Genomic DNA, 60,948 nt, shown 5'->3' with positions numbered 1-60,948 from the left:
GAGTGGTGGAGTGAGTGCCTCTAGGGACGGAGGACACAGAAAAAAGTGTACCCCACAGTGGGATGGGGTCTGTATGTACTGTGTCCCACCACCCCTCCAGGTTCTCCCTATGGATTGTAATGTTCATGGCTGATCCCTGTTCTTTCCTCATTGGCGCTAATCCCTCACATCATACCCAGCACCTCATCTATCTATGTACATATCTGGGCAAAGCAGGGTCAGATATTACAACCAGAGAAGTCTTGTGTTTTTCCCAGGGTCATACAGCAAGGGTGGAAGGGCCATGACCTTCTCAGTCATCCCTGACACTGAAAATACCAAGTGATGCAGAGCGGCAGGCCCAGCACTGGGTCCTTCAGCATGCATGATCTCTCTTCACAACAGAAAAGGAAACCAGGCTTGCAGAAAGGATGTCTCCTGCCCAGGATCAGGTAATTAGTAAGCAGCAATGTCAGGGTTTGAACCCAGGTCTTACTGACTCCCATGCTAGCCCCTAACACAAGACTCCTCTACCTCAGTGCAGCCCAACACTTTCCTCTCCTTTTATTTTATTTTATTTTATTTTATTTTTTTAATTTTTTATTTTATTTTATTTATGATAGGCACACAGTGAGAGAGAGAGAGAGAGGCAGAGACACAGGCAGAGGGAGAAGCAGGCTCCACGCACCGGGAGCCCGATGTGGGATTCGATCCCGGGTCTCCAGGATCGCGCCCTGGGCCAAAGGCAGGCGTTAAACCGCTGCGCCACCCAGGGATCCCTCCTCTCCTTTTAAAGAAGAGAACTTGAGAGGTAAACCCTAGTGGTCAAGTGTCCTCCCAAGGTCACACAGCTAAGGAAGGCAGAGCCAGGGTTAGAAGTTGCCCAAGCCCTGATCCAAAGCCCTTTCTGGGCACCCATGCTCCCCCATATGAGCAGTGTCAGTCTCATCTCCTGTTTGTTGAAGAGCCTAAAGGAGACGGCGAAGTGTGGGGTGGACATGAGAAGTGGCCCTTCCCCCAGTCACACGGGAGTCACTGCCTCTCTGAGCCCGGTGCTGTGGGCGTGAGCACCCAGCAGCAGTGAGGCTCGGCGGCTGAGGCCTGGCCAGTGCGCACGCGGCTCACTTGCAGCCCGCTCGGTCATGGCCACGGTCACGGTGACTCTGGCAGGTGCGGCGCAGCTGCTCACAGCACCCACGCAGTCTCTTCCCACGCGGTGCTGGGTGTCTGACCCCGCAGGCCATCCCAGTGTGCACTTCTCACATGTCACAGTCAGGTGATCCAGGCCAGCCTGGAAGTCAGGGAGCTGGGGTCGAACTTGGGTCTGCATGCCCTAGCCCTCTGAGCCCCATTTCCTGGCTGTGAAGGCAGATGTCTACCCCGCACCCAGGTCCTGCTCCTCCACATGAGCCCCTGGGCCCTGAGCCCCCGGGAGCCACCCTCAGCTAAGACCAATGGGCACAGCCAGGCAAATCCCCAGCTCCCTGCCCCTCTGTGTGGGGACAACCTGATGCCTGTTGAGCAGTCTCCCAGAGGTCTCTGGCAGACTGAACCCCAGCTGTGAATATCAGTAACTGGCTGGTCCCTATACCTTATGACTGAACCCCCTCTTCTTCACCACCTCCTTTCCACTCCCCTATCCATGCTCCTTGGAATTACTTTCCAGATACACTTCTTGCATACAAATCTTGTCTCAGCATGAGCTTTGGGGAAAACCCACCTAAGCTACCAGAACTGGTACTGCAATAAGAGCTAGCATTTAATTGAATGTCCAAGATGACCCAGACTCTCAACCATAAAATGAGAAATCTTTGTTTTTTATTTTTATCATTGCATCAGTCAAGAAAGTTATTTTACGCTGCGGTAACAAACTCCCCTCCCACACACACACACATCTCAGTGGCTTCATATCACAAAGGTTGGGCTTAGCAGGAAGGGTCTCTCTCTTCACAGACCTTCAGGAGCACAGAGTAAGAGGTGTTGGTGTCTTGTGACATCACCATCTTGACATGAGGCCAAGTCAGAGACCATGGAGAACCACATATGGGCTTTCCTTCCAGGATGTGCTCAGCTACCACTTTTGCTTCGGTTTCCCTGGACAGCGATTTACAAGGCCACACCTTCTCTGGGGCGGTGGGGGGGGGGGGGGCGGGGAATGGAAGTTCTGGTGAGCATGAGTAAAGCTGATCACAGCTATCATCTTGCCATCACTCACTTGACAGAAGAGGCTCTCGGAGCCCCCAGAGAAGCCAGCTCAGCAAACGGTCCACAGCTATGCTTTGCCAAAGCCACCACTCTGGCTCTGGACCATGGTCTTTCCCTGAGATTTCTGAAGGAGAACTTGCTGTCCACTCTGCACTCACCACCTGTGAACCAGCTACTATGGTCCCCCGAGAGTTAGTGAATGAGAGAGACAACAACACTATTGTTGCTCATGATTTCTGGGAGGAGTTTCAGGAGTCCTCTCCTGGGCAGTCTGAATGCAGTTGCAGTCCTGAGGGGTTGGGGGCACCCTGGGCACCTCTTTTGGTGTGAGCTCAGAGCTTGGGGAGAGGGCTGGCTGGGCTGCCTCACCGCATGGCAAGGGCCTCAGACGGCAGCACTGATTCCATGGCATTCCCACGAAGGAAGTGGAAACCACATTGCCTTGCTATCCTAAGCTTCAGGTTGCCTTCTTTGCACGTTCTATTGCTCCGAGGTGAGTTCACGTTCACCCAGATTCAAGGGGAGAGGTGAGGTCACATTGCAGAGACCACATAGGAGAGAGATTTTGGTGTGGCCACCACATTCCGCCAGGGAGGAGGTCACGGGGGTGTATCCTCGTCCCATCCTGGCCATTCTGCCCCCAGGGGAACTGAGAGGCAATACTGCTCCTCACCAGGCTAGCTCAGAAATCACCTCGCCCGGTAGCTGCCCCCACCCCGTGTGTCACTACTATGAATGTTCCAGCACCTGAAGCGCTCAGTTAATATCTGGACTGGAGTACATGAAAATTGGTGACATTGAAGGGACCCTGAGTATCATCAACTACATACACTTTTTGTGACATTGGATTCCGACCACTGCTGTGTGAGGCAAGCAGGTTGGGCATTGTTACCCGCCTCCTCCTTTTGACATATATGGAAACAGACCCAAAAGATTACATGTGTAGGTGTCACACTGCAAGTGAGTTGCACAGTCAAGACTAGAACCCCTGTTCCTACAGCCTCCCAACCCACTGCAAGGATCCTGGCAGGACCCTTCCTCCAGGTTAAAAAGTAGAACTTTTTCAGGGGAATTAGTCAAAGGGATGGAGAAGGAGGGGATGTTGGAACAGAAAAGGAGCTGCTTCCTCATCACACCTGGCTCCTGCAGGGAAACTGTTCTTGAATCACCCAAATTCAAGCCAGGATCAACTTGTCCAGATTTCTCTTTATCACATAGTGGAAACTGAGGCACAGGACAGGAAGGGGCTTGCCTAAGGTCATGCAGAGGGTGAGTGGCAAACATGGGGGCTTGAGCCAGCTGTCCCAAGCCCCTGGGCCTCAGGGTGTGGGCTGGGGGTGAGGATACCATGCACTTCCGTGAGACAGAACGCAGATGTCATGCTGCTTTTCTAAACAGAACAGCTGGCACCCGACTTTTAAATTTTTTAATTTTTGTGTCTTTTTAAATGTTTTCATCAGCCATCACCAGGGCTGTAAAAATAGAGCTGCACAGACGCAGGCAGGGCTAAGCCAGGAGCCAGCCTGAATATTCAGCTAGAGGGTGCAGAGCTGCGGAAAGCAGCAAAGCCCGATGAATTAACCAGTGTCCCTGAGCAAGGCCGCTGCCTTCTTCCCACTTCCTGTTGCTCCCTCCCAGGCCTGCAAACCGGAGGAGAGGAGCCCCTGCCTGAGAGGGAATGACCTGGGTCCCAGAGAGAGTGGGTCACAAGCCCAGTGGGGCAAGAGGAGCCAGCTACCTTGGGATCGACTTTTCCAGGGAGCCTTCCAAGTTTTCAAGAAGGTGCTTCACATCCCAGGAGAGCTGTGGAGGCCTGTTTTCTCTTCCTCCCCATCTGGCTCCTTTAAAGACACCCTTTGCCGTCTGGAAGCCCCACCAGGGGGCTGCCCTGCCCCTCCCCAGGATTCAGGGTTTCAGCAGGGACACAGGTTCCTCACCCTCACCTAACCCTAGTTTTTGCTCTCTCTGTGAGATGGGTCAGTTAATTCGAACATATATTTATTTATGGGTCCTGTGCACACTCACCAGGTGCCAACCAGTCCCTGTGGCAGGTACAGATGAGGCTAAGAAAGTCTGATCTAGAGGACATTGAAAGTCACCCAGGGGGTAGGGTGTAGGCAGGTCACTGTGACAGGAGGCTGATGGCGAAGGTGTCAGAACAAGCTAAGGCCACCAGGTAGGGGCGGGGTAGAGTCTCTGCCCGCCTCCGCCTCCTCCCCCACGTGCTTGGGGTGCTGTCTACACTAGCCATCAGGTGGGCTGGCTTCAGCACCCCCCCAGGCTGTGATGCCCCTCCGGCCCCGGGGCCTTCACACATTATCCCTTCCCCCTGGGCCCTCCCCTTCCCCTGCCTCGCTAACTCCTGCTCCTCCTTCCTGTCCCAGGCTAAACACCCCGCCGCCACCCTCCTCTCTCCCTCTTGTGGACTCCATAAAGCAACAGGTACTCATCCAGGTCTCCACCATCGGGGAGCTGATCTTCAGCTTCCTGGATCCAGAAACTGTTTTCCAGAGACTCCAGTGGGGAAGAGCTTCCGATGGCTAGAGCCGGGAGACCACCCGCCTGGGTCCTTGATGGGCTGAGGACTATACTCTGCCTTGGGGTGTCCCCTTCCCTCGCAGCCTGCCAGTGGTGATACAAGCCGTGGCACGGAGAAACCGCATGTTGGGTTCTGGTCCCACTGGAGCAAAATCATCATCTCTCGACTGTCTGTCAACTCCCCCAGGACTCAGCAGGCCCCTGAGGGCCACAGCAGCCAGGAAATGTGGGATCTGATGACCGCCACCCCCTGAGAGGACCCTCACTCTGACCTCACCCCCCGAGAGAGGCACTTCTCCCCAGAGCCACCATCTCTCCTACATCTATCTGCTGGAGCCCATGACCTCATCTCTGAACTTCCTTTCCAAAAGTCTGAGGGGTCGTGGGCTCTTCCCAGGAGCCTCAAGTCTTAACCCCTGAGGAGACAGACTGTTTTAAGCCCACACTCCACCACTTACCGGCTGTGTGGTCTTGGGCAAGTGGCTGAACCTCTCTGAGCCTTGGTTTCCACATCCACAAATGGGACAATACCAGTATCTGCCTCAGGGCTTGCGGTGGATGAAGTGGGACATCAGGTATAGTTAGACCAGCAGCACACAGTAGGTGTAGCACCCCTACCCTTGTGACCTGTGGCCCAGGGGCCAGCCTGAGGCTGGGGCTTGTCACCCGCTGGGACCCATGCTCCAGGGACAGAGAATGGCAGAAAACAGGGGCAAAGCACAGGCATTGGGAGGTGTGAGGGGTCATGCAGGCACGGGCGATGGGTCTGGAACCCAGGAGAGCAGGTGCGGCAGCAGGGGGTGGCGGGAAGCTGCCCAAGAAAGAGGGTGCTGAGAGAAGCTAAGGCCAGGAACAATCCAGTCTGTTGTGGACATTAGTTTGGAGGTTCCTCTACAAGTTAAGCATGAATTGCCAGATGACTCAGCAACTTCACTCCTAGGTATGCACCCAAAAGAACTGAGAGCAGGTGCTCAAACAAAAACTTGTACATCAGTGTGCATAGCAGCACTCTTCACAATCACCGAAAGATGGAAACAACCCAGGTGTCCTTCAACAGCTGAATGGTAAACATTAAAATGTAATCCGTCCACACAATGGAATATTATTAGGTCATAAAACGGAATGAACCTGGATGCTACCACGTGGACGAACCACGTTAAGGGAGAGAAGCTGGCTGTGGAACAATGGAATGCCATTGTTGGATTCTATTCACATGAAATCTCCAGAATTGGCAAATGCACTGACGGAAAGTAGATTGGTGGTTTCTGGGGACTGAGGGAGGAGAGTGCCGGCAAATGGCTTTGGGCTGATGAGAAAGTTCTGGAACTAGCTGGTGGTGCTGGTTGCACAGCATGGCAAATGTACTTACTGGCTACTGAATTGTGCATTTTTAATGGTTAAAGTGGTAAGTTTTACATGTACGTTACCACAATTTTAAAAAATCAATTCATTTGGCCACAGGCGGACAGCTTCTTCTGGTCCCTTTGCCACCTCACAGGTTCCCTGTAGAACTGGGCTCTTCCTTCAGTCCTGGACATCACACCGTGGGAGGAGAGGCTGGGTCATCGAGGTCAGGGCAGTGAGATGGGAGGGTGTTGACCACTCCCTGGCTGCGACCATCGGCCACCAACCAGCTGTAGGGCCATGGGTGACTGGGGCTTCAGAGGCCCTATCTGCGATGGCAGGGTTGGACTACAGAGGTGTTCTCAGAGAGTCTGTCTCTTCTTTCTCTGAGAACCTGGGTGGAACCACATGTCCTCCTGTCCTGACTCATGGGACTGTCAGAATGGCTGGCACAGTCTATATCCCAGGACCTCTTGCCCAGGCTGCCGGTGGCCCCAGGGGCTGTGAGGCCAGCACCACCACCACCCCACCCCCGCCAGGCTCTCAGAGTCCCTCCTTTCTAATTCTGGACGGTAACCCAATGTGAGTCGGGGATTCTTAATATTTCCTGGATCATAGACTTCTTTAAAAGTCAGATAAGGGGATCCCTGGATGGCTCAGCGGTTTAGCACCTGCCCTCAGTCCAGGGTGTGATCCTGGAATCCCGGGATCAAGTCCCATATCAGGCTCCCTGCGTGGAGCCTGCTTCTCCCTCTGCCTGTGTCTCTGCCTCTCTCTCTGTGTGTCTCTCATGATTAAATAGATAAAATCTTTTTTAAAAAGTCGGATAAAACTGACAGACCATCTCCCTAGTAGGGCACCCAGAGCAGGGTTAAGAGCACCTGTTTATGGTGATTTATGTTCTTCATATGGTTTAGAGGTTAAGAGCAGAATTGGCATCAGATGGACCCAAGTTCAAATCCCGACGCTGCTAGGATTCACTATCCCTGGGTACATCCTGGGTTTTCCATCTGCAAAATGGATGTATTGATAGCACACACCTCAAGGATTAGATAATTCATATATACCACTTGGGAGATGCTTGGCACTCGGTAACCGTCGGCAAGCCCAGACTCACCCGCTACATACATGCCTTCCCTGCACTTGGGAGACAATCCCTCCCAGCTCTCACCTCCTCAGCCAGAAGAGGCCTCCTTTTGCCATCTTGTCCCCACTCTCCCAGCCCCCTAGCCCTGCCTTCCAAATGTCATCTCTCATAGCTATCCTGCTTTTTCCTATTCCCCTTACTCCCACTGGGGAGCAAGGCTCTTGAACTTGGTCTAACAATCAACAACTTTGCCATTGCTCTTTTTCTCTTTTCTTTTTTCTTTTCTTAAGATTTTATTTATTTATTCAAGAGAGACATAGAGAGAGACAGAGGCAGAGACACTAGCAGAGGAATAAGCAGGCTCCATGTAGGGAGCCGGATACGGGACTTGATCCTGGAACTCCGGGATCACACCCTGAGCTGAAGGCAGATGCTCAACCGCTGAGCCACCCAAGTGTCCCTCTATTCTATTTAGAACCTTCCTGAGTTGTTACCATTTATGTGTGTTCCTTAAAGACAGGATTGTGGGTCTCATCTATGGAGATTTTTCTCCACATTTTAACCCATTCACATCTATTGCAATTATTGAAATCTTTGGACTTACTCCTGATATTACTTCTGTATTCTATTTATGTTTTGTTTTTTCCTTTTTCCACATATTTTTTGGATTTCACTTTTTCCATTTCAGTTTTTCCTTCTAATAGCTTACAAGTTATATATTCTATTTCTATTTTTGTGGAGATTTCCCTCAATATTTTCATGCACATACTTAAGTCTTATTATACAAGTACTAGAATTAATCAGAATCTATATCCACCCTCCCCCCAAACATATAGTTTTAATAAATATAAATTTATATAAACATAATATATATTAAAATATATAAATATAACATATAAATATAAATATAAAACAAAAGTTTTAACATACTTTTACTCTCCTCCGTTCCATAACTCCTTAACTCCCTTGTTGATATCTGTGATTTTAGCTCCAGATTGTTACACAACCAACACTTATTTAGAATTAATATATTTTATTGGTTCTTGTATTTCATTTCTTGGATTATTTTTTCTTCTTGCTGGAGTATATCAATTAGCATTATTTTCAAAAGGGAATTTTTTTCAACACTAAACATTACAAGAAATCACATGTCTTCAGGATGTGGTTTTATTCTTACATTTAGCTGGGTATAGAATTGTTTGAAATTGTTTTCCCTTAGATTTTGAAGACAATTACTTCATTTTCTTCTTGCTTCTAGCAGTATGTAGTTTGCAAGTAGCCTGGTTTCTGTCTAGAATTTAGAATTTGTTATCAAATTTCTAAAATGTCAATACTCTGTCCAGTAGTGTATCTCTTTCCATTCATCCTGCCTGGCACTGGTGACCTATTTTACTCAGAGTTCTAGGACACAGCCTCAATCCTGGACAATTTCTCCCCCACATTTGTCTTCTTTTGGGCTAGGAAGCAAAATTTCATTCTTTGTATCTCCTCACTTTTATCTTGTCCCTTCCATCTCTTTATCCTTTTAGCGTTGCAATCTAACAGTCCTCAACTTAATCTTCTAACTCACTATTTGCTCTTCAGCTATGTCCACTCTACTATTCAGCGTATTTATTGTTTTTCCATGACTAGATTTTAGTTTTCCAAATTCTCTAGTTTATGTTTTCGAGGGCCCAATATTCTACTACAGCTCTCTAAGGATATTGACCACACCTATTCTAAATTGTTCTGGTGACATAACTCCCTTGGAGTTTGAGGCCATGATTCATGGGGTTCATCCTTGTATCTGAGTTTCATTCTAGCCACAGGCACCAAATCAGTTTCCCACAGTCTGCCTTCACTCATTTTGGGGGAATAGAATGTACCACTGTGCAATCCCTAGTGCTCTGTGCACGGGGCTCTCCATTCTTCCTGGGTGTTGCCAGCTTTCGGGGACACTGCCTACCTCTTCAACTATAGCACCCACACTTGCTCCTCCCCGCTCCCCCCAAACACAGGTACCTGTGTTCTCTGCTTGACCCACGTGTGTGCGTGAGTGGCACATACACATGGGTGGCAGGGATGGGGGTTCAGCTCACCTGCTGGCTCCCACTGAGGTGCTCTATAAGCAGTTGCTCTGCCAGAAGCCCAGGCCCTCTTGAGTCCCTAGAACCCCTCCTCCAGGGCCTCTGGCCACCCCTCTCTCATGAGGCCAGCTACCCTCCACCCTTAAGGTGTTAGGCAGTTTCTGGTTCATCAGCAGCACCATTCCCATTCCTATTTTTCACGTAGTTGAGATTTGGGACATTGTACAGAGGTTTCATTGTGAGTCAGCTGCCACTTGACCCTCCACGTTTGTGTGCTGTGGGAGTTTTCAACTCTGAGCAGCAGCTCTGCGGGGCAGGAATGGCATGGAGCTGGATGGAACCGAGCTGGATGGAACTGAGGCTCCACTTTCTCAGCTTCAATTTTCACAAAATTAAAACTAGTTTATCCTTGTCTTACTTTATAGTCATGTGAGAAGATTAGTGACATGATAAAGTGTCTGGAATACACTCAGCAAGTGCTGGATCCTTCCCCCTTCCAACTCTTTCAACTACTACTAGATGGGAAAGGCCTCCCTAGAGCTTAGTCATGAAGGCCCTGGTTCAGGCAGTTAGTGCCATTAGTGCCAAGCAGCTCAGAAGAGGGAGGTGTCCCAGGGGCCTGGGGCAGTCTGTGAGAACTTTCTGGGGGATGGCAGTGGGGAGCAGGGCTGAAATGAACGGACAGGAAAGGGGGGGAATTGCAAGCTGTGGGAGTGGGGCGGGATGGGAGAACAGGACAAGGTCAAGGCTGGGAATAATGAGCAAACAATGATAAACCATGTTCAGAGCCAGAGGCCAGGGACTCAAGTGCCATCAGTGGCCAGGAAATAACTCCAATGTGTGGACAGGCCTGGGTTGTGGAGGGAGTGAAGACAAATCCTCCAGCACACACAGGAATGAGCACGTTCATCCAAAAGCTCTGCTCTGCACTTGAGTGGGCAGATGTAAAAGTTCCCCTGAAAAGATGCTGTTAGCGAATGGAACAGCCTCATGACTCCAGCTTGCACCTCTGGCTTGCATGGGGTGCCTTGTGAAGGAGGGAAGGCAGGAAGCACAGAGGGGACTCCACAGCAGTGGCATCTCCATGAGGACAGCGGCCCATAATGTCTTTCAGCGCCTGCATCCTCCCCTAGCCCGGCCACCAGGGCCCACGGCCTCCCTCCTACTCTCTCCCAGGAGCTAGAACTGCTCCCACAGCACTGTGCTCCTTCAGGTGAGGGTCACAGCTGACGCTGTTCACCCATCTACTCAGTCATCAGTAGCTGAGGTCCCCTCTGTGCCCAGCCCGGGCTCTAAGGAGACTGACCACACCTGCGAACATACAGGGGGTCAGAAAGAGACGCTGGTAGCTGGGAATACCAGTATGGGACCAGAATATGGGGCAGGTCTGGTCCAGGAGGCAGACCAGTGGGGAGGGCGATGGGGGGGGAGGTGGGGGGGGGGGAGCAGCAGGGAGGCACGAGCGGCCAGGCCTGGTCCTCTGGCGCCATCCCGTGGTCATCTGTGTAAACTGCAGCTCCCACACCACAGCCTGTATCCACCTGTTACCTGCGCTTGCAAAAGAGGATCCCAGCCAGGGAGGATGCTGCAGAATCGAGTGGAGCACCCTTCACATCACAGGCTGCACCTCCTCAGCCCCACTTCTCTTCCAGCCTCTACATCTTAAGTACCCACATCATTTCGGTCTTCTTTTAGGTCCCCGCCTCTGCTTCCAAACCAGCTTCATGGACTCTAACCCAGGATTTTAAGAATTTCATCCAAATTGCCAACAAGACTGAGGTGTTCACTGGACAGGTGATTTGGTTCCTACTTCTATGCATTTGTATCCATAAGAGTCATTTTGTCAGAGGCCCCAGACTCTTTAGAGAGTTGTAATTCTGGAACTTGGGCTGGCATCTTCATCTCTGAGGCCTGGCCACCAGGCATGGGCAACTCTGGATGAAAACCTGCAAATTTAGGGCACCTAAGGGGCTCAGTTAAGCATCCGGCTCTTGACTTCAACTCAGGTCATGGTCTCTGGGCTGTGGGATCAAGCCCTGCTTTGGGCTCTGCACTGAGCATGAGCCTGCTTAAAATTCTCTCTCCCTCTCCCTCTGTCCCCTGCTCACACCTTCTTCTCTCTCTCTCTCTCTCTCTCTCACACACACACACATACACACACACACACTGCAAATGCAGCCACCTTGAACCAGCCCTTCATTCCCACAGATGCTGCAAGGCCTGGAAAGACAGCAGCCTGCCTCCCCACCAGGAGATTGGCAGTCAGGGTTGGCAGGAAAGCTCTCTGGAAAAGAGCAGGAAACGTGTGAAGACACAGGTAAGATGCATTCAAGGAGCCACAAAAAAGTCCAGGGTATCCGAGGGATGTGGGCAGGGGCAGGTCAGGAAGGGTCTTCCTTGAGGGCTGGAGTCCCTCCACCTTACCCTCAGGGAACCTGGGACATGCTGAGTACAGGCCGAGGCTGCCCTGGGACCTGCACAAATTCCTGACTCGGAAGGAGGTCTTTTCCCTTCGGATCCTCTGAAGTTGTTGAGGGTGGCTGGTTTGAGGTTTGTGGCTAGAAACAGGGTTTCCTGCCCACTGGGCAAGCTGGACACACACAGGTCCTTGGCCTGTCAGACACTCAGGGCCCCACCTTGTCCACAACAACCTGGGAGGAAGGGGCAAGAAAAGCCGGTCCAGGAGGGCCAGAAGGGAGCTTAGAGAATTTGGCCCTTTCTTCTTTCCCTGCAACTGCCTGCCTGTACCCTCACTCATCACTTGCATCCCGGACTCCACCCGCACCCCACCTGCCCCCCACACACAATTTCAAGAGTGGGCTGTGCTGCCACCTGGTGGCCAGGCCGGGACAAGTGCCCCTGGTTCCCATCAGATCCTCCAGAGCCCACCCGTGGGATCCCAGTGGGGGTGCCCCACCACCGATTTCACCACCATGTTTCACAGAGCAAGTCAGCTTCCTCCAGGGAGCAGCAACACCGTGGAATAAATGTCCTTATTTCCCGCAGCCCTATCTCCTGCAATCACGGAAGCTGACCACTCTGCAAACAGGCTGAGAGAAGCGGCTTCGCAGAGGTCCCACGACAAGCTGGCGGCAAAGCCACTCTCCAGACTCCCGGTTCCCAGGCCCTCCCAGGCATGGCCAGCCTCCCTCCGGATCTTCCCTGCAGGCTCTGGGGCGGAGCTCAGAGCCCATCTCTGCCCACTGGGTGGCCCAGGGCTGGTCAACCTTTCTAAGCCCCACTTCCTGGGCAGGTTGTGAAAAACCAAATACTAGGCTAAAACTCTACAGATATGCAGATATGTGTTTGTTAACGGATAACTATTTTTTTAATTGTCAACAAACTAACTCAGCCTCTTTCCACCTAAAATGGTCTTTGGTCTCCAACTCAGGCTTTTTCAAGAAGCATTTAACTCTAAGCCTTCCCTCCCTAGAGGGGCTGATATCACCTCTTGCTCTTCAGAGGGTCTCCCTCATTCCCATCCCTGCCAAGACGACATCTGAGTCCAGGAGCTGCCTCCTGCTTGGGGCACAGGTCATGACTTGAGGCCATGCTTGTACTACCGAGCCCCTGCTTTGGGGTAATGTGGCTCTGTTCTCGGCCCAGCCAGACTGGGTGGTCCCCTGCAGCCCTCGGCCCAAGGACCACTTTGCCCCTCCTCAGTGGCCACCTGAGTTCCTAGCCAGGGTCCTCCTCCATCTTCTGCATCCCCCTGCACAGGTGGCATGCAGGGATGCTGAATTCATTCATTTATTTGTCAGAGGGAGAGTCAGGATCTTGGGGACCACAGAGGGAGAGTCGGGATCTTGGGGACCACCTTGGCCTCACCTGCTTGGAGGCTCCTTGCTTGTGAAACTGGCCTCCTCAACCAGCTGGGTTTGCTGCTGGAATTTCCAACATCCCTCTCACCCCTGACACACTTGAGGGGTCCCCTCCCAGGAACCCCACTCCCCTCGCTCTAGCTGTGGTCACTCATCCCAGCGCCAGCAGGCCACTTTCTCTCTAGCAGGGACTTACACAGGCCATTGCCTCCTTCTTGATCACCTCCATGGGCTTCTTATTCTAGACACCTGCCTGCCTTTCCCTGGGGCAGTAGGACCCCTGGCTTTGCCTCAATGGCAGGTCTGCCAGGAGTCAGGAGCAACAGCTCGTGTACCAAGTGTCGTGCATGCTCTCTGCTACGTTCCCCCTTCTTCCTGGTCACAGGGGAGTCCATGAGCTTCCTCATCCTCCCCCAGTCGCCCCCTCCTCCTCTTCTACCCCCTTCTCTCTCCTTGGGCTCAGCCAACTCTTCTGACTTCTAGGCAATGCACAGTTCTGGCCTGAACCTTTCTGACCTGCCCTCAGTTGTGCCGCAGACTGAGTACCTGGACACTCACCTTCGCGTGGAGGCCCATCCCTTGAGCACTGACTCAGCTTTAGCCATGGACCTCTGAGCCCTTAGGAAGCTCTGGATTGGAGCTCTGGTCACAAGCCCCAGAGCACGGTGGCCTGGACTATAATCCTGGTGGCACCACTGACCTGGCAAGGCCTTGGTCGGGACCCCGGACTCTGCTGAGACCACAGCCCCATCAGCCAGGTGGAAATGACCGCAAGAGGGTGGTTAGGAGGCCACAGAACGTGCCCATCAGCCCCTGGAATGCGGTAAGCACTAAGGAAACTATCATTGCTAAGGTTGTGGTATTGGAATGGGTCCCAGTGGGGACACCATGACTCAAAAGAGTAAAGAAACTACACTGAGTCTCTTTGCTTGAAACCCGCAGCTAATCTGGAGCCCATGGCTCCTTCCAGGGGTTCTGGTCCTAGGACCCAGAACATTCCCGGTATCTTCAAAGGGGTAAATCTCCACTCTTGCCAAGAGCCACCTCATCTCAGGGCAGGACAAGCAGGCTCTCCTACCGGGAGGGGGACTTCCTGCCCTGTAGTTCAACTCAATGGGTCTAAAGCAAAACATGCTTCTCAGGCTTTGAAGAAAATCACCTTCATTTCAATTGTGTGTGTTCCGTTTCGACCACCACCATCACAAAATCATAAGGCCATGCTGTCCTGTCATCGGCTGCTGCGGTGTCCCTCCCTCCTGGCACAGTGAGGGCATTGACAGCACCCACGGCAGAGTGAGTGTCAGCGGGCAGGCAGCCTCTCCTTGCTGGTTACCTGCCCAGGCTCCACCTCCCAGCTCCCCCCGCCCCCATCTCTTCAGCTTCCAGTTCTGGGGCTTCTTCTCTCCTATACTGGCTGCTTCTTGGCAAGAACTTCTAGCCCCAGGGCCTTTGCACTGCCTCCCCTCAGCTGAAAGGGCTCTACCTTCTTCTACCCAGACCTCAGTCAATGCCCCCTGCTGGAAGGGACCTCTCCAGGACATCAGGCTGGCCAGGGCCCCACCCCACTTACCCTTGTGCAGCCCTCAGACCTATCCTGGAGAGCTGGTTGTAATTACAGTGAGCTCTGGATGGCTTGTCTGGTGGGGCCACATTCCAAAGCACTGACTAAAGCAATCTTTCCCCCGCAATTATTTTTTTCTCCTTTAAACGTGTTAGGCAGCTGAAGCAGTGAGTGCTATACCTCAGGGTGAGTGATCTTCGATGAATAAAGAATGAATTCAGCAATTTGTAGCTTTGGAGTTTTTAAACTGGCCTTTAAAACTCCCAGTGGCCATCAGTTTAAAAGGAAAGGTTTTGGAAGACTGGGAGCACAGCACCCTTGCCATAGCTCTGTGAGGGGCAGGTGTAGGATCAGGACCCACCACGGGCGGGGAGCAGACAGCAAGGGCTGGCAGATGCAAGAGGGAGGGAGTCCCCGAGAGGGTGCTCTGTGCCCTGGCCTCCCCTCCCATGCCCCTCCTCATGCCCATGGCCCTAGAGCTCCATGCAGGTCACCAGGGGCCAGGAGCATGGGAGGAAAAGGCTGCAGGAGGTGAGCAAAGGAGTCTCACTGCCCCCAGCAGGGCACTGTCCAGAGCAACTATCTCCTGTGGCTGAAGTGGCCTGTCCACCATCCGTGGGGCCCTAAAGCTAATGTTGAGGGAACAGGCTATCTCAGCGGTGCCAGCACCCATGGGTCCAGTGACACCAGCATGAGGATGAGGGGGGGAATCCCTTCACCGCTGTCATCACTACACGAAGAAGAGCGCCCTTGCATCTACACACCCCACATCCCCACCCCCCTCCTACCCCATGCTTGGGACACCCTCTGGGGAGGAACCAGATGTGGCTGAGAAAAACCTGATGGGATTAACCTTCCATCCTCAGCAGAAAGAAGCCCCAAAATAGATATGAGTGAAGCAGCTTTTTGTTTTGAGGGCACCAGGCTGGGTCTGGTTCACTGCCATGGCCTTGAGCTAGCACCAACAGCATGAGCAGAGCAGCAGGTGCTCCAGCAGGAGGAGGCTCCTAGCCAGAAGGTCAAGTCCAGGGAGAGTGGTTCTCAGCAAGTCAAAGGCTGCGATGCCGTGCCAGTCCCAAGCTATGGGATCCTAGGGGATCTATGCATGACCACTAGGCAGGGGAGGCTCTTCAGAGAGGGTGTGAAGGCCCAGGGGCAAGCAACCCCAGGCTGGCAACCACAAGGTATGGAGGCCACAAGACATAGGCCTAGGAAGAAAAGCACACCATGCAGGTGACATGGTCTTCTGGCCCTTAGACAGTGGCCGTGTCCTCGACTGGGCAGCAATAGAGGGACTGAGGGTCTTTGGGGAGCAGCTGGGGAGCCCGCCCTCCAGGCTCTGACTTCCCTCCAGAGCCAGAGGCTAGGATGGCCAGGATCCCCCCCTTGCCCCCACACTGCCCTGGTCAGGTGATGCAACCACAAATCCACTCCTCATAGGACGAACCCGCAGAGCCCTGGCCCCACCTGGAGGGATCCAGAAACTGACACAGGCAGCGCCGTGGAAAACTGCCTTTGACCAAGCAAACAGTCCTTCCTTGCTCATCTGGATAGCCAGCTTGAGCTTCAGGCACTTTTCCCTCACCTTTTCTCCCATTTGGCCCTACCCTCTGGGGCAGCCCAAGCATGCCAGTCACAGAGGCAGCCAGGACACCCCCAGAAATGGACTATTAGAGGTTCCCTGCAGGGCAGTGATGGGGGAACAGCAAGTGAGAGGGGGAGGGCCTCGAAGAAAACCTAGGGAGGCAATGATGGGTTCACGTTGCCGCTTCCCACTGGGCTGAAGATAACAGAAGCCAAAAATAATACAAGAGAATAACATCACCCTGCCCCCTTTACACAGCTCCCGAGATCTCATTAGGAACCCGGTGTGGGAGAGGAGCAGAGAATGGGGGCCCCTGCTCTGAACTGTGTAGGGCAGGAGGAGCCGGAGGCCTGGGGGGCATGCGTGGGAAGGATGCAGTGAGGGGGATCGGTCAATGTGGTGGGGGGCCACCTGGCCACCAGCTCCTATCTCAGCCTAGTCCTCCTTTGACACGCCGCACCCTTGGTGAAGTGGGCAGTGAGGCCACACCCGCCTCAGCCCCCCTCATCAGTGCAGGGGCCACCCAAGTACTTACAAGATGTGCTGCTAGCTGGGTGCCCAGAGGTCAGACGCCAGAGGATCTCGGGCAGGGGCTAGAGGGGCCACATCCTCGGGCGACACATGAACTGCATTTATTTTGCAGGCCTTCACCGAATGTTCAAGGCTGCCAAGTGTGGGGCCCTGAGCAGGGCCCCAGGGACAGGAGAACGAGACACCTCCGAGCCGGCCCAAGGCAGGGTAGCGTGCTGTGCACCCTGCACGGAGCCTGGGGGGCCGTGGAGCTCGGGGAGTGTTCGCTCGGGGTGCAGGGGGGAAGGGGCTGCACAGCCCAGAATGTGAGGACTCCTCCCACCTGCTCCTGCTCGCAGCCCTCACCCTGGAGCACCTGGCCAAGGGGTCACAGACCCGGTGGTGACAGCGGGACTTCCCTGAGGGATGGAGTTGGACTGCCGGCCCCTCGGCGTCTTGGGTCTGGAGCCCTAACCCCGCACCGCCCGGCCACCCGTGTGTCTCGTCCAGGGCCCCGGGCCAGCCCTGCCCCGAGACCAGTTTAAGGCCTGGCAGGGCTGGGAGAGCAGGGAGACATGCAGGGGGCCTGGGCCATCTGAGAGGGAGCCCCCCGCCCCCCAGGCCCCGAGCCGGGCACCCTGAGGTCAGGGGCCCCGCGGGGAAGCCCAGAGTGCAGTCCAGCTCAGCGGGGCCGCTTGCTGTCCAGAATGGCCTTCCAGTCGTCCGCCCACGAGTGCAGCCTGCGGCCGGGGCGCGGCAGCTGCAGGTGCCGGTTGTGGCAGGCTGTGAAGAGGATGTGCTCCCAGCTGGGGTTCGGCTCGGCCCCTGTGGGCAGGAAAGCAGCTCTTCAGCCCTGAGCCCGAGTCCCAAGGCCCCAGAGTGTCCTCAGGCAGAGGCTCACTTGACGTGACCACACAAGGGCCTGTCTCCTGGGAGGTGGCCACCTTGCTGCAGATGGCGCACAGGAAGCACCCAGGGTGGCACCTGGCGGATGCATAGCACATGGGGACTTCTGTACTTATCATCACCATGACCACCAGCAGAGGCTGAGCCTGCTGACCCCCTGTCCCTTCCCCTCCTCATGCTCTGCCTTCCTGAGCTTACTGCTTGTTGGCCCTGGGCCCCGGGAACCCCCCAAACTTGACTCCTTCCTGTCCATGTGTCCACACGCACACTCGGTGCTGCTCCTGCCCCTCACCTTATGGCCTGACTCCCTGGCTCCTCCTGCACAGGCCTCTTCCCTGATCCCCGTGGTTGGTCAGAGGAGCTGAGCGGAGCGCCAGGCCATCCATGTGCCCTGATTCTCCTTGTGAAACCACGTGGTTTAGGAGGTCAGGGGTGGGCGCACCCACGAATTCTACCCTTTGGACACTGTGACTAGTGCAGAGATGGGTGTGCTTCCCGAGGCAGCTCCAAAAGCCATTAGGGAAGCAATATTCTGTATTCTCCCACTGAGGTGTCCAAAGGAACAGGATTTGGTTTTTGTTTTGTTTTGTTTTAAGATTTATTTATTTATTCATGATAGACACACAGAGAGAGAGAGAGAGGCAGAGACATAGGAGGAGGGAGAAGCAGGCTCCATGCCGGGAGCCCGACCTGGGACTCGATCCTGGGACTCCAGGATCGCGCCCCGGACCAAAGGCAGGCGCCAAACCGCTGAGCCACCCAGGGGATCCCCAGGAACAGGATTTGACCCTGAAACCACTGATGGCTACCAAGAGGACAGAGCCTGCCTGTGAACAGAGATAATCCAAGGCAGAGCCAGGAGATAAACTGAATTTAGACCGATGTTCAAGCTCCTAGACTCACCGTGCCCAAAGCTTTCCTACCCCACTTTCCCAGGTGGGTGTGCTAATAAATTTCTCCTCTCCTTTCTAAACCAGTTTAAGGGCAGCCTGGGTGGCCCTGCAGTTTAGAGCCGCCTTCAGCCTGGGGTGTGATCCTGGAGACCTAGGATCAAGTCCCACGTCAGGCTCCCTGCATGGAGCCTGCTTCTCCCTCTGCCTGTGTCTCTGCCTCTCTCTCTCTCTCTCTCTGGGTCTCTCATGAATAGATAAAAATAACATCTTAAAATGAAAAATAAACCAGTTTAAGTTCGTTGGGGTTTATTGGCAGGGAGTCACCTATAAGGAAAAGGGATAAATACAGTCCCCAAACCACCTTCAACTAAAGAAATGATGCTTTGCTTTTTTGTTTTGCATAGTAGGTTCACTCCAAATTGCTCTTGGGGAAAAAATGGCTTTGCTGCTCAAACCAAACATCTGGAAACCAGTCTGGACCTCATTTTACATAAGCAAGGCAAGGCTTCAAGGTATAAAAGGAGTCATCCTAGGCCACCCAGTGAGTTACCCCAGGAGCTAGGACCTGCTTCTCTTGACTCCCAGCAGCACCCCTTCTGAGCCTGGATGCTGAGAATAACCTTGTCTCCCCAGTAGGGAAGAGGCTCGGCACTGGGCTGGAGGAGGCCTAATACACTGCTAGTGATTGAGTGGGGACCACTCAGGACAGGGGACGTGAGGCCAGCCCCATGTGCGGTTTGTCCTGGGGGCTCACAGCTCCACACTCGCTCCTCACCTGCCGCAGGCCACTTGCCTGTGATGTCTGGCCGGTCGTCTATAAGAAGGTCGGCAGAGACCACGGTCTTGTCTGTGGACAGTACAATCTGATCCAGAAAGTCAGGACCAAAGTGCTTCTCCACCCAGGCATACTGGAACACACACGGGTAGAGGGAGAAGAGAGTGCCATCAGACCTGGGCACAGACACAGCAGGCACACAGCCAGGCTTTCTCCAGGAAGAAGGGTTGCCATCTAAAAGATGTGATGATCCCACTGGCAGCAGGGAAAACACATAGTCAGACACACAGTCAGTTGTGTCCATGTCCCCCACAGCTCCAATCCTGCACAGCCCGCCACTTGTCCATGCCTGGTCTACACAACCCAACAGTCATGCCAGGAATGTCTCCTATGTTTCCCCTCCATGCATGACTCTGTTGGGCTCTAGGGACAGAGGCGAGGGGGGACAGAGCTCAAAGGTGCATTGAAACAAGTAATTAGATGACACATGAGAAACTGCCACTGAGCAGAAGTTTGCAGGGCCCCTGACCTTTGTGCGGTGCTGTGTAGTGCAAAGGCAGGAGTGGTGGGGGGCTAATGTTCCCAGCTTACCTACTCCACAGACACTCATCACCCATCGCCTCATCTAAGCCTCAAACAGCTGATGAAGCAGACAATATTCTCTGCATTCAGTCTGTTATTCAACTAGTGTCTACTGATCATCCACTAGGAATGTGTAGGAGAGACAATCTCATGCAATCCACATTCTAAATGGAGGAGACACAGCACACAGAGAGACAAGCACGTTCAGGTGGATCAAGGGTTCCGTAGTAAGGAGCTCTGCTATTGGGCAGGGAAGGAAAGCCTCTCTGAGAAGGGATGTCTGTAACTGGCCCGGCATGACACCACAGAGCCTGGATATTAAAGGTCTAGAAGGCTCCACACAGAGGGAACAATGAATGCAAGCTGTGTTGGGCAAGAACACACTTTGGTGTTTATCTGAGTGACTGGAGTGCAGAGTAGAGGGGAGCAGGAGGAAAGACAGAGGCAGGGGGCAGGCCAGGTCCCCTCGGGCCTCACAGGCCATGGTGGAGAGATTCTATTTGTTCTAAGTCCTCCAGGCATCCAGGAGAGCTTAGTTTCACAAACTGTCTATGGCAAAGGACTGGTTGTTTTCTTAATTTCCAATTTATTGTGGACCCCTTTGTCTGTAAGATATGAAATCCATATCTTCTATCCATTTCTCGACCGCATTTTTGTTTTTTTGGGGTGTTGTTTGATAAGTTCTTTTCTGCAAAGAAGACATACAGATGGCCAAAAGACACATGAAAAAAATGCTCTATATCACTCAGCATCAGGGAAATGCAAATGAAAACTACAAGGACATACCACGTCACACCAGTCACAGTGGCTAAAATTAACAAGTCAGGAAACAAGAGATGTTGGCAAGGATGCGGAGAAAGAGGAACCCTCCTGCACTGTTGGTGGGAATGCAAACTGGTACAGCCACTCGGGAAAACAGTATGAAGTTTCCTCAGAAAGCTAAAAACAGAGCTCCCCTATGACCCAGCAATTGCACTACTAGGTATTTATCCAAAGGATACAAACACAGTGATTCAAAGGGGCACCTGCATCCCAATGTTTATAGCAGCAATGTCCACAATAGCCAGACTATGGAAAGAGCCCAGATGTCCATCGACATGAATGGATAAAGAAGATGTGGTGTGTATATATATATATATATATATACACACACAACAGAATTTTACTCAGCCATCAAAAAAATGAAATCTTGCCATTTGCATCGACATGGATGGAACTAGAGGGTATTATACTAAGTGAAATAAGTCAGTGAGAGAAAGACAAATACCAGATGATCTCACTCATATGTGGAATTTAAGATACGAAACAGATGAACATGGGGGAATGGGAGGGAAAAATAAAATAAGACAAAAACAGACTCATAAGAGACTCAACACTAGGAAAGGAACTGAGGGTCACTGGAGGGGAGGAGGGTGAGGGGATGGGGTGACTGGGTGACGGGCATTAAGGAGGCCACATGATGTAATGAGCACTAAGTGTTATATACAACCGATGAATCACTAAACTCTACCTCTGAAACTAACAGTATACTATATGCTAATTAAATTGAATTTAAATTTAAAAATCTTTCATAGAGATATAAAATCCAATCACGTGTTTGAATGCTGCATCCATGTCAAATGGCTATGACAGTTTCCACTCATATCCAATTTCTGTGTTTCTGTGGACCACAAGTGGAGCAGCTCCAAACGTGGGTTTTATGTAGGAAAATGACTGCAGATGCACATATTTCAAAGGGTCATGGTGGCGAACAGACTATACAGACAGACAAACTGAGGCTCAGAGAGGTTCAGCAAGTGGCACTGGGTCTGCACCTCCAGAGCCCACACGCTGTGCCCGCTGCCATGGGCCCTCCCAAGTGCAAGCCGTGACCAGCTGTGGCCACTTTCCCTAAACAAGCCACGCTGCTCAGGGAGGGTCCTTAGCAAGTTACCCACGCCATCCACAGTAAAATGGGGTGACAGTATTACCTCATGGGACTCCTCTGGGGATCAAATGGGAAAATGTACATAAAAGCCTTAGCACAGTGCCTGGCACACAGAGAGTGCTCAGTACAGACAGCTGGACAAAGACTTCCAGCTCTTTGTCTTATCTCTCCTCTCCTATGGCTCTGTGTGTCCAAGCTGCAGGACCTCAAACAAACCACTCAACCTTCTAAGACTGTCTTCATGGTGTTGTTGATGTGATTACATTAAATCTATGTAGCACAGAGTAATGTCTGACACATAGTAAGTACTCAATAAATGTTATTAGAGTTAAACTTTAATGGTCCCAAATTATATATAAAAAGCTACTAGAACAAATAAATGTAGCAAAATAGCAGGATACAAGGTCAATACATAAAAATCACTTGCATTTCTATACACTTGGATGTTGAAATGAAAGAAATGCTTTATAATAGCACCAACAATATGAAACAGGTTGGCTATACATTTACAAATAGCTCATATGATAAATTCTATGTTATTCACACTTCACCACCATTAAACATTTATTTTTAAAAGATTTTATTTATTTGAGAGAGAGAAAGAGAGCATGAGCAGGGGGAGGAGCAGAGGGACAGGAAGAGGGAAAGGAAGAGGGACATAATCTCCAGCAGATCCTCCTTGAGTGCAGAGCCCCACATGGGGCTCCATCCCACAACTCTGAGATCATGACCTGAGCTGAAACCAAGTCAGATGCTTAGCCAACTAAGCCACTCAGGTGCCCTGACAATTTTCTAAATAAAGAATAAAGCTGGAGAATTCACACTGTTTCCAAGAGGCACTATCAACTATAGTAACTGAGACAGAGTGGTATTCACATAAAGACAGATGTTTAGATCAAAGGAACAGAGTATATTTAGGAAACATACCCAAAGGTACCAAGGTAATTCAACATAGAAAGGGTAGGCTTCTCAACAGAGGAATATCTGGGTACCCATGGATTAAAAAAAGAAGAAGAAGAAGAAAGAAAAAGAAAAAAGAAAAAAGCCTTCTATTTTTAACTCCTACACATATAAAAATGAACTCAAAATGGATCATAACCTACATATAAAACCCCAAATTATAAATGCTGCTCTTCAAAAACTACAGTTAAGAAAATGAAAAGACAAGTCATAGACTGGGAGAAAATGTTAAAATGAGCATTAACTGATAACGGACTTGTATCTAGAATAAAGATTTTTCCCAACTCAAAGACAAATATCCCAATGAAAAATCAGTCAAAAACATGAACGCTTTCTCAAAGAAGGCATACAGAGGACAAATAAGCACATAAGAGATGCTCAGCATCATTAGTCATTAGGGAAACACAAATCAAAACCACAATGAGTTATCACGAGGAACCTACTAAGACAGCTGAAATTAAAAAGATTGACAATACTGAGTGCACACAAGACTGAGAAGCAACTGGGGACGCCTGGGTGGCTCAGCAGTTGAGCGTCTGCCTTTGGCTCAGGTCGTGATCCCAGAGTCCCGGGATCAAGTCCCACATTGGGCTCCCCAGAGGGAACCTGCTTCTCCCTCTGCCTGGGTCTCTGCCTCTCTCCGTGTATCTCTCATGAATAAATAAATAAAATCCTTAAAAAAAAAAAAGACTGAGAAGCAACTGGGCATATCATACATTGCTGGTAGGAATGCAAGATGGGATAGCCACTCTTAAAAACCGTCTTGACAGTTACTTTAAAAGTTAAACATACACCCATCATACAAACCAGTCAATCCCACTCTTGCTATCTGCCCTAGAGAAATGAAAGCACATGTCCACCCAAAGATGTGGACATGAATGTCTACAGGAACTTTATTCACAAAAGGCAAAAGCTGGAAACACCTCCCCAAATGTCCATCAACTGGCAAATGAATAAACATGATGATACAGCCATACAGAATTATATTCAGCAAGGAATATATGACGCCTCTAAATGAAAGCCAGACACAAACTGTATGAGACCATACTATATGACATTGTGTAAAAAGCAAGAGTGTAGGAATAAACAACACATCAGTTGTTCACTGATACCAACAACCCCTAGAGAGGGAGGGGAGAGGGAAAGGGGTTGACTGAAAGGGACACAAAGGAACACTATTTTTTAAATTTACTTTATTTTTTAGGTTCACAGCAAAATTGAGAACAAAGTACAGAGAGTTCCCATATAATTCCTGTCTCCAAATGTGCACAACTTTCCCCATCATTGACATCCAACAACAGAGTGGGGCACTTGTTACACTCAAGGAACCTACATCAACGCATCGTAATCACCCAAAGTCCATAATTTACATGAGAGTTCACTCTTGGTATTGTAAATTCTATGGGTTTGGACAGATGTATGACATGCATCTACCATGAATAACTTCAAGGACCTGAAAATACTTTGCTCTCCATTTATTCATCCCTCCCTCCCCACTAATCTCTGGAAACCACTGATCTTTTTACCTCCATAATTTTGCCTTTTCCAGAATGTCACAAAATTGGAATCATACAGTATTGTACCTTCTTCAGGTTGGCTTCTATCACTTAGTAATAAACAGGTTCCTTTATGTTTTAATGGCTTGATAGTTCATTTCTTTTTTAGCACTGAAAATTTTTCACTACCTGGGTGTACCACAGTTTATTTAACTATGTAGGCTATCTTGGTTGCTTCCAAATCTTGGCTATCATGGATAACACTTCTATACACATCTGTGTACCGGGTTTTGAGTGGACATACATTTTCCACTCATTTGGATAAATACCAAGGAGTGAGATTAGCAGATCATACAGTTAAGAGTAGGTTTAGTTTTGTGGGGATATACCAAACTATCTTCCCAAGTGGTGTACCATTTTATATTCTCACCAGCAATTCCTATTGTTCCACATCCTCTCCAGTATATGCTGTTGTCAGTGTATTGGATTTTGGCCATTCTAATAGGTACAGAGTAGTATCTCGTTGTTTTAATTTCAATTCCCTAATGACACAGGATATTGAACACCCTTTCATGTGCTTATTTGCCATCTGTAAATCCTCTTTGATAAGGTGACTGTTTAGGTCTTAAGATCATTTTTTCATCAGGCTGTCCATTGTCTTATTGTTGAGTTTTCAGGATGCTTTGTATATCATATATAACTGTCCCCTATCAGTTGTCTTTTGCAAATATTTTCTCCCAGTCTATGATTTGTCTTTTCATTCTCTTGACATCATATTTTGCAAAGCAGAAGTTTTTCATTTTAATGAAGCTCAGCTTCTCAATTATTTCTTTCATGAATTGTTCCTTTGGAGTTCTATCTAAAAAGTCATCATATCTAAGGTCATCTAGATTTCCTCCTGTATTATTTATATCCTAAGAGTTTTATAGTTTTAAGTTCTACATTTAGAACTCTGATTTATTCTAATTTTTGTGAAGTGTGGAAAGTCTGTGTCTAGATTCTTTTTTTCTGGCATGTGGAGGTCCAGTTGTTCCAGCACCATCTCATTGCCTTTGCTCCTCTGACAAAAAATCAGTTGACTACATTTATGTTGGTCTGGTTCTGGGCTCTCTATTATGCTCCATTGATCTATCTATTCTTCCACCAATACCATTTTGTCTTGACTCATATAGCTTTATAGTAAGTCTTAAAAATGGGTAACATCAGTCCACTAACTTCATTCTTCTTAAATATTATGTTGGCTGTTCTACGTCTTTTGTCTCTCCATACAAACTTTACAATCAGTTTGTCAATATCCACAAAATAACTGACTTAGATTCTGATTTAGTTTGCATCGAATCTATAGATCAAGTTGGGAAAAGTTGATATCCTGACAATATGGAGTCTTCCTATCCATGAATATAGAAATAACTCTCCATTTATTTAGTTCTTTGATTTCTTTCATCAGAGATTTGTAGTTTTCCTCATATAGATCTTCCATGTATTTTTTTAAATTTATTTATTATTTATGATAGTCACAGAGAGAGAGAGAGAGAGAGAGAGAGGCAGAGACACAGGCAGAGGGAGAAGTAGGCTCCATGCACCGGGAGCCCGATGTGGGACTCGATCCCGGGTCTCCAGGATCGCGCCCTGGGCCAAAGGCAGGCGCCAAACCACTGCACCACCCAGGGATCCCTTCCATGTATTTTGTTAGTTCATATCTAAGTACTTCTGTCAGGGAGGTTACTGTAAATGGCATTTTTTAAATTTCCAATTCTATTTGTTCATTTCTGGCATATAGAAAAGAGATTGGAGTATTGCATATTAACCTGTATCCTGCAACCTTGTTATAACTGTCTATTAATTCTAGGAGGTGGGGGGGGTTGTTTGCTTTGTTTTGCTCTTTTAGATTTTCTACATAGATGATCATGTCATCAGTGAACAGAGGCAGTTTTATTTCTTCTTTCTCAATCTGTATACCTTTTATTTCCTTTTCTTATTTCATTAGCCAGGACTTCCAATACAATGTTAAAAAGAAGCAGTGAGAGGGGACATCTCGGTCTTGTTCCTGATCTTGGTGAGAAACCTTCGAGTTACTCACCATTAGGTATGATGGAAGCTGTGTGTTATTATTGGTAGATGTTCTTTAACAAGTTGGCTAAGCTCTCTATTCTTAGTTTGCTGAGGGTTGTTTTTTTTTTTTATCATGAATGGGTACTAGATTTTATCAAATGTTGTTTCTGCATTTATTGATATGATCATGTGATTTTCATCTTTAGCCAGATGATGTGGTGGATTATGTTAATTGATTTTAGAATGATCACATGTGCAGCCTTGCACATCTGGGATAAATTTCATTTGATCTTAGTGTATAATTCTCCTTAGATACTGTAAGATTTGACTTGCTATTCTGTTGAGGATTTTACCTTCTATGTTTATGGGAGATACTTTTTTTTTAAGGTTTTATTTATTTATTCATGAGAGACACACACAGAGAGGTAGAGACACGGGCAGAGGGAAAGGCAGGCTCCTTGCTGGGAGCCTGATGTGGGACTCAATCCCAGGACTCCGGGATCATTACCTGAGCCAAAAGCAGATGTTCAACCCCTGAACCACCCAGGTGTCCCAGAGATACTGGTTTATGGTCTTCTTTTCTTATGATGTCTTTGTCTGGTTTTGACCTTAGAGTAATGCTGGCCTCATAGAATGAGCTGCATATTCCTTCTGCTATCTTCTGAGAGAGACTGTAAGAAATTGGTATAATTTCTTCTTTAAATTTCTTTCTTACATATTTGGTAAAATTCACCAGTGAACCCACTTGGGCCTGGTACTTTCTTTTTGAAAGGTTATAAATTATTGATTCAATTTCTCTAATAGGTACATGTCTCTTCAGACTGTTTCTAGGAGGGCACATGACGAGACGAGCACTGGGTGTTATATTACACATTGGCAAATTGAATTTAATTGTTTTTTAAAGATTGTCTATTTCTTCTTGTGATAGTTTGGCAGATTGTGTCAAGGAACTGTTCTCACATCTAGGTTATCAAAGTTATGGACATAAAATTGTAGTATTTTTTTTAACTTTAAATGAGTTAATTGACACAATAACATAACACATTTGCCTCCCTGAGCCCCCACCAACCCCATAGTATTCCTTCATTATTCTTTTAATATCCATACAATCTGGAATGTTGTCCACTCTTTCATTTCTAATATTAGTAATTTTTCTTTTTTTCCTTAGTTAACCTGCCTAGTGTTCATTGATTTTATTGCATTTTTCAAAGGACCAGCTATTGGTTTCATTGATTATCTCTATTGATTTCCTGTTTATTTCATTGAGTTTTGTTTAAATTTTTATTATTAATTTTCTTCTGCTCACATTGGATTTAATTTGCTCTTCTTTTTCTGGTTTCCTAAGGTACAAGCTTAGATCATTAATTTGAAATCTTTACTCTTTTCTAATGTATGCATTCATGCTATAAATGGTCCTCTAAGCACTGCTTTTACTGCATCCTACAAATTTTGAAAAGTTGTGTTTTCATTTTCACTTAGTTCTATTTTTTTATTTTCCATTGAGATCCTTCTTTGAATCATGTGTTATTTAGAAGTGTTTTGTTTAATCTCCAAAAAATTTTGGATTTTCCAGTTATCTTTCTTTACTGGTGTCTAGTTTGAGAACATGTATGATTTCTATTACTTTAAATTTGTAAGGTGTGTTTTGTAGCTCAGAATGTGGTCAGCTTTGATGAATGCTCCATGTGAGCTTGAGAAGAATACGTATTATGCTGTTGTTAAAGTAGTCTATAAATGTCAATTATATCTAGTTGATTGATGGTACTGTTGAATGCAACTGTATCTTTATTGATTTTCTGCCATCTAGATCTGTCCATTTCTGATAGAGGTATGCTGATGGTTCCAACTGTAATAGTGGATTCATCTAATTCTCCTTGAAGTTCTATCAGTTTTTGCCTTACTTATTTTAACACTGTTGTTAGGTGCATACATGTTAAGAATTAGTATATCTTCTTGGAGAACTAACTCTTTTATTATTATATAATGCCTTTATTCATCCATGATAACTTTCTTTGGCTTAAAATCTGCGGTCTCAAGTTAATATAGGTACTCTCACTTTCCTTTCACAGTGCTAGCATGATATATCTTTCTCTTTCCCTTTACTTTCCATCCATCTATGTCTTTATATTTAAACTGTGTTTCTTGTAAACAGCATACATGTGGGTCTCGTTTTTCTGAATCACTACAGTAATCTTTTAATTTGGATCACTTAGACCACTAATGTTTAAATTGATTATTGACATAGTTGGATAAATATATGCTGTATTCATTATCATTTTCAACTCTGCCCTTGTTCCCTGTTCTATTTCTTTTCTGTCTTCCACACTTTTCTACCTCTTATCATTTTAATTGAGCATTTTATATGATTCCATTTTCTGTATTTTCTTACCATATCAAGAAGCATATACCTTTTTTTTTCCTTTTCTAAGTGGTTGCTCCAGAATTTGCAATATACATTTATAGCTAGCCCAAGTCTACTTTCAAATAAACACTGTACTGCTTCATAGGGTCTTCACTGTTTCCCACGGGTGTAAGAAGTCTTTCAAGTCACCCCTATGGCAACAGTTAAGCCCATTTGGGTTTCTGTCACCATCTTGGTTTAGGTGTTCCTTATAGCCCACCCAGATCACTGAAGCAGGCTGTGTGTGGCCTCCACTGAATCCCCTATACTGCTGCAGGGAGCATTAAAAAATACCAATGGGATTTATGACAGCCTTGCTTAAAAATCCTTCAAAAGCCTCTCAGTGCCTATAGCCTGAAGTACAAACTCCTGATCACCAAAGGATCACCTGCCTCTCCCATCTCACCCCAACCTGCCAACCACCACCTCCTTCCCATGCTTCTCTGTCCTTACCCCCCCTACACACACCCCATACCCAACTGAGAACCCTGGAATTCCTCTTTGCCTTTGTCCATGCTATTCCTACACTCAGAACTTGCTCTCCCATTTCTTTACCTTCTCATCTCCAATGTCTCAACTCAATTCTTACTTTCCCCAAGAAGTTGACCCTGGCTTCCTCCTGTGTGACCACAGAGGCCTGGGACAAAGTGATAACCAACCATCTATCTTTCTACACATTGTCATCAGCTCCTGAAAATAGAGGTGGGGCATTTTGTAAGCTTGTAGCAGATTGCTCTGTAAATGTTTACTGAATGCTAAGCAAAAAGCATTTTCATTTTTATTGCAAAAGTAATAGCTTATCAAAGAAAATTTGGAAAATTGAGGAACATTAGAAATATCTGAGTTGGCTGTATTTCCTTCCCTTTTTTATATATCATTTTTTAAACATGGTTGTAATCAAACTGTATGTAGGCAACAGGCAACTTTACACAAAACTTATTTTTTCTGGGATTTAAAAATGCAGAAAAACTAACCAACCATAGAATTGTCCAGGCTTTCTGGTTTCAGAAAGGTTTGATGAAGTTCATTCTTTGCTGCTGGGCAAGAGAATTTGGGGACAGATAGAAACAAGAGGATGACACTTACTGCTAGCAAGTATAGTGCTAGGTGGTTTATGTAAAGTTCTCCTTCAACCTTATTTTTTTAATTTATATTTCCTGAGATACAATTGACATGTAACACTGTATGAGTTCAAGGTGTATAATGAATGCATTGACTTGCTACATTTATATACAGCAATATGATTACTAGTCAATTTTCTTTAATAACACCCATGAAAGGTATTACTACAATTGTACTGATAAAGAAGCCAAGTCCCTGAGAGGTGAATCAAGAAGCTCACAGGTGGGGGATCCCTGGGTGGCTCAGCAGCTTAGCGCCTGCCTTTGGCCCAGGGAACGATCCTGGAGTCCCGGGATCGAGTCCCACGTCAGGCTCCTGGCATGGAGCCTGCTTCTCCCTCCTCCTGTGTCTCTGCCTCTCTCTCTGTGTGTCTCTCATGAATGAATAAATAAAAGAAAAAAAAAGAAAAAAAAAACTAAGATATGGGACTTTTCCTTTACCATTACCACACTACAGAAACTAGGACACAGAAAAGTCTGCTAACTTGCCCGAGGTTACCCAGCTAAGATAGGGAACCGGGCAGTCTTGTTCCCTAAGCCCACTTTGACTCTCCCTACCACATTCTGGTCATCACATCCCTGCTTTGTTGAAAAAGTTGTTGATTCCAGATTATTTACTAGCTCCTACTTTTTTCTAGTCTCTGCCTCTCTCTGCCTCTCTCTCTCTCTCTCTCATAAATAAATAAATAAATAAATAAATAAATAAATAAATAAATCCTTAAAAAAAAAAAAAGAGAAAGAAGCTCACAGGTGGGGTCGCAGATCCAAAGGTGAAACTGTGGCTCTCAGGTTTAGCCAGGGCTCAGCAGGGTTAGGTGTCTGAGGGACACCTCTAAGGAAAAGACACCTCTAAGGAAAAGTCAGGGCTTGGACAAGCATCTTTCAATACCTTTATTAACTGCTGTTTTGGAAGAGAGGCATTGCTCATTATTCACCTGATTATAATTTCAGTTCCTAAAAATACTTGAGGATAAAATAATTCAGCCCAGATGAATGTAGAGCTATCCAAGTGTAAAATGGTCTTACCATTCGTAAACCAGAATCTGTCAAAATGACTAAAACTGAATCCAAGCTATATGTAGCAAAAGAATCACCAGAAGGACTTTCAAGGGAGGTGATTTCCCAAGACCTAGGGTATGAGCAGCAAGTTCATAAAACCAGTCACTGTAGGACGATGTCAGTGTGAGGATGATGAATGGGGAGGGGGTGCTGATGAGGATGGTGCTGAGAAAGGACAGGGGACAGCACATCCAAGGAAGTGACACGGCCTGGAGCAGCTCCCTGACACCTCCTCACAGCCCTGAGAGACATGTAGGTCCACAAGCAAAGACACCACTCAGAAATGAAGATCTGTGAGCTAGACATGGTCTTTGCTATTTAAATGTGGGGTGGAATCCCCCTAAAAGCCCTGGTCTGCTCAGCCAAGCAGATCCTTGGACAAATCTCAAATCAAGGAGGGGATGCAAGTGCTAGGAGATGGTGGGGACATACCATTACCCAATGACAAGTGTCATCATTACTGATCTACTTCATTTACTGAAAGATGTGAAAAATGGTGCCATAAAGCCCAACATTTTCAGGGACAGTGGCTTGAACCAAGACCCTGTACAAATTTCATGCACTTCTGTCCATAAACCCAATTAAGAGGATAAAATAACCACAACAAAGTAGAAAAATAGAATTGGTTTTGGATCAGCCATCTGAATAGCCAAGTTTTTTAGATATAATTTAATATATTTAGATATAATTCAATACTGTAAAATCTACCAATTTAAAGTACACAATTCAGTGACTTTTAGTATATCTGCCATACCAAAACACAGCCTATGTTACTAAATGTGCACTGGACTAGAACGGGTACCTGCTGTTGTGTGAGGTGTTATATAAATGTCAACTTGGGGACAGCCCAGGTGGCTCAGCGGTTTAGTGCCGCCTTCGGCCCAGGGTGTGACCCTGGAGACCCGGTATCAAGTCCCATGTTGAGCTCCCTGCATGGAGCCTGCTTCTCCCTCTGCCTCTCTCTCTCCCTCTGTGTCTCTCATGAATAAATAAATAAAACATTTTTTAAAAATGTCAACTTGGTCAAGCTGGTTGGCAATGCTTGTTCAAGGCTTCTATATCCTGATTTTGGCAGGGGAGAGTGTCTACTTACTCTATCAGCTATTAAAACAGGGATATTAAAGCCTCTGATAAGAATTGTGAATTTGTCTATTTCCCTTTGAAGTTCTATTAATTTTTTTTTCTAAAGTTTAATTGACTTGCAGATTGTTGAGTCATCCTTGCATTCTTGGAATAAATCTCACTTGACCATGGTATATGATCCGTTTCGTATGGTTGAATTCAGTTTGCTAATATTTTGTTCAGGAATTTTGCATCTATGTTCATCAAGGATATTGGCCTTGAGTTTTTCTTTTTTGTGGCATTCTTGTCTGCTTTGGGTGTCAGGGTAATGCCAGCATCATAAATGTGTTTGGAAGAATCCCTCTAGCCCCCTTCTATTTTTTGGAAGAGTTTGAAATAGGTTGGTTGGTTGTGGGCTTTTGTTCGTTGCAAAGTTTTTGATTACTGATTCCATCTCCTTGGTAGTAACTAGCCTATTCAAATTTTCTATTTCACCATGATATGGTCTTGGAAGGTTATGTTTCTAGGAATTTATCCATTTCTTCTGCATCGTCCAATTTGTTGGCATATAATTATTTTTTCTAGTCTTACAATCTTTTGTATTTCTTTTCTATCAATCACAGTTGTACCAGCTCTTTCTTTTGTTTTATTTAAGACCTCTCTTTTTTTCTTGGTGTATCACTTTTTTATACCATAAAAGGCTGTTCCCTTTTATTCCCCTTTATAGTCATTTTTATATATAATTTACATACCATAAAATGGCCATTTAGAGTATACATTTTGGTGGTTTTTTAAATAATTCACTATGTTTGCACAACCAGTGCCTATCTAATTCCCAAAAGTTTACATCATCCTCCCAAAATCCCTATGACAATTACCAAGAGCATCCAACTGTTTTATAAGTAATAGTTTGGGCCAAAACATACCATAAGCCCTAGTTTTAGACTACTGGGTAGCAAACAAAATGGGAGGTACCACCAGAGAAAGTTCCTGAAATGCTGGAGTATGGCTCTCACTGCTTCTAAAAGAACCTATAGTTTATTTTGGTGGCAACAGAAAGTGATGCACCTTTTAATGTAAGTCTTACAAGAGGTTCAAGTTCTGGGAGCAGTCGGACAATATGGGTGAAATGTACAAAGAAATTTAATTCATTATCTACATTTTTTAATGAGTTTCATGAAGAGGCTCAATGATGGGGTGGAAATGTTTAACATTTATTCTTAAAATCAAACAGAATCTGGTAGACCTATTATCCGGGGACCAGACTTCAAATGAAAAGGACATGTCCCACTGTGTCATCCAAGCTTCTCACTTAATCCCACTTGTGATCACTCACCTTGTTGAATGAGGAAAAGTAACAGTAAAATGTCATGCTTGAGCATGAATTTACCATGGATTTAAAAAATCTCTTTGGGAAAAAAAAAAACTAGTAAAATCATGCTAAGTTCTGAGTCTGGAATTAGAGAAGGGGTCAGCATAGCACAGTCTGGAGTCAGACTGCCCAAGCCTGACTCAACAGTTCTTGCTGCCAACCTTGAGCAGAGACTTAACCTCCCTGCGCCTCAGTTCCCTCATCTGCAGAATGGGGATCATAACAGTACCTACTTCAAAGGGCTATTTATGAAGGTTAATGGATCATTACAGGTGAAGCTCTTGCCTGCATATACTACTAACTCATGAGTTAGATACTACTGAGCGCATCAGAAAGCTCCAGCCAGAAAGGCTCTAATAACCTGAATGACACCTAAGTCTGACTCCCTAGGTATGATAAAGAAGTTGATCTCTTAAGCAATTACATTTCCCTCCTTTGACTGGGCCTAAAGAGGAATGAACTAAAGAGAAAGCTCCCACTTTGCCCAAGGCTGATGCTGCTCTGGGGGCGGGAGCAGAGGGAAGAGCTCTCTGAGAGTTCTAGGTCTTAAGTACCCACTGAGACCGTGAGGGCAAAACATCCATCCTCAGTTGATGTTCCAAGACCAGCCCCAGCACTCCCTCACCATAGGCACTAGGCAGAAGAATCATCAGCACTCGCCTGCCCCCGGCCTCAACTAGTCATGGACATAAGGTCTGGCTACTAGGGATAGGAGGGCACATGGATGGAAGGATAGGAGGTGGTTGGGGCTATTTTCATCTCTTCACAAGATATCATGTCTGCCTTCCCTAATGACTTGTTCTGGGGGATGGCAGAGAAGGTGACAATATGGCTGGGAGATAAGCTTGCACCCGAGGCTGATCTCAACCCCACAGGCTCTAGGTCCACGAGCCATCACAATTCATCTAAAGTTCCTCACACATACTATGCCATTTTGTTGTCTTCATGTATTCGTTCAGTGTCCCACTTCCTCCACTGACCGAACCTACACAGCCGAGCCTGGACCCTGGGTGGGGAGGGCCTGCTGCCAGAACAGCAGTGACAGTATGCTCTTCCCTGCAGTGTGTGTCACAATGCACCCTCCTCGTGGGAGCCAGGAATTCCATCTCCTGGAATCTATCCTACAGATGTAATCATACAAAGATTTATATACAAGATGACGTCAGCTATTCGCAATCATATTTTTGAAGAATATTTGGTGACAGAAAAAATGCTAGAACTACATTAAGGAGAAAAAGGATACTAAACCACATGAGATTCAAGTTTTGTTAAAAATACACCTATTAGGGCAGCCCCGGTGGTGCAGCAGTTTGGCGCCTCCTGCAGCCCAGGGTGTGATCCTGGAGACCCGGGATCGAGTCCCACGTCGGGCTTCCTGCGTGGAGCCTGCTTCTCCCTCTGCCTGTGTCTCTTCCTCTCTCTCTCTCTCTCTCTCTGAATAAATAAATAAATCTTAAAAAATTTATTAAAAATACACCTATTATATTTAATATGCATTAAAGAAAAACTAGAAACCACAAAATGTTAACAGCATTTCTATCACTAGGTGGCAGGTTCGTAGCCAGGATTTTGTTGCTGTTTGGTTTGGTCAGGGTATCCACTATCCACTATCTCTGCACCCCTTCATCTGATATCGGCACTTAGATTTTTCTGTGCCAAGACCTCTGTTCTTAATGGGATGTCAGCCAGGATGCTCACCCTCCCCTGACCAAGGGCCAAGAATGTGACCTGAGCTCCGCTGGTAAGCCTCCCTCGTGGGAATGTGAATCCTTGGCAAAGACACCCATGGATGGAGTATGAATGGGGCTGTGGTCTCCTGTGAGCACAGATGTTTGGAGAGACTGCCTGCCGGCTCTGGCTCCCACCCGGCTTCTCAAGGGGCTGCTCCTTCAGATTCTCCCGTGATTCTCTGAGCCAACAGCCTCCTAATTTTTGTTCAAGTTAGCCGGACACCGTTGATGCTGCTGTAACTGACAAGTCCCAAGTAATATCTTCTTCCCACGTGTTCACTGGACTCTAAACCCTCAACAGTGAGCATGCGCTGCTTGTGGAAACAGCTCAGGGCAGGGCTCTGGACCAAGCCCCACTGCCTATGTGATCACTAGACCCAGAAGACAAGCTGCCCCGCGCGCCCCCTCCCCTGCCCCTGCCCTGCCTTCTTCTTCATCTGTCAGACCAGAGGTGTACTCCGGTTCACAGGGAGCTGCTGTACTGATAATAAAAGTATATATATAAAAAAAAGTATAGTGTCTAGTGCATCAAAAGCATCAAATAAATGGCGAACATTATTATTACAGAGATATAGCTGATAAGTCTTTGTGGAACAAACGAATCTATTCAACCGACAACAAATACTGAGTGCTTACAGCATGCCAGGCACAGGAACTAACAATAAACAAGACGGGCACAGCCGCTGCCATCGTGGGGCGTGCAGGTTTTGCTGAGAATGAGAAGTTCACGTGTGTCTACGTATATATTTTTAAATTCTATTTTAAGTGCAGTGGGAAACTGTTAGGTTTTTAGTCAGGGGCCAACACGACACAAGACCTTCTCTGGATCTGTGTGGCACTGAAATGATCAGGCCATGTAAAAGGCTCTTGTAGCAATTCTGGGAAGAAATGCTGGGGATATGATGGAGGGAGAAACAGGCAGATGTCAGATACCCTGAATGGGACACACAACTTGCTAATGTGCCAGGTGTAAGGGTGACAGGTGTCACCAGGATGGCTCGCTGGCTTTCAGCCTCAGAGGCTGGTGGACAGTGCCAGTTTACGGAAAGAGGTGAGACAGACATGGGATGAGGGGATGTCAGTACCCAGGGACAGACACATCGGTTTGAGTTGTCTGGAGTTCAGAGGGCAGTCTCGGGCTGAACCTCTACAGGTGGGATGGCAGGCATCAGATGGAACCCGAATTTGCAGGAATGCATGGACAACAGCCATCTTATCACTCTCACTCCGATAAGCACTAGACAGTCACCCTGACTGCCCACTACAACCATAGCTGAAACAGCTGCTCTGGTTCAATAGTCCCTCACACTCAGGGGTGCACCTGGTGGATTTTTTAAAACACATTGGGCTGCTCCCTGGGTTTCTGACTCAGCAGGTCCCACGAAGGCTGGAAAACATCCACTTCTATCAAGTGTCTGGGGGTGTGGATCCCACTGGTCTGGGGACCCGACTTCAGATTGCTGTTCTCCTGATCACAGCAGACCAAGCCTTCAGTCCTAACTGGTGGTAAGTCAGTAACTCCCCTGAGTTCAGCTGGGACAACCAGGGAATGGGTGCAGGGACATACTATGAATGGTGGCTGCCAAGTGTCTCATACAACACCATCATTAACTTAAACAGTCAGCGTGAGTTACTGTTCCATTTAATGCACACCGAAAGCACTTAATGTTGGTGAACTGTGTACATTTTGTTTCTCATATGGAGTTGGAGAGGGAGAGATCATGTGAAGACACTTGAGAGAACTTACACCTGAAGTTCTGTGCTGAGTGAGTCTCCCCACCCCTAAGCAGGGGGTTCTGGGTCCCCAATCCCACCTTCCTGGACTTGGGAGGCTGCTCCCACCTCCCCTGAACCCACCTCTGGTGCGAATCCCCACATCCTGGGCAGCACATCTTCCCTATGGGTTTGGCAACCACAGGTTCCCAAATCCCAGAAAAGCCTCTGTTTTATGTAATTCTATTTCTTATCAATAAAGATGGGCAGCCCAGGTGGCTCAGCGGTTTAGCGCCACCTTCGGCCCAGGTTGCGATCCTGGAGACCTGGGATTGAGTCCCACATCCGGCACCCTGCATGGAGCCTGCTTCTCCCTCTGCCTGTGTCTCTATCTCTCTCTCTCTCTCTCTCTCATGAATAAATAAAATATTAAAAAAATAAGTAATAAAGATGATGACACAAGTATGCAGCAAAACACAATGTAATTGTTTTGCCTAAGACTTTGGTATAAATAAATTCACCCACCCTAACATTTGGGCTTGGGTTGCCTCCAGAGCCTCCTCCTACACATTTTCTCTCCTTGCCTCACACTTCAGAAACGATGCTTCACTACCATTGGGGTGGTCACCCTTCCAGAGAACTTCACCAGGCGCTGTGCAGAGAACGTGCTGGAATGTCAGACTGGTACTAGAGAAGGTCTTTGGGAGAGGAGAGCCAGGCAGGAGGAAGAAGAGGCTGAAACAAGGCCACCCCAGCTGCCAAAGCCTGCTGGTGAGAGTCCGCATGCATCCCCGGCCCCTCCCCCCCCGTGTGCTGAGCGCCATCATCCCTTACCCGCGACATGAGGAATAAAGGTGAGAAGGGGCCAAACACCAGGCTTGCTGCAGGCCGGCTGCATATCTTACCTTCTCATAGGGACAGTACTTGTACATCTTGATGGGGCTCGTGCAGATGAAGACATGGGTGCTGTGAGAAAGAGGAAGGAGAGTCAGCCTGAGCCCTCACATCCACATGGCCTTTGTCACCCCTGACCACCCCGCCTCTCAGCTCAGCGGGCATCAGGCCTTCACCAGTCTGCACCCACTGTCCCGCACTGCTCTCCAAACCAGAGACACCCACCCTGTCCACAGCCCTGAGCAGCCATGTGTGACCTCTCCTCTGGCCCAACAACCAGCTCAGGGATGAGCATCCCACGGATGGCAACTCTGCATGGCCAGAGCCCAAGGCTTAGCTGGGCAAATCACTCGTCCTCTCCAGAATTTGAACACAGAAATACTGAGAAAAAGAAGTACTGGCAATGAGAGAGGCATTCAAACGTGCAGAGCAAGTTACTTGAGGGAAAATCAGGGCCTCATGCAATGCAAAGTAAAGAACCCCAGAGGGAGAAGCCTTCTGTAAAGTGAGCCTGCCAAGCCCTCTGGCAGAGGGGGGAGAGGGGAGCCCCGTTCTCTCAGCCAGGCTGAGCTCCCTGACCATGGGAGGGAGGCCCTTCAGAACGGCCAAGGACCACTCCCTCCCAGAGTCTGGGGCCCCAGACCCTCACCAACAGAGCCATCTATCTGGTCCCAAACATCCACAGAGGGCCGCCCTCTGAGCCTCATCAACCCGAGTCTGTGGAGGATCAGATCTCCCTGGCTCCTTGGCTCTTTGGCAAACTAGTCCCGAGAGTCCTACCTACCTACCTGCCAGGTCCCTGGGAAGAAAGCACATGCCTTCTAGTGACCCCGGGTCTCAGCCCTCTGGGCGCAGCCTCTGCCAGCCTCACCAGCCTCACCCCTCCCACCCATGTGCAGGGTCAGTCCCCAAGGTCCTCAGCCTCTCCTCCGTGTCCTCTGGCCTCCTGCCTGCACCAGAGGGCCTCACAGGGGAACTCCACCTCCCCTGTGTGCCTGGGAGTGAAAGCTGTTTTTTCCTCACACCCCACCTGTTACAGAGACAAAAGGTGAGGAGGGTCTTCCTCACCCTCCACTGTCACTTCCAGACCTTTCCTCCGTTACAGGGGGCAGTTAGTTAGACCCTAGCAGGATGCCTTGAGGCTGGCAGAGAGGAAGTCATGGTCAACTAGGAGGAAAGAAGGGCCGTCCGGGCAGCACTCCACAACAAAACCACCAGAAGCCGATCAATCCAGACAGGCCCAAGATGGCTGACAGAGCACTGCTCCTTCATCGTGCCGCATCCCCATACTGACAGGAGACCCCCAACCACATGAGGAAGAGAAAGCACGTAACCCGCATTCCTAGGGGAGACCACACTGCTTCCAAGAAATCCCCTCCTCAAGTAGTGAATATTCCACCCCCTTGTTAACAACTGTCAACAAAGGACAGAACCCACAGCCCACCGGGCACAGATCTCCCTCAAGCTCGCCTGCTCTCACATCTCCCGAGTCCACTTTCACCTCAACAAATTTTCCTGCCTGTGTACTGCTCATGCGCTGTGTTGTGTCTGTCCTTGAATTCCTCCTCAAGGAGACCAAGAGATCATTTGGACGGGCTAGGTGGAGGCCTCAGGGCCCAAGGTCTCCCCAGTCCACCCAGCGACTCCTTCAAAATCTGTGACTCAGTGAAGCTGGGGCTGACAGCCACCCGCCTACTGTCCTGCTCTGCTGCTGTCACCTTCTGCCTGCCCAGGTGCTGTCCCTCATGCCCTCCCCAGCCCAAGGGCTCACCACCAGGCCTCCATCCCACCCCATCATCAACTTCGACCACAACACATACACACACACACAGACACACACACATACGGACCCAGACCCACCGTCCCAGTTATAACCAGCTCACCTCCATCCCACCTCCAACACCCTTGGAGTGTGTCATCCCTTTGCTCAATCCTTCAGCCTCAGCAAGACAGCTACCCCCTTCATGCTCCACACGCTTTTGTCACCCCTGGCCACCTTCCTCCCTGAGGCCCCTCTGGCCCTGCTGCCATTTCCCTGCCAGTCTCTCTCTCCCTCCACCTGGGCCCAGAAAGAACCTGAATCTCCAGCTTCTTCCACCAGCACCCAAGCAACCAGATAATGCTGGAGGAAAAAAAACACAACTCAAATAATTGGTTTGGCCATTTTCATCTTAAATTCAGAACTACAACCCCAAGGCACTGGTGCGGTTGCCAGGCAGCCTTTCCCCAGGGCCCTGGGTATGCTCATGTTACTGCTCCCCGAGACAGCGGTCACACACTACCTCATGTCCTCAGACTTCTCGGCTCTGAGATTCCGTCTTCTCATCATGGAATCTAGAAGGGTGCCTGTGTTCAAACTGCCTTCTCCATTTCAAATGCATGGGAGGAACAGGCATCCTGCCCTCCTCTCCAGGCAAGCCCTGCATTTTTCCTCGGATTCCATCTCCTAATCTTCACAAGGAGGTATCACCCTGCCACATTCCCTTTTCCTGGACTCCTCTTCCATACCCTCATTCAAACATGTTCTGCTCCATCTCATCTTAAAACACACACACACACACACACACACACGGCCTTGACCTCACACCCACTCCCACGACCTCCCATCTCTCTGCTCCCGCTACATCTAACAAGTGGCCTGCACCCACAGACCCCACATCCTTACCTCCTGTGCATGCTTCAATCCACCCCAACCTGGAGTCCATCCATTCCACTCCCCAAAAAGTGCCTGTCATCAACCAGGACCCTCATGTCACCGTGTCCAATGTACCGCCCACTCTCCTCCTCTTGCTCACCAGCACCCGAATGGCCTGTCCTCCTCTGTGACAGTGCCTGTCCTGGCATGCCTGCCAGTCATCTGCCACCCAGCACAAGCGCCCAGCCTTTCTTGTGATCCAGACCCTCAGAGGCTCTTCACCTACACTCCCTGCTCAACAACTGTCATGCAGGGTTTGATGCACCACCTTTATGCAGTTGCCCCCAACTTTGCCTCCACCATCCAGCTCTCTCCCCCGAGTGCCCAGCTTACATCCTTCATGGCCTGAATATCTCCATGTGGACATCTCACCAGCATCTCAAACTCCGTTTTTTCACAACGGCACATGTGGTTCTCTCCACTCCCTGAACCTGTTCCTTCCCCCGTTGATGGCACTACTATATAGCTCTAGTCACTCAAGCCAAAAACCTGAAAGGTACCCATTTCCCTTCCCTTCCCCTAAACCCCAATATTCATCCCCAGGCCTATGGGTTCTTCCTCCAACGTGTGCCTCATTCCATCAACTTCCCTCCTCAGTCATCACCCTGGTCTCAAGCATTGCCACTTTTTTTTTTTTTAAGATTATATTTATTTACTCATGAAAGACACAGAGAAAGAGAGGCAGAGGCACAGGCAGAGGGAGAAGCAGGCTCCATCCAGGGAGCCCGATGCACGACTCAATCCCAGACCTCCAGGATCACACCCTGGGCCAAAGGCGGCGCTAAACCCCTGGGCCACCGGGGCTGCCCTCACTTCCACTTTTTAACTGTGTCACCACAACCACCTCTGATGGTTCCTCAACTTCCAATTCTGCCACTGCCAAGCCTTTCTGCACCCAGCATCCAGACTATTTTTTTAATATTTTATTTTTATTTATTTCCTTGAGAGTGAGAGAAAGACCGAGTAAACAGGGAAAGGGGCAGAGGGGGAGGGAGGAGGAGAGAGAATCTGAAATAGACTTAGCACTGAGCACGTCTGACACAGGGCTTGATCTCATGACCCTGAGATCATGACCTGAGCAGAACCAGGAGTCAGACACTTAACTGACTGAGCCACCTGGTGCCCCTGCACTGATTATTTTTCAACAGCTTCATTGAGGTATAATTGATATGTAATAAACTACACAAGTACAATGTGATAAATTACATGTGAAACATAGATCATCACAATTAATAACTACCCCCAAAAAAGTTTCCTGGTACCCTATCATCTCTCCACATGCCTCTCCTTGTCCCTACCCCACCCCTGGGCCCTAGGCAACCACTGATCTGCTTTCTGTCATCACAGATTAGAATGTATTTTCCAGAATTTTATGTAAATGGAAACAGAGTATGTACTCTTTTTTGTCTGGCTTCTTTCATCCAGTAAAGTTATTTCTGGTACTCACTCATGTTATTTTTTTTTTTTTTTAGAGCAGGCTGATTTTTTAAAAAAACAGCTTCACTGAGATAGAATCCTTAAACCATTAACAGCTGCCCATCTTCAGCTTATAATCCACTGAATGTTACTATATTTACAGAGGTTGACAACAAACACCAGAACATTTTCATGCCCCCGAAAGGAAATTTGTGTCCATGAGCAATTACTCTATATTCTGCCTGTGGCCCTAGGAAGCCACCAACCTCCTTCCTATCTGTGGATTTGCCTGTTCTGGATATCTCACATAAATGGAATCCTGTAACACACGGTCTATTGTTACTGGCCTCCTTCACTTAGCAAAGCGTTTCCCAGGGTCACCCACATTGTAGAATGTATCCATGCTTCATGCCTTTTAATTGCTGAGTAATATTCCATTGGATGTTGATGGATGGACCTCATTTGTTTGCCCATGTTAGCAGCTGATGGACATAGGGGTTGTCTCCACCTTTTGGCTATCATGAACCATTCTGCTGGGAACATTCATGCACAAGTTTTTGTGTGGACATCTATTTTCATCTCTCTCAAGTATACCCAGGAATGCAATTGCTGGGTCATACCGTAACTCCACATTTACCATTTTGAGGAAATGTCTTCTCAAGTGTTTTCCACAGCAGCTGCACCATCTTCCAATCCCACCAGCAGTGACAAGGGTTCCAAATGCTCTACATCCTCAGTAACACAATTTGTCCTTTTTTCTTTTTCTTTATGATAGTCATTCTAGTGAATGTGAAGTGGTACCTCATTGTGGTTTTGATTTGCATTTCACCACAGACTAATGATATTGGAGCAAATTTTCATGCATTCATTGGCCATTTGCATATCTTTTTTTGGAGAAATGCCTGCCCAAACTTGTCACCCCAAGCCCATGTTTTTAAAACCTAAGTTAAATCATATCATTCTCTGTTCAATCTGATCCTCCACCAGAGTATCATCTTTCCCTTCCCCATCACACTCTCTGAATTCTAGCCCTACTGGTCTCCTTCAAAATGTTACTTAACTAAGCGAAATCCTTGCCTACCTCAGGGCCTTTGCACCCTGGCTTCTTACTAACTAGTTTGTTTTTCACATGCAGCTCTGAAGTCAAATGTCCTCAGAGAAACCTTTCCTCAGAGAAAGGTTTCCACCCCACCTGAAGGAGCCCTTTCCCCATTTAGTCTCAAACACATAGCCTGTTATTTCCTTCACCAAACTCACTGCAAGCTAACATCATTTTTCTTTTTACTGATCCTCCTCTCCACCATAATAAAAACTCTTGGAGACTGGAGACCTTATTTGTTATTTACAAAACTATCCCCAGTGCTAGCACAGTGCCAGGTATCTATGAAGTGACACATAACATATCTGTTTAGTGAAGGAATGGATACACTGCCTCCTATGTCAGGCCCCTCAACTACAGGCATGCTATCAACACTGACTCCATCTTTGGCCCTCCATCTTGTTCATGCCCACGCAATGACTCCCTTTGGGAGTACACTTCCTAGGCCCCTAGGAGATTAACACATGCCCTGACTAGAGTGGGAGAAGGCCTGTCCTGAGCTTCCCTAAAGTTCTTTAGAAAACTAGTAGAGATAACATAGTTTCCTCCCCTCTTCTGGCACTCAGATGGCACCATGAGGTCTGTAAAGTGTTAGACCCTTTGACCTTACCATAGTGCCCTCTGTACATCCCCTTGCCTAAAAAAATCTATGGCTTGGGATTGGGACTTTGCAAAGAATAGCTGTGCAGCTCTGCATCATCATCTGCCTGACACCTGAATAAAACTTAGTAAAGAGTACAGGGTCCTTGGTCTCGAAGTACCTTCTCAGTTTGGAGGATGCTGTACTGTTCCCCCTTCGCCTTCTAACAGTAGGTATTGAAAGTCATGTGTAAACACAGGTGCAAGCACATATAAACTCATCCTTCTAAATGAGCGGTGTTAAGTCATCCCCCTATGATGTCGAATACTTGTTTTGGCAAACAGCACTACCTCTTAATACACGTTTTGGAGTTACACATAAGATAACAACTATGGGGGAAAGATCTGTATGAAAGAAAACTCAAGCAAAGACACCAAAATATAAGAAAGTGGTGGTTTCAATGATGAGATTATAAATGACCTATATTTTAATTTTCCAAAATTAACCAAGAGCTTTATTTTTTTTTAAGCAAGCATTTTTCTGCTTTCTCTTAGGGACAGATTTCTGAAGCTAAGTACAGTCCCATCAGAAAATACTCACTGCTTTAGACATCATGAGTTCCTTTTATTCAACATACATTAAAATCCATCATATTCTAAGCACTAGGGAGATTCTGATAGGACTCATTTATTTGCTGGCATTGACTCCAAGCAGTTTTGGCTATTTTTACATGTCAAATGCCCCTTTCAAGGATAAGTCATGTCGACTGAGAGTATTGTAAATGAAATATACTGAGCTAGTTGTTATGGGGGGAACATCTGCAAAAAGGATACTATCTAAGTATCCATCACTAAGTATCTATCAAATTTAAATACAGAGAACAGACTGGAGTTTGCCAGAGGAGAGGCAGATGGGGGGGGGGGTGGAATGGATGAAATGGACAAAGGGGATTAAGAATACAATTATGGGGGGGGGACATCCAACTCTCTTGGTTTCCCATCAGATCATGATCAGGGTCATGACTTCAGGGATGTCAGGTGAAGCCCTGCATCAGGCTCTGCACTCTGCAGGGAGTCAGCTTGGGGTCTCTCTCCCTCTGCCCCTTCCCCCACTTATGCCTAAGCACTCTCTTGCTCTCTCAAATAGATAAATCTTCAAAAAACAAAAGAATACATTTATCATAATGACCCTAAATAATGTATACAAATGTTGAATAATTTTTAAAAATGTTGAATAATTATGTGGTTCACTTGAAACTAACATAACACTTACGTAATTATACCTTAATAAAAATTGTTTTAAAATGCATATGGCTTGGATTCAGCTAGCCCACTACTGTGCAGAAATATTTGCACATGTACATCCACACTCACTAGCTGGGATATACAAGAAGAAATAAGAACCAGTGTGTCTGTGTGGAAATCATTACACACATGATGGTATACAGTATACAATAAAATACCATGCAGTAGTTAAAGTAAGACAGTTTGAAAGAAATAATAAAAGACAGTTTGATGGTGTTGTTATGGAAACGTATATTATATTGCTAACGTATATTATATTGCTAAGTAAAAAAGAGAAAGCAGAATATAGAGGACCACAACCTTTTTTTTTTTAAGATTTTATTTATTTATTCATGATAGACATAGAGAGAGAGAGAGAGGCAGAGACACAGGCAGAGGGAGAAGCAGGCTCCATGCAGGGAGCCCAAAATGGTACTCGATCCCGGGTCTCCAGGATCAGGCCCTGGGCCGAATATGGCGCTAAACCACTAAGCCACCTGGGCTGCCCCACAATCCTATTTTATAAATAACAATTATCATGTGAATGTTTATTCAGCAGATGCCTGAGTATGTTCTGTGTGCCAGGCAGCATTGTAGGAACCCAGACAATCCCTGACCTCAGGGAGCTGACACTTCAAAGAGAAAGGGACAAACACAGACACATGACTTCAGCTGACTTGTAGCCAGAGGAATGTGGCCAAATGACTAGGTGGGGACAGTGGCCTCTTTAGCTACAGCAGTATGGCCTCTCTGAGGAGGTGACATGCAAGGTGCTCAGAGTTGAAGGACTCAAAACAGTGTGGCCACGCCAGGTACCAGCAGAGAAACATTTCCAAAGTGTATATTAGAAACAAAGGCTAGGGGATCCCTGGGTGGCTCAGCGGTTTAGCGCCTGCCTTTGGGCCAGGGCGCGATCGTGGAGTCCCGGGATCGAGTCCCAGGTCAGGCTCCCGGTATGGAGCCTGATTCTCCCCCCTCCTGTGTCTCTGCCTCTCTCTCTCTCTCTCTCTCTCTCTCTCTCTCTCTCATAAATAAATAAATAAATCTTTAAAAAAAAAAAAAAGAAAAGAAACAAAGGCTATAAGATCAGAAGCAAGCTTGGTGCACCCACAGGGCAGAAGACAAGTCAGTGTGCTTGGAAAAGAGATCAGAGGGTGGCACGGCTGGGTCACAGACCACCTCACAGGCCTGGCTGAGTTGGGGTTTTGTTTCTGAGCAATAAAAAGCCGAAAGAGAGTTTCAGGAGGGGACCAACATTAGCAGAATTTGCTTTATGAACATTAGTCTGGGGCAGCTCCAGTGGCCCAGCAGTTTAGCGCCGCCTTCGGCCCGGGGTGTGATCCTGGAGACATCGGGCTCCCTGCACGGAGCCTGCTTCTCCCTCTGCCTGTCTCTCTCTCTCTCTCTCTCTGTCATGAATAAATAAATAAAATCTTTTTTTAAAAAAAGGAATATTAGTCTGGCTGCCAGGTAGAACATATAAACTTGCAAAACTATATACAAATAAGTATGTAAATGTATTTTAAAAGGTCTGGAAGCCTGCATCCCAAGTTGTTAACTGGTACACAAAGAGTGGGATTGAGGGAGACGTACATGGGGACAAAGGGACAAAATGGGCAACTCACATTTCTTCATTTACGTGCACACGCCATTAGAGTTTTTCATTAAGAATATACTTGTGTATTACTGGATAAGGGGTGGTCGCCCCTGAAGATATTCCAAGGAGGCTCTTCAGGATGTGATGTGATTCCCAGGGAGGCACAGTCTCCTGCTCAGTGCTACTGCAGCCAGGACACAGCATGCCAGGGAGGCTGCTTCAGGACAGAGGGCAGATGAGGTGTTTGCTCACTGTTCCCCTCCTACCTGAAACCCCTTTGCCTTCTCCACCTGGCACATAGATCCCTTTTCATTTTTCAGGATGACAGCTCAAGTGTCACTGCCTCCCTGGGGAGTATTAGCCCTGCCTGGATCCATTCAAACATCTACCGTGTCACTTTTAGAATGACATTGTAGTCATTTGTTTCCTAGTGAACTCCTTGAAGGCAAGCGGTCTCTCATCTGCTTCTGTATCTGCAGCATGTGGTACAGGGCCTAGCATGTAGCAGGTGCCTCACAAATATTCTTTAAGTAACATTTTAAATCTTGGCCTTTGTCTGCTTCAGCACTAAACACAAAGCTATCCACTTAGTTACTGACTAGACCCCTTTCTCTGTCCACACTGGGGCATTGGCTGACCTTGGGAATCTACGCCGTTAAGAGCCAAAATGGAGGCAAAAGACCTACGGTATGGTCTAGACTTGCATTTTCACAAAAGCATTAACAGGGAAGCTGTGGGAAAAAGTGTTCCAGACTAGAATACATATGAAAAAAAGCTTCATCCTCTGCTACCCCAGTGAAGAGTCACCACGCATATTAGCAAAACAGAAGCCCTTCAAAGTCCTTCTTAATCCAATGTTCCTCACACTGTTTTGGTTAAAGAACGCTTTTCTGTTGCATACCTATTAAATCTTGCAGAATAATAACAATAGCAGCTAACATTTACTGAGTACCTACTATGTGCCACACGCTATACTTTCTCATTATCCTTATTTTACAGTTGAAGATACTGAGACCCAGAAAGCTTAATAACTTGTCCAATGTCTGAGAGTTAGATTCTAGAAAAGCCCGGGTTTGAGCCTGGGCAGTCTCACTCCAGTTAGGACCCAATCTTCACCACTATGCGATCTAGCACTCCAGAATACAGTTGGCGGAATGTAGTCCAAGAAACACTGATCCAGACACAAATAGAGTTTTGAAAAGTTGCAGTGCAAAAACAAATATGCTTTGCCTCTCTAGGCTCTTCTTGCAGATGCAAGGAGTTATACAACAGTACTCCACTATAAATCAAGTTCAAATCATAAACCAGAATGAAATACACTACTCTGTACAACCTGACTCAAGTCTAAACATAAATTACCAAACGAGTCTGTCTACAATTCAACTCAAACTCTTAAGCATTTTTCATTCCTCTGATGCCTATTTATCATGTCAGAACTTTGAACGCTGATTATTTTTGGAGGCATTTATATGGCACAATAAAGACCAATTCACAGTGTATGTTTGATTGGTCTTTCAGGTTGGTAGATTCTAGCAAAACTGTGACCAATAAAAGCATTTACAACCCTGGAAACAAATACTAACATTGATGGTCTGTTGATGTTTGCCAAGGAAGCCAAGACAATTCAATGGTGGGGGGACTCTTCAACAAATGGTTCTGAGAAGTCTATGTCCATATGCAAAAGAATGAGGTGGGATGCCTTCCCCTCATACTATATTCAAAAATTAGCTCAAGATGGATCAAAGCCCTAAATTTAAGAGTTAAAACTATAAAACTCATAGAAGACACAGGAGCAAGTCTTTGTGACCTCAGATTAGGCAAATGATCCTTAGACATGACACCAAAAACACAAATGACAAAAGAAAAACAGATAAATTGAACTATATCCACATTAAAACATTGGATTTCAAAGGACACCACCAAGAGACTAAAACAACAATCCAGAAGATGACAAAACACATTTGGAAATCATGTATCTGATAAGAGACTTATGATCTAAAATATATTAAGAACTCTTAAAAATTAGCAATAAAAAGATAACCAAATTGAAAAAAATTAGCAAAGGATTTAAATAAGTATTTCTCCAAAAAAAGATGACAAATGGCTAAAAAGCACCCAAGAAGATGCTCAAATCATTAGCCATCAGAGAAATGCAAATCAAAATCATGATGAGACATCCCTTCATACCCACTAGGACAGCTAGAATACAAAAGACCACAAGTGTTGGCAAGGGTGTGAAGTTGGAACCCTCATACCTTGCTAATGAGAATGTTAGATGGTACTGTTGCTTTGGAAAACAGCTTGGCGGTCCCCAAAATGTTAAACATGGATTTATTACCACATGACAGCGATTCTGCTCCTAGGTATATACAATCTACATATGAAAACATACAGCCACAAAAAAATTTGCTCATAAGCAATATTAATCTTAATACCTAAAAAACTGAAACAACCCAAGTGTCTACAACTGATGAACAGATAAAGAAAATATGGCATATCCATACTGGGGAATATTACTCAACAATGAAAGGCAATGAGGTACTAGGATGGATATGAGCCTGAAAACACAATGTTGCATAAAAGAAGCCAATCACAAAAGACCACATAGTGTACTACATGAAATGTACATGAAATAAACAGTAAATGTCCAGCACAGGCAAATCTACAAAGCCCTAAAGTAGACAGTGCTTGCCTAAGGCTGCAGGGGAAGGAGAAGGAGGGGTAATGACTGCTAATCGGTATAGGGTTTCTGTTTGGAAGGATGAAAGTGTTCAGAAATTGACCATGGTAGGGAATGCACACTTCTGCAGACATACTGAAACCCACCAGATTGTACACTTTAAATGGGTGGACTGTATGTGAGTTCTATCTCAATATGGCTGTTGTTTTTCAAGTTCTCAGGGAAGCACATCATCTGTAACTGCTAATGGATTTTAGTGAACAGTTACGGAGGTTCAGCTCCCAGATGCAACCACTTCACTCAAACAAACCAGAAATATCTCACATAGTAGTACTCCTGCTGCTTCCTGCACTTCTTGTTAGGTCTCCTGTTAGACCTCTTTGTACTCCTTCCTCTCTTCCTTTTCAGCACTTACCACAATCTGGGGTATCTTTGCTTGTGAGATTCTTTAACGTCTACTCTCTGGCTGGGCTGTGAGCTCCATGAGGGCAGGACCATGTTTGTTCATCTCTGTATTACTGGTGTCCAGCAGCACCTAATAGAGTCAGTTCTCAACTATCTGCTGAAGAAATATATGTCTAGGGCACTTGGGTGGCTCAGTGGTTGAGCATCTACCTTCAGCTCAGGTCGTGATCCTGGTCCTGGGATCGAGTCCCACATCGGGCTCCCCGCAGGGAGCCTGCTTCTCCTTCTGCTGGTGTCTCTGCCTCTCTGTGTCTCTCATGAATAAATAAATAAAATCTTAAAAAAAAAAAAGTGCATGTCTACCACCCAGTCAACCAGATCCAAGTAGACTCAACATTTTCTCCTGTTACCAGATCAAAACACCATCAGTAGCTTACAAACTGAGTCTGTTTCACTCAGGGTGTTACCAGGTTGAATGTCAAAGAAATAAGCACCGGGCTGTACAGGGGTGAGGAGGGAGAGGGGAGGGAGGCAGAGGGCAGGAAGAGAAGCAAAAGAGTAGCAGAGGTACTGGCAGGAGGAAGGACAAATGCTCAGGTGGGAAGACAAACTTACTTTTCTAGGTTGGCCATCTGCTTCACAGCTTCTACAGCCCCTGGTAGAGGCTCCAGGTCAAGAAAGAAATTTTCTGATTCCCATATGCTAATGGCCTTCTCCTAAGAAGATGAGAGAGAAGTGGGTGACTTCCAGAATACTCAGCACCTTGCCTTACCACAGGGATGATGGCGCAGGTGGGAAGAGCTGTTGAAAAGAATGTGAGCTTCCCACCTTCCCCCCTCACATACCCAAAGACATACCCTGGGGAAGCCAGAGGATCACACAGAGCATGCGTGTGTTCCCCTCCTCTCCTGGAGATCTGACTTCTGCAAGGATCCAGCAGAGACCAGCTAAGGGGCGAGGGGCAATGGATTTTGAAGCCTGCTCTGCTTGAGGCCCAGCTAGAGCCATCAGGGCCAAAGGCAAGTCATCATGAATCATGCGCTTGCTTGATTCTAACAGCCAGAGGCATCGTAGAGGCTCTGAGGTTGGATCAGGTTTTATCATGGCACTAGAGTATTTAAATTCAAGAGCTGAAGGAACTCGGAGATTTTTTTTTTAAGATTTTATTTATTTATTCATGAAAGACACAGAGAGGAAGAAACACAGGCAGAGGGAGAAGCAGGTTCCATGCAGGGAGCCCAAGTGGTACTTGATCCCAGGACCTTGGGATCACACCCTGAGCCAAAAGCTCAACCACTGAGCCATCCCGACATCCTAAACTCAGTGATTGAGTACTGCTGTGCCATGTGTGATAAGGGGGTCAGGAAGGGCAGATGGAAGGTCAATTGAATAGAACTCCAGGTTCCTGACCTGTATCAACTAGGACAGCTCTTTTACCTGTTTTATGCATTGGTGTGTCAATAAGTACTTGGTTTGAAAAGCATTCTCCTGCTTCTAAAGTCTGAAAGCCAAAAATCCAGACCTTCATTTTTCATATAAGAAGATCAAGGCTCTGAATGGGGAAGGGATTTACTTAATATCACACAGCGAAACACCATCTCCTAACTCCAAGGCTACATGTTTTTACCTTATGTCACTGGGCTAAAATCAAGTTTGCAGAATGCCACACTTTTCCAGGCCCAGAACAAAGGGAGGGAAGACAAACTCCGCCCTCCAAGGAACAAGAACCTAAATCCTATGTGCGCTGTTACAGAAGTGTCTCTGCCAGGTTAGAAGCTGCATACTCCAGAACCAGTGCCACTACCATGTCACACTCACAGGTGGAATACCCGGAGATCACACTGGCATTGTTCTTGTGCGCTGTGTGGGATGAAGCAAATGCGTACTGATTGCTAGTATCATCCCACGAGGGTAAGAATTACTATCCCCAGTTTGATAAGGAAACAGGCTTACAAAGAATTTTTTTTTTAAGGCCACTTATGGGTGATATTGCCAGAACTTGAATCACAGAGGCAGTATGGACCGGTGGAAACCACACTTAACGGAAGAGTAAGAAGTCCTGGCCTTGGCTGTGTGATATTGGACTAAGCACCTTACCTCAGTAATAAGCATCCCAGCATCCCCTCCCTCCTTCACTAAGGTTGGCCCTGAAACTCTGGTCAAGGTACTTCCTCTCTCTGGGCTGAGTTCCTCAACTGTCCTAACAGTGTAGGATTCTAAATCGGTTAAAATGAGCTTTGCCTTCCACCTCTGCCATGATCACCTCTCAGAGTCCTGCAAAGATCAAAGGGGATACTCATAGAGTGGTATTTTGTAAAGCAAAAATGCCTACATAATTAAGGTGGGTTGGTTCATCATTTGTTTTCTGACTGTAGGTGCTGGGCAAGATCAGCCAAGGGGAGACCCAGGGATGTCCTGCTGTGAGCTATGCTGGGGACACAAGGCAGGTGTTCATTTATTAAAATCCCATTTCCTGCAATGTTCCCAGAAGCAAAATTCAGCAGTCACTTCCAGAGCACTGCCTTCTTAGCGTCCCAGGAGCTCTGTTCCTTTGCCTCATCCTTAGAAAATGGTAAAATTACCTCCTTAGATCTAGAGTCTGCACATCAGTACAAAAGGACTTGCAAGAACCACTGTCCTTTTCAGAGTTGGGGTGGGCTTTATTTCCTTACCCCAAAACACTCCTGGGAGGAAATAAGGCACCCAGACTGCCAATACTGTGCACTGTCTATAAATGAACACCCACATCAATGTCTGTTACGGAGTCTGTTACTGAGGCTGCAAAAATAACTAGGGTATTCTCTCCCATTTGAAATTGGCAATCAGATATTAGAGCTGGGAGAAATGAGCACACAGAACTCTGGGAAAGTCATCTTCTGGAGGGCATGGTATCAATGAAGAGAACTGGTGCTTCATTTTCTTTTTAATACCTGCCTCTCAAAATGGATCGTTGTCAAATTACCTTTTTTTAGTCAAAAGAAATGTCACTTGTTAGAGCAGGACAGAGAAGAGGACTTTGGAGTCGGGAAAGCTAAATATGGTTGGAAGGCAGACAGACTTGAGTTTAAATCCTAGCTGAGCCCCTTACTAGCTATGGGACTTGGGATAAACTTCCTCACCTGCACAATGAAGATAATAATGTCTACCTCATGTGGGAGACAAGGTAGCCAACCTATAGATACAAAATAGGCTGGGATCCCTGGGTGGCACAGTGGTTTAGCGCCTGTCTTTGGCCCAGGGCGCGATCCTGGAGACCCGGGATCGAATCCCACATCGGGCTCCCGGTGCATGGAGCCTGCTCCTCCCTCTGCCTGTGTCTCTGTCTCTCTCTCTCTCTCTGTGTGTGTGATGACTATCATAAATAAATAAAAATCTTTAAAAAATTATCAAAATAGGCTCTAAGCTCTAATATCATCATCATCAAACTTCTGGTGGTGATCTTATTATGTGGCCAATCAAGGGATGCCAGGACACATCCAGCCTCTTTAAAGTTTGTGCAAGGCAAAAAAAAAAACTGCTGTTCCTTTCACGAAATAGTTTAAACTGACAAACTAAGCCATCTGTCTATAAACAAGCCTGGATATTTCTCCTCCATGCATCATGGACTCAGAGACCAAAACACTGCAGGAGTCAGGGGGATGCAGTGGGCCACCAAAGCAAGGGGATAAACCAAGGGGCTGATCCCACCCCTTCTTGACCACCGACTCATCGTGTGATGTCCAGAAAGTCACTCGACTTCTCTGGGCCTCAAATATCATCGGGAGCTATGCATTCATGGAAAAGGACACCAAAGAATGGTACAGACCCTCATCAAATTCGTGAGGATGAAGAAATGAGCATGTGCCTGTCGCAGGGATCAAAGAGGACTTTACTTGCAACGTTTATTTCATTTAAAGAACTTAAAGACTTGCAGCCAAATGCACCAAAAACTAAAAAGTCAGCCAAAGAGAGAGTTCGTATCTTGCGCATCACATCCTCCTGACTTTTGAGAAGCCCTCGGTGACAGCCAACAACCGCTCCTGTGCGCGCCGGGGCCCCTGTTTCGGGAGAGGACCACCCCGAGGCTCGCGGAGGTGACCCACCCAAGGTCGCGCGGGCTCCCGGCCCAGGGCTGGGGAAGGAGGGCCGCAGTCCCGCCGGGCTCGGGGGGGCTCGGGCGGGCTCGGGCGGGCTCGGGGCCCCGCGGCTGGGCCGGGGCGGGGGATGCTCACGCTCAGGCCGGGCTGCAGGAGGCCGTACTGCTCCGACAACCAGAAGCCGCGCCGGTCCTCCAGCGCGATGAAGGGCTGGTCGGGGAAGCGCGCGCGGAACTTCCTGAGGAAGCCGCCCTCGAAGTCGGCCAACACGCCGTCCATGTCCACCAGCACCCGCAGGGCGCGGCCGGCCCCCCGACCCGCCGGCCCGCCCGACCGCCAGCGCCTCCCCGCCGGGAACGCCGCGCCGCGGGGCCGCCGCGCACACCAGCCGCCCAGCCGGATCATGGCCCCTGACGCTCGCTCGCCGCAGGCGCCGGGGCCTGGGCAGCGCCACCCCGCGGGGCCGGGCCGGGAGACATGACCGCGGGAAGCGGGAAAGAAACCCCTGCCGGCCGGGGTGCGCGGGAGCGCGGGGAGCGCGGGCGGCGCGGGCGGCGCGGGGGGCGCGGGGGGCGCGGGGAGCGAGCGCGCAGGCTCCGGCCCCAGAGCGAGGCTGCGGCACGCGCCGCGGCGGAGGCGGGGCTCGGGGGCGGGGCCTTGGGGCCAACCCGCAGTCCCAGGCTCCCCCGACCTCTCTGGCCGCAGCGGCCGCGCACCCCGCAGGTGGAGCAAGCCGGTGTCACTGGGCGCTTACCAAACCTGACAAGGTTCCCGCCGTCCTGGAATGTACCTTGTAGAAGCGGAGACTGACGAAAAGCAAACAAGCGTACAAAACCGGCACGCACACCCCTCCCCCCCCAAAAAAAATTCAGAGAATGACAATCGTGTGAAGAGACCAAAACAGGGTGATGGCGAGCCTCCCTGCTTTATAGTGAACATCTGGGAAGAAGCTGGTGTTAGTAGGACAAATAAGTACCTTGCAAACATCAGAAAGCCTTAATATTGGCGATTTTCAAATAAATCTATACATATATATATTGCTTTGTACCCTGGTATTGCTTTAAAAAATAAAAAACAGGAAAAAAAAAAAAAACAAAGCAGGATGACGTGATGATGGAGAGGTGGGGAGACTGACAGGGTGGTCAGGGAAGGCCTCTTGCAGGAGGTGATGCTGGAGCAGAACCGGAAATGATGAGAATAGAGGGTGCGAAAATCAAAGACACCAGATGGAAAAAAAAAAAAAAAAGACACCAAATGGGCCAGACAGCCAGCAGCAAGCTCAAAGGCCTCAGAGAGTGGAGAGGCCAATGAAGCCACAAATTTTCATTCTTATATTTCTTTGGCACGGACTTGCTGAACGTCTCCTATGTGCTTGGTGGCAGATATCAAGCAGTGAACAAAGTCCCCACCCTCGTGGAAGGGACATTTTTGGGTCTGTCTGAAATTATGGTGAAGCAAGGGTAGGGTAGTCCACTCTTAGACCAGAGAGATAGGGCCACAAGGAAGCAGTGTGGCACAGTTGAAAAGTACTTGGGCTGTGGCATCCCACCGACCCACGCTCCACCTGAAACACATAGTAGCTCCTCAACACCCTCGCAGAACTGGTTACTCTCCTGGCACCTCCTGGATTCAAGGGAACAGACTAGGTCTCATTCATCCCAGCGCCCTGAGTGAATGAATGGGATCCCTGCAGGAACGTTTTCTGGTTATTCTCTGACCCTTAGCTAAGACTTCCCACTGTGTATCAGAAGTTTCTTTTATTGCTGAATTCTATTTAATTGCATGAATATATGTCAGTTTGTCCACTCTCCCATTGATGCACATTGAGCTGTTTCTAGTTTGGGGCTATTATGAATAAAGCAACTATGAACTCATACAAGTCTTTGTGTGGATTTTTTTTTTCTCTTGAGTAAACACCTAGAAGTGGGATCACTGAGTTCTAGAAAAAGGTATGTATTTAGTTTTATAAGAAACTATCAGACACTGAGGAGGGCACTTGAGGAGATGAGCACTGGATATTATACTATATGTTGGCAAATTGAATTTAAATTTAAAAAATAAAAATAAATTTTAAATCTTAAAAAAAGAAAGCCAAATTTTTTTCAAACTGTGCCATTTTAAACACCCACAAGCAATATATAAGAGTTCTGTTTGGGGACGCCTGGTGGCTCAGCAGTTGAGTGTCTGCCTTCAGCCTAGGGAGTGATCCTGGAGTCCCGGGATCGAGTTTCCCATTGGACTCCCAGCATGGAGCCTGCTTCTTTCTCTACCTATGTCTCTGCCTCTGTGTGTGTGTGTCTCTCATGAATAAATAAATAAAATCTTTAAAAAGAGAGAGAGAGAAAGAGTTCTGTTTGTTCCACATACTCCCCAACATTTGATGTTGTCAGTCTTTTTAGCTATTCTGATGGGAGTGTTGGTGGTATCCCATTGCATTCTATTTTGCATGCATCGCCATGTTTTGTTTTTAATCTTTAAAATGATTTACTTTATTGTTTATTTGTGGGTTTTTATTTTTTGCCTTCCCCCTTTGGAATGTATGTTGCATAGGGGTAAAACCTTATCTGGTGTGTTTAGTTATATGTCCCTAGTGCTTAGAACAGGGCCTGGCATATAGTATGTATTCAATAAATTCATTTGTGCATGTATTCAACAAATAGTTTTTGTGTGCCTTGAACAGAGCAGATATTACTAAACCCATTTGACAGGTGAGAAGACTGGCATCAAGAGACCAGAAGCACAGCCAGGTTCAACATAGCTGATAATAAACGGTAATCAGAGCTAACATATATGGATGCCTATGTACTCTGTGTCAGGCACTATCTAGGCTCTTTGTGGGAATTGTCTCACTTAACCCCACAAAGTTGCCATGAGGAATACTAATTTAAGCCATCTTAATGGATAAAAGCACTGAAGCACTGAGAGATTAATAACTTGCCCCTTGGTGTGGTCATTTGAAACAAATGATTTTGATACTTCTCCCATCACGAGATGGAGCTGAATTCCTGTGCCCTTGGATGTAGGCTGGATTTACTTATGCATTTCTGATCAATAACATGGTGGAAATGCTGACTTGTGACTTCCAAGAATAGGTCATAAAAGGCATTGTAGCTTCTCTCTCTCTCTCTCTCTCTCCTTCTCTCTCTCCTATTACTCTCCCTGCTATGTCTGTGGACACTCATGTAGCCCCATGGAGAGGTCCCCATGTTAAGGAACTCAGGCCTCCTGCCAACATCCAGAAAAGAACTAAGACACCCACACCCCCACACACCCCTCATAGTCATGTGAGTGAGCCATCTTAGAAACAGACCCTTCTGCCCTAGTCAAGCTTTCAGATGAGGCTGCCTCAAGTAATATCTTGACTACAGTCTCATGAGAGACTCTGCTCAGAACCTCGCACCTCAGCTGCTCTCTGATTTGTAACTCAGAAATTGTGAGATAAGCGTTTGTCATTTCAAGCCTCTAAATGCCCCCTTTGGGAGCAATTTCACACAAAATAGATCACAAATACACTAAGTCACTAGTAAACGTTAGAACAGAGATTCAGTTTTGTCCAGTTAGACTCCAACTGCAACAATGTGCATAATGATATTTATCTGTAAATGAGTGTCTCTCACGCTCCAGACTCTGTGAAATGGTCTCCATGCATTAGTAACTTTGATTAGAGTCTGGTGCCTGATCTTTGCACTGTAATGCAGCGACTGGGGGTGTGGGCTCTGGAGTCCAACTACTTGGGTTTTATTTATTTCATTTATTTATTTTTTAAGGATTTTTTAAAATGTATTTACTTGAGATAGGAGAGAGAGAGAAAGCACAGAGAGAGAGAGAGAGAGAAGCAAACTCCTCACTGAGTAGGGAGCCCGACGTAGGGCTCAATCCCAGGACCCCAAGGTCATGACCTGAGCTGAAGGCAGACACTTAACCAACTGAGCCACCCAGGGGCCCAAACCACCTGGGTTGCTTTTTTTTTTTTTTAGATTTTATTTATTTATTCATGAGAGACATGGAGAGAGGCAGAGGGAGAAGCAGACTCCCTGTGGGGAGCCTGACATGGGACTCGATCCCAGGACTCCAGGATCATGCTCTGGGCCAAAGGCAGGCACCAAACCGCTGAGCTACCCAGGGATCCCCACCACCTGGATTTTAATCCTGACTCTGGTACTTACCAGTTACGACACTCTGATATGTCTTTAAATATCACTTAGGTTAGATTTCCTCATTTGCAAAATGGGAATAATAGTAGCACCCACCTCATAGTGTTCTTGTGGAATTATGTGACTTTTTACACTTACAGTGTTTGGAAATGGGTCTTGCACATAGTAGACACTCAATGTATATCAGTTGTATTACCTTGATAGCTGTTGATACTGTGTTACCTGATAGTTGTTTCCTATCAATCATGGTGACCTACACACAGCATGCAAGCACTTTATCTTGTTGTATCTTCACGATGACCCTATGAGGTAGGCATCAACATTTTACAAGGTACATAGCCTCAGAGGGGCGAAGTAACTTTTCCCAGGTCACAAAGCTAGTAACTAACACAGATGGCCTGTGACAAGCCCATATGACTTCAAATCAACCCTTCCCATCATATGATCTTCCAGTCTCTGCATTAACCTAGATTGTCCACTAATTGGTTAGGGTAGACAAAGAACTGCCAGGGTCACCTGGGTGGTTCAGACAGTTAAGTGTCTGACTCTTGGTTTCAGCTCAGATCATGCATGATCTCAGGGTCATGGAATCAAACCCTGCATGGGGCTCCACGCTCAGCAAGGAGTCTGCTTGAGATTCTCTTTCTCACTCTCCCTCGGCACCGCTACCTTCTTTCTCACTAAAATAAACAAATAAATCTTTAAAGAGAAAAAAAGAACTCACACTTATTGAGGGCTTACTGTGTGCCAGGCACTGTGCCAAAGGCTTTCCATATGTTCTCTCATTCACTTACAGACCAAAGCAATGATTCACTACATATTTCCCCAGGTTCCTCCCTATGCTTGGCACACAAAAGGCATACAAAAAGTTCTTGTGGAATTAAAAATAGCCCAAAGTGTACAAAAGTTTATTTTTATGATAGAAAGGATTATTTTGCCCTACTGGTTGTGGACCTCACATGCCAAAAATATTGTCTTTAGATGAAATAGATAAGGATCTCTTGACTGGCACTCCCACCACTTGGGCCTGTGTCTTCTTCCACTGCCCAGACTAGTGTTTACTGGCAATTCCTCTCTGCCAACCTGGTGCTCGTAAGAAGAAAGCTCAACATCTCCATAGTGGTAGGCGGGCAGAAGGTTGGATCCACTCACTGTTCTTGCTCTCTCTACAGGGTATAGCTGCTTGTACTTGTCCGGACCCCTGTGCTGGTCTACACTGAGGTACATGTGACCCCCTTAGCCTTTTTCGGTGGCCTGCTTGCCCTAACTGTTGAAGACTGTGGTGCTGGCCTTTTGCCTCTTCACAAAGTCTCCACACTGCAGCCTCCATGTTCTGACCACTCTGGTTGCAGCACTGGGGATTCATGAGTCACGGCATAGCCTATGCAAGAATCTACCTCAGGTCCACTTAATGCTAATTACCTCCCTCAGATATTGCAGGACTCCCAGTGAGGGGCGGCATTGACCTCGCACTGAGTGAAGATGATCTGTCTCAGAGGAGGCTTAATCTCTTCCCTGTTGATGCCAGGGGGCTCTGGGAATGCTGTGGTTTCCAACTGACCTGACCCTTGAGACTTCTGATTCAGGATGAGAAGAAGCCAGAGCCAGTATCTGACTGCTTCCCTATCTAATACCAATCCAGATACCACAACATGCCTACTAGAACAGCTAAAATTGAAAAGACTAAAAATTCTGTATGCAGCAAGAACATAAAACAACAATAAATCTCACACATTACTAGTAGGCTTATAAAATGATGCAACAGCTTTGGGAAATAGTTTGGCAGTTCCTCAAAAGTTAAACTTAGTTACCATATGACCCAGAATATCCACTCCTTGGTATAAACCCAAGAACATTGAAAAACTATATCCACATAAGAACTTACACAGGAATATCCATAAGGGAATTATTCACAATAACCAAAACATGGTAACAACCCAAATATCTATCAACTGATGAACAGATAACAAAATGTGGTATATCCATGCAACAGAATAGTATTCAGCCTTGAAAAGGAAGGAAATTATAACACATGCTACAATACAGATGAACCCTGAAGACATGCTAAGTTAAAGAAGCCAGACATAAAAAGTCACATACTGCATAATTTCATTTATATGCAATGTGCAGATTAGGTAAACCCATAGAGATAGAAAGTAAATTAATGGTTGCCAGGGGATAGAAAGAGGCAGGAAGGAATGAAGAGGAACTGTTAATGGTAATGTGATTTCTTTTTAGTGTGAAGAAAATGTTCTAGAATTAAGTAGTGATGATGGATGCACAATCTTGTGTATATGAGAAATAGCTGAATTATACAACTAAATTGTAAAAGGGTGAGAGATTATGGCATATGAGTTATATGTCAAAAAGAAGAAAAAGCATACTATGCCCTGAGTATGTTTCATAACTTCCTTAGAAACAAAGTAGATAGAAGATACCATGAAATTTATAGTCCAGTCTGTTTTTACATAAAAATTAAAGTCTCAAAGATTTTAAATACTAAGACATTTGAGTGTGTTGATTAGATTATATTTTGTTTTAGGATTTTAAAAGTTATTTTTGCCTTTTTCCTCATCTTGGGGGAAAGAATTCATTTTTCACCATTTAGAATCATTTTAGTTGAGACACCTGGGTGGCTCAGCAACTGAGCACCTGTCTTCGGCTCAGGGCGTGGTCCCGGAGTTCCACGATGAAGTTCCACATCAGGCTCCCTGTTGGGGCCTGCTTCTCCCTCTGCCTGTGTCTCTGGCTCTCTCTGTGTGTCTCTCATAAATAAATAAATAAATAAATAAACAAACAAACAAACAAACAAACAAAATCTTTTTTAAAAGAATCATGTTAGCTGTAAGCTTTTTGTAGACACTTGTTAAAATCTGATTAAGAAGTTCTTTTCTATGCCTAGTCTACTGAGTTTTTTAAAATAATGAATGCATGTTGAATATTGATAAATGCTTTCTCTGCATGCATCAGTTTATATGATCATATAGTTTCTCTTCTTCAAGTTGTCAATATGATGGATTACATTGATTTTCAAACAATGAACAACTCATGCATTCCTGAGATAAACCCTACTTAGTCATGGTATGACTTTTTTATCTATTGCTGAATTCAGTTTCATAATATTCTGTGGAGGCTTTACGTGCTTATGTTCATGAAGGATACTAGTCTGTAATTTTCTCAAAAGTTTAAATTGTTGACTTAAGAACTTCTTTTATAATGTAATGTATAATGCTATACTATTTCCTCTAAGCACTGCTTTAGCTGCATCTCATAAATTTTGACATACTGTGTTTTAATTTCCATACAGTTAAAAATGTTTTCTAT

The 60,948-nt window shown here is 46.9% G+C and overlaps 1 protein-coding gene and 1 long non-coding RNA gene across 10 annotated transcripts; one reads left to right on the top strand and one right to left on the bottom strand.

Moving 5' to 3' along the window:
• The first annotated feature begins 3,142 nt into the window (after positions 1 to 3,142).
• Positions 3,143 to 13,012, top strand: LOC144310798 (uncharacterized). Of its 3 annotated transcripts, XR_013376466.1 has the most exons (6): positions 3,143 to 3,453; positions 4,569 to 5,297; positions 5,663 to 6,127; positions 10,915 to 11,013; positions 11,428 to 11,536; positions 12,226 to 13,012. It is a non-coding gene; the product is annotated as an uncharacterized LOC144310798 (long non-coding RNA). The 3 variants fall into 3 exon arrangements; XR_013376468.1 differs by lacking the exon at positions 5,663 to 6,127; XR_013376467.1 differs by lacking the exons at positions 4,569 to 5,297; positions 5,663 to 6,127.
• On the bottom strand, positions 8,303 to 54,031 carry NT5M (5',3'-nucleotidase, mitochondrial). Of its 7 annotated transcripts, none has more exons than XM_077892339.1 (5): positions 53,606 to 54,020; positions 50,010 to 50,110; positions 37,651 to 37,711; positions 19,271 to 19,403; positions 17,238 to 17,521 (listed from the first exon to the last, which is right to left on the bottom strand). In XM_077892339.1, the coding sequence occupies exons 1-5, from the start codon at positions 53,873 to 53,875 to the stop codon at positions 17,379 to 17,381; spliced, it is 708 nt and encodes a 235-aa protein (XP_077748465.1). In that variant the 5' UTR covers positions 53,876 to 54,020; the 3' UTR covers positions 17,238 to 17,378. The 7 variants fall into 7 exon arrangements, 6 of the variants coding, with proteins under 6 accessions (XP_077748463.1, XP_077748464.1, XP_077748465.1 ...); XM_077892340.1 differs by having other exon boundaries at positions 19,289 to 19,403; positions 53,606 to 54,007; XR_013376465.1 differs by lacking the exon at positions 17,238 to 17,521 and adding an exon at positions 34,228 to 34,734 and having other exon boundaries at positions 19,289 to 19,403; positions 53,606 to 54,031.
• Positions 54,032 to 60,948: the final 6,917 nt, after the last annotated feature.

The sequence above is a fragment of the Canis aureus genome, chromosome 3 (assembly GCF_053574225.1).
Source record: "Canis aureus isolate CA01 chromosome 3, VMU_Caureus_v.1.0, whole genome shotgun sequence".
Taxonomy (NCBI): domain Eukaryota; kingdom Metazoa; phylum Chordata; class Mammalia; order Carnivora; family Canidae; genus Canis; species Canis aureus.
The sequence above is the reverse complement of the archived record's forward strand: the minus strand, read 5'-3'. Positions and strand labels throughout refer to the sequence as shown.

What these genes read in the sequence shown, in the direction of transcription:
- NT5M (XM_077892337.1), bottom strand. Translation starts at nt 53,875, where the DNA reads ATGATCCGGCTGGGCGGCTGGTGTGCGCGGCGGCCCCGCGGCGCGGCG. An exon ending in TCCTGCAGCCCGGCCTGAGC is followed by an intron (nt 50,111 to 53,605) that starts GTGAGCATCCCC and finishes TCATCTTCTTAG; the next exon opens with GAGAAGGCCATTAGCATATG. An exon ending in AGTACTGTCCCTATGAGAAG is followed by an intron (nt 17,522 to 37,650) that starts GTAAGATATGCA and finishes TCCTGCCCACAG; the next exon opens with GGGCCGAGCCGAACCCCAGC.